Source organism: Glycine max, chromosome 1, assembly GCF_000004515.6.
Source record: "Glycine max cultivar Williams 82 chromosome 1, Glycine_max_v4.0, whole genome shotgun sequence".
NCBI classification, from domain to species: Eukaryota; Viridiplantae; Streptophyta; class Magnoliopsida; order Fabales; family Fabaceae; genus Glycine; species Glycine max.
Window position 1 is genome coordinate 38,333,245 of NC_016088.4, and position 72,089 is coordinate 38,405,333.

Here is a 72,089-nt window from a genome sequence, read left to right on the forward strand (position 1 = left end):
TTAAATTAATAGGATAGACGTAGTTTTGTAAAGTCTCAATGCGTTCACATATAGAAAAATGATCTATTGACCAGAAGAACTCATGTTCAATTTTTACTGTGTGTAAAATTTCTGAGTCAACAACAACCACACACCAAATCAAGATTAGTGTCTAACTCAATGGGTTGAGAGATACTCCTTATCTTTAACCCAAAACAAAAAAATAAGATTTAAATATATTTTTTTATCCTTAATAAATATCTTTTACGTTTACTCTTTAATAAATTTTTATTTTGTATTAAGTTTTTAATAAAACAACAAATTTATTTTTTGTCCTTGATACTTTTTTAATTCCTAATAAATTAACAACAACAAAAATTTAATCCCTAATAAAAAAAATTATTTGTTATTAGTTGGGATTAAAATAAAAATTCTCTAATTTATCCGACAACAAACACAAATTTCTTTAATTTATCAGAAATTAAAACAAAATATCAATGATAAAAAATTAAAATTATTGTTTTACTAGAGACTTATCATAAAACAAAAATTTATTAGTAATGTAAATGCAAAAATCTGATATTTATTAAGGATAAAAACATATTTAAGATAAAAGAAAATATTAATTAATTTTTTTAATCTTGGTGACTTATCGAAAGAAGTAATTTTTATACTACCTCGGTTCCTTTTTTATTGTTGAAGTTTTGGAGTTTTTTTTTTTTCTATTTAGTTCACTAATAACATCGATAAGCAAAGTTTTATGCGAAAATCAGATGAGAATATAAAGCTTTTATCGAATCGCACGCAACAATTGCTAGCAGGTAACAACTAATGTTTCAACAGGTACCACATATGTCTAGTTAAATGCGGTATTTGATAAGTTCACTTGACAGGTATCTTGTACACTTCCTACTATGATTTTTGAACATCAAAGGGCCTTCTTTTCAGAAATTGGTAGTTAATCACAAAATGCCATCTTCCCCGTTGAAGACTTTGAATGAATTGTATCCTGTAGAAGCTCAGAAGTTTAGGCAGAAAACTTATATATTGCACTAGAGACAGCAAATTCATCTAGAGACACTGCCTACACACAGACTAGGAATTTTGAAACAGAAGAAAAGAGAAACGAAATGAAAGCATAAAGAAATGAAATATTTGCTGCCACATTGAGGCAACATTAAATTCATGTAAATATTTAGAATGCTTAGCCAAGGTAGACCTCAAACTTGAGAAATGGTGAAACTGAACAATTAGTAGCACTCAGTAGTTCCAAAAGATTCATTTAGGGAACATTGACATTGAAGAATATCAAATCAATGGTCCTGTTTCAGCAGAAGATCCAACTATTTATATTTTATAGATTCTTTTAATAGAAAAAAAAAGTTAGTTGTAAAAGAGAGACTACATAGAATAAATGCAGGATAAGATCCTCGTGAAGAAATAAAATTGAAAACAAATAGAGTATCTCTCATCCCTCTACTTATCTGTCAGGAAAATTCTGCTTGAAGAACCCCAAAATGAGGCCGTAAAACCATGCTAAAGGCAAACAAATCTTCTTTATAGATGGTCTGGAAATTTTGCAGCTATAATGGTTGCTTTATTCAGCTAGACATTATCATGTTTGGATTTCAGCTCAAAACCTCCAAGTCTCCAACAAAACAATGGTTTGGACAAAAGCTTCAAGAGACCAGATTTTGCCCAAACTACATTCCAAACACAATATAATAAAATAAGTATTTAGTCTTCTGGTTGATGATTTAAATTGAGAGATTTATCAAGTCTTTCAAGGACAGGTCAAATAATGAAATCATACCAGGAAGAGAAACTTTAAATTTCTTTGGTATAAGAAAGGTATACATTAAAATCAAGGAAATGCACCCAGACATGTGCAAAATCATCCAAATAAAGTTCAAGGTGCAAGCTACAATCCTTTCTGAATCTCTAGGGTCAAACAAGTAAATAAAGTTCTAGATGAAATTAAAAAGGCTTATCAAGAATCAGAATGGGAAAGAAAAGAGTTTTTATTGAATAGTAAGAAAAATACAAAACATAGGAGAGAAAACTCTCCTCCAAGGATTTCCCCTTCACAAAGGATTTCTCCTTTCACTAAGAGCTAATGCTCAATTACAAATGATCCAAATCCAAATCTCCCCCATCCTTCTTCCCCTATTTATATCTAATAAACCCCTATAACTAACTAACTAACTAACTAACTTATTAATAGTCTAACTATGTTAACTAACTTTCCCTTCTCCTAATATCCTAACAGCACACAAATTAGTTCACTGAATATACAAAGGACATCAAGTTGATCCTCCACAGATTTTGGACATCAATTTTGTCCAAAACTGCTATGCAATATCCCTTCACATAATCTTTTGAGAAATATTTCCAAGGCTGTTATGATCACTGCTATGAAATGGAACTAGCTAGCTCAAATTCTTTAACCAAAGAATGTAACATTGCAGGGCTATAGATTTTTCCCCTCACAAATTCCAATTTGAAAAACTTTTAGAAACAGTCTACAACTGCAATTGCGGCCACAACATCAAGAGGTTTAAAGTCTCTGCAACCATATCGCTACTGCAATTGCAGCCACATCAGCCAAATTTGTTGTAATTTGCTGCAATATCAAGGATCACGACAGAAACCACAACTAGGACTGCAATTTAAAACCTTATGCAACAATTCCACTACGATACTTTTATCCATTTGACCTTTCGTATATTGTTCTCAATAATTTTCATTGTTTTTGCTCTTCAGAGATTGTTGGCACTATCAACACATCTTCAACATCTATATGCAGCAGCACACAAATTAAACCACATTCACACAATTCCCTTTAGCTTCACTGACCTATTCAGCTATAATGTCTCACCAAAATCACTCACGCCACACTCCATCAAGTTGCAGCATCACACACATATTTGGTTCATTCAGCCACAACATAAGGCAAAATCATCCACACATACCCAAATAACTTATTAAACAATTATAAAACTTTATTCTAAAAAAATAAATTAAAAAATCCACTTTCAGTATTTATTCAAAATAATAATAATAATCAAAAGCTAACACAAAAATCAAAACACTTGCAGCACAGGTCTCTTCCCGAGCCTTTTGATCTCCCTATCCATGTTGCCAGTAAGCATGAACCCGAACATCTTGAAGTCACACAAGAGGGACCAAAAGGGGTGTCTCAAATCCTCAGGGAAATTCCTCTCTACAAACAAGTGGCTATAAAAGGCACATCCATACCCAGAGAAAGGGACAAGGAGCAAGAACCACCAACTGAACAAGAGAGAGCAGAAGAATAAGAGAATGCTGAAGAGTGTTCCCGCGAAGTGCCAGCGCCTTGTGGAAGCCTTGGAGTGTTGGTTCATGTAAAAGGCCCAGAAATCTTCCAGGCTCCTGAAATTCATGGCTTGGAAGGAAATAAAATGAAAACCAAAAATTTTGAGGTGGGTGAGTGTGAATTTCGAGAGTGAGCTGAAAACGTTTCTGGGTGTTGTTGGAATTGTGGATTGGGAATCAAAGTTGGAATCTTGTTGGTTGAGGATACTGTATGGTGTTTCAATGACAAGTGTCGACCGATACTTCAAACTCTGAAAGGTGAAGTGTTGTGTTCTGGTTGGTGTCAGTCTTGGTTTGTGTTTTTTTATTTTATTTTTAATTAGTGTCTCATGACAGTAATTAATGAATTAATAAATATTCTTTCCGAATTGAAATGAATGAAAAAAAAAATATTTGTAATAGAATAAGATATAAGTAAGTTTTAAGTTTGACCTATTTAATAATACTATATTTAAAATACCTTTTAATTAATTAGAGTTTATTCTAACAACATTCTCTTTGTTATCTTATGCAATTAAATATAAACGATACTTTAAAAAATTAATTAATTTTTTAATTGAGTCTATCAAAAGTAAATAACTATATTTATTTTTTTTTAATTAGTGTAAATAGTGTTTATTCTTATATTTTAATTGGGAAGAAGTGTTTTTTTATTAAAAATTATGGTGGATTAAAAATAAATAGTTCTAAAACTTTATCCATCTTTATCCTGAATATCCTCTAACACCTGTTGTAGGATAAGTATTAAATCATTTTATATTTTTAGGATATTAAAAGCATTTATTTTTTATTTAATATTTTCTTTATAAGGTAGCAGGAAGAATTGGAAGAAGATTATAAGAAGATATTATATTACTAGCTCATTAAAAATTACAGAAATATTAACAATACACTCTATAATATATTCTTTTGAATATATTTTATTGTTAATCTATTTTTTAATTCTTTAATGACTTGTTATTGTTTTACTTTTTGTTTAATTTTTTTATAAAAACTATTGTCTTTTAAGGTATACAACTTATAGAAATGGCAATTTTACCCAAATCTTATCGTACTAATAGAAAATAGATAAGTTAACACACGCCCTCTATTTTTAATCTATTTTTATTTTTAATTATTTAATTACTTGTTATTGTTTTATTTTTTATAAAAACTCTTGTCATTTAATCTATAAAACTTATAGAAACGGCAATTTTACCTAAATTGATCTTATGGTACTAATAGAAAATATGTTTAATAGATAAGGTTACATATATATATATATATTTATTTTTTAAATATCTTAAAATATGAATTATTTGATCATCTTATTGATTTTTAATTTTTATAAAATTTTACACAAATAATCAAGATAATATATAATCAATTTAACAGTTGGTGTAAGTTCCATCAATGTTATTTGATCTCTTCCCATATTCATATAATAAATGAAATATATAATTATATGTTATTAACTATTAATTTAATTATTAAAATATAGTCTTGAATTCTAAGTAATATATACTTATTTAATTAAAATACTTAACATATATATTCAATTATATCTTTTGACTTTATAATATATATTTATAAACTAACTAGTATTAGTGTATCATTTTTTGGCATGTCATGGCGAGTAACAACACACATGAATGGCTATTTCAATAGCAGTATCCAAAATTTTTATACACGGACTCAGTTTATTATTTATTGTAACATTTAGAATCAAAGAGAGATATTTCGGATGAAAACAAAAATGCAAATGTGGTTCCTTATTTCTCGAAACAAAAATATTTCTTTTACTTCAATCTTTGGACTAAAAGAACTAAAAAAATGATATGATTCAACCTCAACCAGGAAATAGAAAATAGGTACCCAACCTCACCTTCAATGGGAGTTAGGATTTCCTCCCTGTAACCTAACCTAATTAAATGTTCTACCACCAAGATGAATAATGAATATTTCTATTTCTGCAAACACTTAACACAACCCATACGGAAAAGTTTGGACGATTACGTCTTGTTGGGTTGAGCAATCTCAAATTCTCATACGAAGTCAATGTCTACCACCACTCATCCATTCTTTTCCCATTATCACATCAGTGTATTCATATTTTCCCTTGCAAAAATTATAAATTACAAAAAAAAAAAGTGATTAGTTAAGTTATCAGCAAAGCCCTAAATTAAAATATTGTGTTTATGCGAGCAATTCCTTGTGTAAATTCTTCAAATAGAGAAAGAATATCGCAAGACATAAAGTTGATTTTTCCCAACGAGATTTGTGTGTGGAAGTATCGTACGTATTGATACTTAACAACCTTTCAATAACAATCTTTTGATAACAGTCGTCTTTGCGCTTGCACATTGTCTTGTTATTCTCAATGAAATTACAGAACATTTTCATCAACAAGGGGATTATGAAATTATATAACAATTTCTTTGCACTTGCATGTATTATCCAATATATATGGCAGTTAAGTGTACACTTCACAAAAATAAAGTGCTTCTTGTGATTTTCTTTCTTGATATTTTCCTCCAAACTCTTCTTAACATTTTGTAAAATGATGGCCATGGTTTATTCATTCAGATCTCATAAACCCAACATGTATTCTTATATACAAGGTTAGTTTTGTAGTTTCTTAGTTAACAAAGCAAGTTAGGGGCTAGTATTATCCTACTCACCTCCATCCTCAATTTTGATAGCCAGGAAAACTCAGCCTTAACCTAATTAAAGTAAGTTTTTCCATTAAAGTCTAGCGGATTTGGACAGGTACCTATGGGTGCAAGTTTGTTTAATTATCATGTCTAGTATCTTTATGGATATGTGGCCGGGTACATATATTTTCTCAAATGTGAACATGGAAACAAATTCTATATACCTTACTCATTGGCATCTCTATTAACTTATATTTATGTTTTTAAATTTTATGTTAAAGTAATATTCAATAGTAATTGAGGTAAAATGATATTGAGTTTAAATACATTTTCCTAGTAAATCTTAAATTTATTCATAAAAAATTGACCATAAACATATTACTTCTTGAGGATGTGTCAAGCTAACTTATATATGTTTGGAATGCTTAGAAATGATTTGAAGGATTTAATTCTAGAATACATTGAAAATTCTTTTGAAAATTTATTTTCTGAATGCGCTAATTAAACACTAATTTAAAATGAAATAACTATAAAAACGCTTAACTGTGTTAGGGATAATTCCAAAACAGTTACTAGTTTGTTAGTAGTTGATGGTGGTTAGTTAGTTGAGTTAGTCTATATATAGACATATGGTTACGTGTAACAATATATACAATACAGAATAACAGAAATTTCTTTCCAATCTTTCTCTCTCACAAGTTCATGTGTTTAGATTGATTTCTTGTTTCTTGTTTCTCCTATTTTTGCTCCAACAAATTGGTATCAAGAGCATTGGTTAATGATCTAGGGATCACTCATTCCTTTCATCTGTTTTCGTTTTGATTGTTGCTGCGTTCATGGGGCCAACTGGAGGAGCAAACTTTCCGGCGAACTTTCCAATGTTAGACGGCAAGAACTGGGATCGATGGAGAGTTCAGATGAAGGCATTGTTGGGATCACAAGATGTAAACGACATTGTGGAACAAGGATTCCCTGATCTTGCTGAAGGGGCAACTGAAGAACAACGCGCCACATTCAAGGACAACAAGAAGAAAGACTGTAGAGCTTTGGTTCTCTTACACCAGTGCATAGATGATGCACATTTTGAAAAGATCTCCAATGCAAAGAATGCGAAACAAGCATGGACAATTCTTGAAACTTGTAACAAAGGAGGGGAGCAACTGAAAAAGGTCCGGCTACAAACTCTTCGCCGCCAATATGAATTGATGCAAATGGAGTCAAATGAAAAGATAGCTCAGTTCTTTAATCGGATTATCTCTCATACCAATGCCATGAAGGCATGTGGTGAGATAGTTTCTGACCAATCTATTGTTGAAAAGATATTGAGAACGCTAACCCCAAATTTTGACCATATTGTTGTGGCGATCGAAGAATCCAGGAAGCTAGATGAGTTGAAGGTAGAAGACCTTCAAGGCTCACTTGAAGCTCATGAGCAGCGGCTCATGGAGAGATCCACAGAAAGGTCTGGTGATCAGGCTTTGTTTGCTCATAATTCTAAGAAAGGGAGCAATGGTGGAAGAAATGGATCTCGAGGAAGAGGAAGGGGCAGAGGTGGAAATTACAAGAACTCTCAATATCAAGATCAAGAAAGATCTGATCAAGACAAGTCAGAAAACTCAGAAAGAAGAAGTGGTAATAGTCAATGGAAAGGTGGAAGAAAGATAGTGGATAGAAATAAATTGAAGTGCTTCAACTGTGGAAAGCTTGGGCATTTCTCTACTGAATGTAGAGCCCCTCCCAATCAGAATGAAAGCAGAGGCAAGCAACATGATGAAGCACATTTGGCTAAAGAGGATATCGAGGTAAAGTCTGATGACCAACCTCTCTTGCTTATGATGACTACAAATTTTGATATGAGTAGCTGTGAGAATAATTGGTATATAGATTCAGGCTGCTCTAATCATATGACTGGAAATAGAAACTGGTTAATTAACTTTGATGAGAATAGAAAGAGCACAGTCAGATTTGCTGATAATAGATCAATTCAAGCTGAAGGAGTAGGTGATGTGTTGTTAAAAAGAAGAGATGGTAAGGATGCTATGATAACTGATGTGCTGTTTGTACCAAAGATGGATACTAACTTGATCAGTCTTGGGCAACTCCTAGAGAAAGGCTTCACCATAGGATTTCCAAAAGGCTTTCTGGAAATCTATGATCAGAATGAAAGGCTGGTCATGAGAGCAGCTATGGCTTCAAACAAAACCTTTCAAGTTAGTCTAACAGCAATGGAAACTCAGTGCCTGAATGCTACTTCTTTAAATGAGGAATCTTGGTTGTGGCATCAAAGACTAGGGCATCTTAATTTTAGAGATTTAGGAACCCTGAAATCAAAGAATATGGTTCTGGGATTACCATCAATTCAGACACCAAAAAAGATCTGTGACAATTGTTTGATCAGCAAGCAATCAAGAAATTCTTTCAGCTCCCATACTGCTTCCAAGGCCAGTGATTTGTTGCATGTTGTATATTCCGACGTGTGTGGTCCTTTTGATGCTGTTTCACTTGGAGGCAATAAATACTTTGTCTCTTTCATTGATGACATGAGCAGGAAAGTTTGGATTTATCTCATCAAACTCAAAAGTGAAGTCTTTACTGTGTTCAAACAATTTAAAGCACTGGTAGAAAAGCAATCAGGAAGGAAACTGAAGATCCTCAGAACAGATGGAGATGGAGAATTCAACACAAGTGAGTTTGACATGTATTGTACCAATCAAGGTATAGTGCATGAAGTCACTGCACCTTATACACCCCAACATAATGGGGTTGCTGAGAGAAGAAACAGAATTATACTCAATATGGTGAGAAGTATGTTGAAAACAAAAAATCTACCACACAGTTTTTGGGGTGAAGCTGCTACTACCGCTGTTTATGTGCTAAATAGGTGTCCTACTAAGAAGTTAGATTCGATGGTACCCGAAGAAGCCTGGTCTGGATTGAAACCTTCTGTCAAACACTTTAAGGTATTTGGCTCTTTATGCTATAAACATATTCCTGATCAGAAAAGGAAGAAGCTAGACAGCAAGAGTGAAGCAATGATCTTTATTGGCTACAACCCCACTGGTTCATACAAACTGTATAATCCAGTGACTAAACAAGTGGTGTATAGTAGAGATGTTCATCATGTGGAAACAGAAGCTTGGAACTGGTCTAAGGACAGTATTACTCCTATGACTAGTTTGAACCTGGATTGGGAAAATGACATTTCTGATGATTCAGTGAGGGAAGAGGTTGCTGCTGAGGTAAATCCCAATGCCTTAATTTCTAATGATGATCATTCACCTCCACGTCACTTACATGTAGAAAGACCACAAAGACAAAGGAATCTGCCATCCATACTTAAAGATTTTCAATTATATCAGGCAAGTTCAAGTACTGTGACTGTAGAAAATGACTTAGCACAACATTTGGTGCTGTTAGCTGATGCTGAACCCTTGAGTTTTGAGGAAGCAATATCAGATGGTAAATGGAGAGAAGCAATGAATGAAGAGATTAAGTCCATAGAGAGGAATGGTACTTGGGAATTGGTCAATTTACCAATTAACAAGACACCAATAGCAGTTAAATGGGTTTTTAAAGTCAAGCTGAAACCTGATGGCACAGTGGCAAAATACAAAGCCAGGTTAGTGGCAAAAGGCTTCATGCAGAAGGAAGGACTTGATTACTCAGAGGTCTTTGCACCAGTGGCTAGGCTGGAAACAGTAAGACTATTGGTAGCTATAGCTAGCTGGAAAAGTTGGAAATTATGGCAATTGGATGTAAAATCAGCATTTCTAAATGGTCCTTTAGAAGAGGAAGTATATGTACACCAACCCCCCGGCTTCATCAGTAAAGGTAATGAGGAAAAGGTGTTGAGATTAAGAAAGGCACTCTATGGGTTGAAACAGGCACCTAGGGCCTGGAACAAGCGAATTGATAAATTTCTCTCTGACTCTGGTTTTGAGAAATGTTCAGTTGAGCATGGTGTGTATGTCAAGCTTACTGACCAGGATCAGGAGGCATTGTTCATTTGCTTATATGTAGATGATCTACTCATAACTGGCAGCAGCTCCAAGAGAATTGAAGAGCTGAAACAGAATCTGAAAAATGAATTTGAAATGACTGATTTAGGAACCTTATCCTATTTTCTGGGCTTAGAATTTCAGCATTCTGAGAAAGGTCTATTCATGCATCAGAGAAAGTACTTACTTGAAGTACTGTAAAAGTTTAATATGATGGACTGTAATGTTTCACTTACACCAGCTGAGGTGAATTTGAAGTTGGATAAGTGTGAAAATGAGGCTGCAGTGGATGGAACTGTATTCAGACAAATTGTGGGAAGTCTAAGGTATATTTGTCATACAAGACCTGAGTTAGCATTCAGTGTTGGGATGATTAGCAAATTCATGAGTGATCCTAGGCACTCTCACATGGTTGCAGCCAAAAGAATTTTGAGATATCTTAGAGGTACACTGAATATGGGCATTTTATTCCCACATCAAGATGAGAAGGTTAGACCACATCTTGTGGCTTATTCAGACTCTGATTGGTGTGGAGATGTTTTGGACAGAAGAAGTACCATGGGATATATATTCATGATTGCTGGTGCACCTATATCCTGGAGCTCAAAGAAGCAAAGTGTTGTAGCTCTTTCAACATGTGAAGCTGAGTATATTGCGGCATGTTCAACTACTTGTCAAGCTTCATGGCTGTCTTCTCTGCTTCAAGAACTTGGAATCATTACTGGAATGGCTATTGAATTATTAGTAGACAGCAAATCTGCTATTGATCTAGCAAGGAATCCAGTCTCTCATGACCGAAGCAAGCACATTGAGACTAAATTTCATTTTTTGAGAGATCAAGTGGCTAAAGGAAAGGTTAAGCTAGTGCATTGCAGAACTGAGGTTCAGCTAGCTGACATAATGACTAAGGCTTTGAAGGCTGACAGATTCAAGGAGCTGAGAAGGAAAATAGGCGTTCAGAATTTGGAGGATTAAGAAGTTTTGTTCAGTAAATGTTGCTGTAATGTTCTTGTTGTTGATTCACTGTTTTTGAATCAAAGGGGGGTGTTAGGGATAATTCCAAAACAGTTACTAGTTTAGTTGATGGTGGTTAGTTAGTTGAGTTAGTCTATATATAGACATATGGTTACATGTAACAATATATACAATACAGAATAACAGAAATTTCTTTCCAATCTTTCTCTCTCACAAGTTCATGTGTTTAGATTGATTTCTTGTTTCTTGTTTCTCCTATTTTTGCTCCAACAAACTGAAAATTTATTTCTTGTAGTTTTATTGACAAATTAGGTATCCATTTTGCTAATTTGCATGATAGAAGAACTGGAAAAAATGAACTTACATACATATTGACTTGCTTTACTAAAACGGAAGAGCCAAAGAAGCTACAACAGTTTGATGATTGTCATTTACAAATGGAGGTGTCCAAAGAGAAAAGAAAAATCTATATAGAAATATGTAAAAGAATAGGCAGTGAAAAATCCAAAATAAACATCTTATATTGTTGACATTTGATATAAATAGAGGTAAAATAAAAATTTTGAAAAAATTACTATTGAATATAAAAACTAGAAAGAGGAAGAGAAGAATATGAAAAATACATTAATATAAAATAGAATATGAAAAAGAAAAAAAAGATTCTAAAGAAATATAACTAATATTCTTTAAAATAATCAAAAAGAATATTAAATTCAAATAAATTATAGATAGAAAAAAGACTTAAAAAGGAGGATTTGAAATGCGAGATCTAAAAACATATCTTTTCGTGGCTTTGGCGGATCTCTTGATAGAGATCAATCGTTTTTTTTTTTTCAGATGCAATGATATTTCCTTTTTTTATTTATTCTAGTTATTGACACGGAAATGAGTGAAGAAGATTATAGATCAAATTAAGTATTAAATATACTGAGATGGGACTCACCGCGTAAGTGTAGTTGCACCAATAAGTGAGGGAAGAATTTTAATCTTTAATTTGTAGTGTCCCGTGTCATGTGAAGAGAGTAAAAATGGATGTCTATTTTTTTTGTAACGGTCAACTTTTTTTATTCACCAAAAAATAATTTTAACAAAATGCAAATGATTTTTTATATTTTTTCTTACAATTTTTTTATTTTAAAATCTAAGCGGAACGGTCGATGTGTATGCACAGATAACCATTTTTATTATAATAAATTTAATATATTATATCAATTATTACTATTATACATTATCGTATATATTAATTATAATTTAATAACTTTTTTTTTCTAAATAGATATCTATCTCTATACAAAATGATCAAGTCATTTATTGTGCATATATATCTAAATGTCAAATCTCACTTTATTTTATATATATGCGTTTGCAAAATCTTGAAATGGTAACATTAATATATTATGACATAAGTGTTTCTACCAATAAATTACTTGGCAAAAAAGTAAAAATAAATAATTTATATTTATTTATATATATTTGGATAAGACATTATAAGTTAAATATATTGTAACAAATTGTCTTATATATAATTGGCATGATATTAATTTATATCATGCATGTGTCTAATTTACTTTTTTTTCTCAGTATTATTATATCAATTGTCTATTTTTATCTTACTTTTATGTTTATCTTTTATTTATTGGTGTATAGTTTTCTAAGGATTTTATTTTTTTTATATTAAAGTAAGATATGTGACGAAGAAAAAGGTTAAATTACTCATCTGGTCTCTATAATTTTACGATTCTTATCTTTTTAGTTTCTATAATTTGAAAGTATTTTTTTTAATCCCCATAGTTTATATTTTAATTCTCTTTTTTAGCCCATGTAGTTTAAAAATGTTCTTTTTAGTTCTTATAGTTTGTATTTTAATTCTCTTTTAGTCCATATAGTTTGAAAGTGATATTTTTAGTTTTTATAATTTGTATTTTAATTACCTTTAAGTTTTTATTACAAAAAAATATATAAAAATAATTAGCTACAACTTAGTTATAAATTATCAATTATTTTTTTTATTACAAATTATCTTACAATAAATTAGTTACGAATTATTTGCTAATATTTTTGTAGTTAATTGTAATTGATAATATTACTCATGTTAAAGACTAAAAGAGAATTAAAATATAAATTATAAGAACTAAAAAAATCATTTTCAAAACTATAGGAACTAAAAAAAAATTAAAATGCAAGCTATAGGGATTAAAAAAACCACTTTCAAACTATAAGGACAAAAAAATAAGAATCGTGAATCTATAGAAACCAAATGAGTAATTTAACCTATTAAAAAAATATATTAAATGAATATAAAAAACTCTAAAAATAATGATTATCTTAAGTTCTCAACTTTTTTGTAATTTTAATTGTAAGAAATTTGTATAACAATGAAAAATAATCAGTTAACCCCTCTCTCACTCTCTTTCTCTCTCCATATATATATATATATATATATATATATATATATATATATATATATATATATATATATATATTTAAAATAAGGATAGTATTATGTTGAAACAATTAATTAGTTCAAATTTATCTAAATATACAAATATATCAAGTTTTTTTCTCCTTTTTCAAAATTCTTTTTTATTTTATTTTATTCTAATATAATTTATTATTGAATTAAAATCATTATTGAACCGTAGTACTATACCAAAGAAAAAAGGTATAACCAAAAAATTCATTGCAACTTTATCTGAACCTATATGTAAATATTCTAATTTATACAATTGATAATGATTAGAAATATATAAAAAACTTAAACCCTTAAGTATTAACTTGAGTTTCTATGACATAATATTTAATTTTATTATATTTTCTATTTCCTAAAAGCTTTTTAGGATATTACATGCTGATGTTTTAATTGCTTACATAAATTGATTTTATAATTCTTTCTTAACTTTTTAAGAGGAAAAGTCACAGTAAAAATATTTTACAAAAAAGAATCTATAAAATTATTTCTTTGCGCTACTATATTGTTGATTAAGTAAATTGATTCATGATCCCAAGTATAAATCCAAAATGTCAAATTTATTCTATAAATTGATTTAGTACAACTAAATCAACTTATTCTTGATCGAATTGAAAAGAGAGACATCATCTTGCTCTTGAGTAAAATTTACACTTATGTCCATTTTTTCTGTTTTCGTTACTAATATTACAAGAAAGAATATTATTTTCGATCGAGAAACATTTCATCGGAAATATTTAAATTACTGACCGAATTTACCACAGAATTAAATTCCGTAAAAAAAATTTGAATTAATGACTTATGATTTTTGCGTGGGAAAGTTGAAATTTACAATGGATTTTACCGACGGAACATGCATCCGTCACAAAATAAAAATTTCTCAAATCAAATACAAGACAACCCTAACCATCTGAGTACTCTTGTTTCACTCGCTTAGTCACTCCTTCTCAGTCTGTCATTCACTCCGTCATCACGCTGACGTCTCTGTTGCGGCCAAGCCTCCGTCACGGCCACAACGTCCTCTGCGGGCCCACATACAGGTAAGGATTTGTATCTTATCCTTTGGCTTTTGGGTGTTGTAATGTGTTGCACAAAAGCTACATTCCACTTGTCTCCGCCGCACATGGCTGAATCCCACAGAACCCAACCCTCTCGCCGGCAGCCCAGTTGTGCCTGTAGAGTCACGCCCCGTTCTCGAGTGAAACGTCGCGATCCCGTTTCTGTCCCTAGTGGTCTCATCAGCCCCTCTGCCGTCGCAGAAGGACGAGCGCCCGCCGCTGCAGCAACAACAACCCCGCTGCACCGTTTTGCTACGAACCACCTTCGTTGGTTCCTCATTGTAAGGTTTTATTTCTTATATAAACGAATTTCATTTTCAATGGTTGTAATGAATTTATGAAAATCACGAGTATATAATATGGTGGAGGTTTTTTCTTTTAATCAGGTAAGGATTTCACTCACCTACTCTGGTTCACTCTTCATTGACAATTGCGTTTCGCTCTGACTTATCTGTGAGCAATCTGTAGGTCTGTGCTCTATACTCACCCCTCTTTTCTTTTTTATTTTTGCTGTAACTTCTTTCATTTGTTCTCACTTCATTCCTCTGTGTTGTGCTGCCTCTACATTCTGTTTTTGCTCGTTGATTCTTGTTAATAATTCGTTAATCAGATTAATAATAATTGGGTGTATAACATACGAGTTTTGATCATTAATGATGAATATATTTCTAATATTTAGTAATTCGTTTTTACTATTTTTGAGAACTTATATGTGTGCACTATAAGTTATTTTCATTGAATCTATTATATTTAGTGAATTGGTCATCCCATCATGTCCTACTTCATTATACCAGGTTTTCGATAAGCCACTCCGCGCCACTATCCAAGATTAACTACCCTGAGGCTAAGTTGAATATACAATAGATATTACCAAAAAAAAAATACTTCTAAAGTTGAACAATGAAACTAGACCTTAAGAAAAACTTGTGTCCCATCTTGTCACAAATAGACATTCAAAATGCCAACCATTTGACAGTATAGCACTGTTGATAAGGGGATTTACCTCTTGGTGAATAACCTGCTCTACCTAACCTATAATTCTTCCAAGCTGTGAATTGACCCAACGTAACACCAATTTTCCAGATTTTGTCTCAATCTATCACAAGAAAAAGGGGCAAGGACCAAAGTTTAGAATAAATAAAATAGGTCTATTGGATATCCTAGCTAGCTCGTATTATAATGGGACAATAGCAGATGGTGCCTCTGTTCTGTTTACTTAATGCTTCATTTTCTTTTATTAGCATTGCCTTCCGTAATATGCTTCCTCTAATCCGTTAGCTCCATTTAATATTGTCGCGGTTTGGAGTAGCTAGCTGCTTGCCGTTTGTAAATACACACTTTATTTGTCCTATCACGTGTGGAGTTTTTTTCTTCTTAAACTGTGCTATGAATTGATCAATGTGCCAAGAAAGCCTCTTTCAATTATAATTAGTTTGATGTTTTATGTTCTAAAAAGTTTCATTTAGTGAATTATAATTAGTTTGATGTTGTCATTTAGCTACTTCAAAGTTAAGAAGCTTCTTCTGCTTCCTGTAGTAATCTTCCAACAGATTGCACTACAAGAGACAAATACCCCCAAAAGTTTAGTACAAATAATAAGCACATTTTTTTCCAGCAAAATAATCTTTTTTTAAACTAAACCAAACACATGCTAAAATGGAAATAAGAGAGAGAGAGAATATATAGTCACCTCCTTTGCATGACTTTGGTCATGATCATCCTCCAATTGTTTTGTTGTCCTGGAGCTAGTCATAAGAATATATTCTTGGTAAGCATTAAATTTCGAGTTCCTAGATTCTTTTTCATTAAGTCCTCTTCTGAACTTGAAATTCAGCACCAGATCAACATGAGCAATGTGGTCAAGAATCTCCTGAGAAACATCACGACATTTTTTGAGAGTGAATAAAATTGAAAAATTATGAGCAGTTCATGTCATGATTTTGAAAGATGAAATGAAACAACTTACAGCTTGAATCCTTGTTCGAGGGAATCCATCAAGAATGAACCCAGTTTGGCCTCTTGAGTATCCATCCTCCAATCTCTTCGATAGTAGCCCAAAAATAATATCATCAGGGACAAGTTTTCCATGATCCAAGGAATGTGCTATCTGCATTGGAAGAACCCCGTGTCACACTCATATTAGTTAAGAAAATAATTTTGCTACCCATTACCCTAATGGTATTTTTGGACTTTAGAGCAGAGGAAAAAATTAGGAAAAAGAGATGAGTAATGATGTACTTTCTTTTGTTTAATAAAAGAGAATGAAAAAAGTGAAAAGAAAAGAGAAAAATTGTTTTTTAATCGTAAAAGTTCAATTTTTTCTTCTATTTGATCTTCAATTTATATTTAAATTTTAAAACTTTCTCTCTTCCCTCCCTCATCTTCTTTTATATTGATTGGAATTTTATACTTTGTCATTTAAATATTCATTTGTTTCTCAATAAATGAGAGTATAAAAATCCAATCAAAAGAATAAATGACAAAGTATAAAATTCCAATCATAATTCATAATATTTGGTAGATATGTTGATTTTTACAAAAAAAATATATGTTAAAAGTCATTCAGTCAAAAAAAATCTTAAAAGTCACATAAAAACCAGTGTAATAATGATTTTACAATGTAAGTGCATGTATTATTTATTCAATCAATAACTATTAATTTTCTAATAAACTTTGAATCAAATAAGCTTAACTAAATTCTTAATAATAAGAACTTTTGCTTCCAGTGTTTAACCACTAAATAATTTAGAGGATAAAAGTGGGCAGAAGAAAAATACTAGTACTGTTTGAGAAACTAACTTGACGACCAAAATTTTTTAAAATGCAATTAATCTGATGATCAGTATAACTTCGAAGGATTCTTTTTATGTTCTAAAAAGTTCCATTTATGTGTCTCTTGTAGTTCCATTGGACTTAATCTGAACTAACTTGTGTTGCTTTTGCATCAAGTAAGAGTACGGTAAAAATATTTCTTTCATTGATATAGTAGAATTGAATTTTAATTTACTTGAATAACATTTTAAATTTAAACCTTGTAAATTTAAACCTTATATATATATATATATATATATATATATATATATATATATATATATATATATATATATATATATATATCATTGGCAGAGAACTAAATATATTTCGTAAATGACAGATATTTAAAGTGGTTGTTATACATTTGAAACATTATTATATATTTAAAATAATTTATTTAATAGTAGAATTTATGTTTATTTTTTTCATACAAAATTTACTTTCGCTACTTAGAAACACGTACTCTCTAAATGTGATTAGTCTCCAATGAGTTCATGTCTCTAATTTGAAAAAAAAAACATTTATTATCCATCATCATTATACTTTATATTTTTTAAAAAATATATAGATAATCAGTTATAAACTTTTTTCTTTCTCTTCTACTGTCGTATGTTCTATTATTCATGTTAGTTGAGGTTTTTTTTTATTTTAGTTACTTGAAATTTTGTTTTCTAAATGTGTTAAGTATATTTGTGATTGTAGTTATACTTGAGATTTTTTTTATATGTCATTTTTTTCACCTAAAGTATGATCATAATTTTTGCTACTAATAATAGAGATCACTTTAAGATTATGTGAGACTAAACATGAATGTTCCTATTTTTGAATAAATATTATGAACAATATTCTTTGGAATCATCGTTGGATATACGATAGATATTATAGTGATAGAAATTGTTTGAAAGATTCTTTTGGCGAGGGGATTGACCAGTTTGCAAGTAAAGCTAGCCAACATGATTATTATGACAATGATAGGGATCAGATGTCCTTGTGTTAAATGCAATTGTACTAGGATTTTGGATGATAGGGTTGTCAAGGTTCACCTTTACAAAAATAGATTCAAGTCTAATTATTGGATTTGGACTGATCATGTTGAATACATGTCGCATTTGAACTTTTCCGATGGATAGCAAAAATCTGTCTGTTAAAATTTCCTACTATCATCTTTTCGACGAATTTTTGTTCGACAAAATTCCTTCAGAAATTTATAATTAGTAATGGATTTTAGGTGTTTCTAACGAATTTTGACGGTCAAAAATACGTTTTCTTTAGTGTAACCATAAACTCTTAGCATGCAAACTTCAAATGTTTCATCTAATTAATACACAAAAATAAGAGAGATTAAGAAAAATGAAAAAAAAATGAAAATTAATCGAAAGCAAAATGAAAATGAAAAATTAATTAGAAAGCAGTAATTTTGGGGTTGAGGCAATGGAGGATAAGGTTCCGATTTAAGAAATACATGCATGCAAGGTGGATTTGTATATTTAAACCGACAATAATATTTTAAAATATAAAATTAACTGAATTGTTGTGGTTAAGAAGAGGAAAGTGGGATAGTATGATATTTTAAGATAAAAAATTTGGTAGTTCCAATATTTCTTAAGTTTTAAACAGAAATGTGTTAAATTTTTGCAAAATATATATATTTTTAAAAAAGAAGTGAATATAGAATACAAATTAAAGAAATTATCATAATTTTAAAAAAGAAAAAAAGAGAGAAACACTCCAATATGACAGATATAAGATCTGGAGAAAGAAGAAAAAAGAAAAAGAAATGAGAGAACAATAAGAAAAATGGTAAAAATGAAAGAGTTTTTTTTTTATTAGAAAAACTCTTATAGAAGGACTTAAAACTTTGTATCCAAACAAATCGCTTTTAATCTTTGATTTTGAGGCAGTACCATTAAGATAGAATGAAAGCAACAAAGACAGAAAGGAAGGAAAGAAAAGACTAGTATTTCCCTAAATACATGTACATTTATATATGCAATTATTTTATTTCTTATACCTCAACTATTTATAAACATGAAATTAGTTTCATACTTTGTTTTCCATCACTTCTTTTTGGTGTTGTTGTCTTTTATCCTTTTTGTTTTATTTTTCTCTGATCCCATTCAAATTAAATTTCAAAAAGCCAGAAATTATCATTTATAAATCAAATTTAATTTTTAAAATTTCCCTAACATTTGTTACTCACCTTTAATTTTTAAGGAGACAAACAATTAAAAAAACTGTTTAAAAAGGAAAAAAATTAAGTTGAAAACAAAAAATGGGAAGTTCTAATTAATAAATTTGTAGATTTTTAAAATTAACAATATGGGTAGTTTTATATTTCAGTAGATGAAAATGATAAGTAAAAAGAAGCAAAACAGAAATTAGTTATTTTGTTGCTCTCCTTTGTTTTTTTTTTTAAAAAAAATTAAGACAATTAAAACTTAACTCCCTCTGTTTATTTTAAAGGGAGACAAATTATTTTAAAAAGTTGTTTAAAAACTAGAAAAAAAAATCAGTAAGTTGAAAACCAAAAAGGAAAAGTTCTAATTATTAAGCTGATAGATTTTAAAATTTTAAAGTAATGAACAGATTTAATTAATAAACTGAGATTTTTTTTTTAATTTAAAGACACGCTTGTATGTTTGTATTTTTATTTCGTTATTGCGCTAAAATTGATATATTGTAACACTTTTCTTCTGGTCAAATGTCGTCTAATTTTGATGTGTATGTGTATTTGTATTTCTATTGCATTAATTTGCATAGAAATATACTATAAAAAAGAGTTTATTATTTTCACATATAAAAAAATTAGAGAGATGGTATATGTTATGAACCAAAATACACACGAAAAGCAAGAATAAGGGATTTGACAAATCATGACCCTTAACACAATACGTGGGCAGTTTAAATGATAACCAAGTAACCAATCAAAATTCAAAAATTCAAAATAAGTGTCATAGTTTTAAATGTATGGACAATGATTTGCACCTCTGTGACCACTTATTATTCCCATTATCATGTTCGAATTGTTTATGATAGTACCACCTTATGAAGGATATTTCTGTATGTAATATTTGGCTTTTAATGATGTTTGGCATAGGAAGGAGCTTCATACATTTTTGCTACTCTACACATAATCAATGAAGTTTGATTTTCACGCCCCAGTTTAGAGGTACTTTCAATGTGAATTTTAAATAACAAATTAATCTAGGATTTGCTATACATTCAGCATCTTTATCAAGTTGCAAGGAAATCTGTGGCAATTGGTAGAATTGAAGCTACAATTAGAAAAATAACCAGTGTAATATTAACATTTAATAATAAGCCTAAAGCACATCAATAGCACAACACTATCCAAAAGTAATAATAAGTAAATAATTTTACTTTTACAAAAAAAATAGGATGATCAATCTACCTTTTTACTTCCGCTCACATTGAGTGTCTCTGCAATGTTAAAGGAGGGTGCATCTTCCCACAACCTAATGAATGTCAAACACCTAGCGTAGCACCAATGAAACCATTGTTACCAAATGAAAAATGTTAAGTTACACATTGTTAATTTGTTTGGCATGATGTTGGGGAAATATTGACATCTATTTTGGACAATTATTGTTGGTTGGTGCATTGTTCAGGTGCAAATTACAACCTCCATGAGGCCTGAATTGTGATCATAAGAATGATCATCCACACGAAAAATATAAATTGTTGTCACTGCCAGATAGGTATTCCTAAAAATATGAAAGTCCAGACTAGTGTAGAAAGTGTATTCTACGACGGTCCAAATAAGTTTTATACGACGGTTATGAATCGTCTTTAAATCTAACATCGTGGAAACCATAATGGTTAAAAAAATCGTCTTAAAGAAGACATATTTCTAAAATAATTCTTAACTAAAAATTATCTTAAAATGAATTTCTTTAAGGAAAAATTAAAAAAATTGATAATTCTAAGACGGTTCTTTCAAAAACCGTCTAAGAAAATATATTTTCTAAAATGGTTCTTAGAATCATTTTTAAAAAAAAATTAAAAATTGATGATAATTCTAATACGGGGTTTTTTAAAATCCGTCTTAGAAAGTAGACTTTGATTCAATGGGTGAGACTCGTTGAATTAAAAAAAAAAAAAGATAAATACAAAGAAAAAGGGAGTTATATATAAAATTAGTATTGAAATCTGTGCACTACATGAATTTAAAAAAAGTAAAAAATATAATAAATTGAATAAAATAAATAAATAAATTAAAAAAAATTATTCAATTGACACATTATGAACTGAACAATTTTAATAATATTATTGATAAGAAGGAAAAGAAATATAAGAGTATAAATATAATTTTCAAAATAAATGATTACTTGTTGCAGGTGAAGTTATGACAAGATCCTTTCCATTTGGTTGGTGGAGGACCAAATCCTTATTCATTGAAGCTCTCAGACTCTGGCCAAATTCACGTGTCTAATACTCCCACAATTATGTCACTCTTTGTGGTTGCTCTTTTCACATTCTGAGGAAGGCCTACAAAGTTCCACGACCTTGTTGTGTGAAGACAACTGTTCTTGTTTGGGAAAACAGAGATAACATTGTCCATTTCTGTTGCAATTCCAAAGTAATTAACACTATGCTTTATCTTCCATAACATATAATGAATAATTAAGAAAAATAGTTGTGTGGAAAGGAGATTATAGTACATGCCATTCTTTTTGCCTCCTCTTTTGTTAACTTTATGACAAATGCATTAAAGTTCTTGCAGTTGTGAAGTATAACTTCGAGTTGGAAGTCGCTGGATACATGCACATTTGGATAGTCAATCTTACTTTACTTTTGGATAACGAACAAAAATAATTAATCTAGCTCTATTCCACTATTGCAACAATTAAGTTAAGCATTGATTTCTTTATTCAGTAACAAAGATATTAAAGACAAGGTTGGTTTATCCTGTATTGATCCATAGAAATGTTGATTTCTCCTCAGCATTTCACATTTAATATAATGTATTTCATGGTGCTTCAAATAACTAACCTATATACTTTCAGAGGCATACACCTACAATCCTATCAATACTATAAAGCATGACACTACTAAAACTAACAATTTAAACAATAAAAAAAAAGCATAGTTCCTTACTTTGACGTGCAGCAAGGTGTCCCAAGTGTATATTACATCAAATGTATTCTCATGATATATTAAGCAGTCTAAGAATAAGCATACCAAGTCCACCAATGCTCACAAAGCCTGGGCCATACTTCCGTTCATATTGTGAAATACTCTTGTGGCTATATTCAACTCGATCCAAGAAGCACTGAAAACCCGTATCATCTTGTGACCTAACTTTCTGCCATATCTAGCAAATCTATGCAACAAATATATTATTGTACAAAAATATTGTCTGACAAATGGTAAGTAGAAATTATGGATAACACTCACAAGAAATGGAAATCCCTGACAAAAAGAGAGATATAAAACCCCTAATCAATAAATAAAGTATTGAGACCAAAGAACCTAGTTTCAAACATAGAGTAGCTTGTGTACAAGGTTATTTATATTATCTTGTTTATTGACACCAAAGAACATAGTTTCAAACAACAATAAGGTTTGTCAATAAATAAAGCAGTTGTCTCTTTCTCCTTCAAACCCCTGATCAACTGAGACATATTTTTCCATATTCTCTAAATTAAATAATTTAACCCATAAATTGGATAAAGCACATGATATATACATGTTTGATAAAAACAACATGGACACCTAAGACTAGAGTTCTTCATCCTCTGTTTTATATGATTTCAGCTTAATCAGTGTTCTCTAAATTCACATTGATCTTGAAAAACTAACCTTATATTTGCAAGAAGTTGACTTTTGTAGTTGCTTGATGCCTCTGCCTTCCTTCTTTCTTCTAGGTGACTGATCAGTGATGCTCTAAGTTTCATTTCCTTTGATACTCCATTAGTCAGTATCAAAATGCAAACACACCCAATGACAATAATACCCGATGATGCAGATATCAGAATACTCCATTTCCTTTACTCCATTAGTCAAAGACTTAAGTACAGTGGGGTTTACTCCTTACATAAGGCCAAAACAAGTGAATGTTTATGACAAATACCAGAGTTTGAGGTTGCCAGCATCCCATTCACCCTTTACTTGAATAACTAATTAAGGATAAAAAGATATTAATAAATTGGTACAATAGCTTAAAACATGTGTCACAAATTTATTAAAACAAATGACTACATGATAAGCATACATATAGAAGTTATCTTGCTCTCTGTACCAAACTAGCTACTACTGCAAATCAGGACAATCAGTACCTTATATGCCAAACTAAATTAGATCTACGATAAAACTTAATTACTTAATTTGAAAAATCATGTGGTTTTCTCGCTACATGGTTTTCTCATTATGACAATATCACTGTCTTTAACCTATTAATTCTACCTATATGTAATGTCACAAATTTTGTCAAATCAATTACCTGTAATGAAGATAACATTTGAGAATTGAGTTCAGTTTTGAATTAATTCGACCCCATTATACATTCATTACCCAACAAATAAAATGAAAAAAAAAACACTCACTTGCAAATGACTTTTCACTTCATCATTTGTAAGGCCTTCCACCTACATCAATTCTCTAATTTGTTTATGAGTGGCCACTGCAAAACAAAACCATTTAGGTACACATTGATCCCACACATGAAAAGATCCATAGTTTCATGAGACCAAGAGTCAACTCTAGCGTTGTTCAACAACCACATTCATATTGATATAAAGAAGCAAAAAAATATGATGAACAGTGCAATATCCTATGAGTAGGCCATTTCCATCTACATAGAGTGGCAAAGACATAATGGCCAGAATCGTACCGAAGGGTAGAAAATGCGCTACCACTTTCTCATGTTCCTTCATCCTCTTCAATCTCTTGAGCTCTGCCTTGATCTCTTCAGCTCCATTAAGCCTTAGACCAAGTTCCAAACCAGAGGTCAACCCTTCCATGTCGTAGATATCATATATTTGCCTTTTGTTTCAATATGAGAGAATCTCATACGCTTCGCATATTCGTTGAAAGTTCTCCGTAGCAAAATCCTTCATCTGGTAATAGAAGAAAACAAAATGAATGAAGAAATTGCAAACCAAAATGAATTACTGAATTAGCACAGTGATAGAGAAAGAAGAATACATGAGGAGCTTGGTATTTATCGGGCTGATAAATACAAAAAGGTTTTGGCAGGGCCTGACATTGGAATGCACATTTCTACAATTGCGATAGGTGATTTCTACAATTGCAATTGTGATTGTAACGTCGATTGGGTTCGAATATAAGAATGAAATCAACGCAAAAAGGGTAAATCAAATAGGGTTTTGTGAAGTGTTGAGAGAGAGAGAGTAACTGACCTAACTAGTGAATGGTGAGGATAGTCTTGTTCAGTTGAATCAGTAGGGAATGATTCGGTGGTGCGAGGTCAAGTAAGCTCTTCGATGGGGACAAGTTACCCTTACCCTTCTCTTTCTCTTTCTCTTCCGCTTCATCTTCCTTTTCTTCTTCATCTTCAACGTCGTCTTTTTCTTGAACATTCTCCTTCCAAGTCTAAACCCCAAATACCCCCCCCCCCCCACCCCCTCCAGAACAAACGCCACCACCCCTAGATCCCGCCTCCACCGTCTCCACCACTCCACGACCATCAATCCCAATCCCCAAATACCCTTCCTCCCCACAAAAAAAAAAACAACCACATAACCCCACCCTCAAACACCACCGTCGCTATAAGTACCACAAGCCAGTTCCCCGCAATGGCGGCGTCATCACCTCCGACGGCACAGACTGCACAGACCCACGTCATCCTCCGCCAGAGAGAGAGAAAACGAGAAAAGTGAAAGAGAGAGAAAGCGAGAATAACAGAGAGAAATAAAGGACCAGTGTGCTACCGATAAGATGAGAGAGAGAGAAAAAAAAAGCAAGAAAAAGTATAACCATTCAAAGACGGTTTTGTAAAACAGTCTTTGTAGAGAGTTCAACTACAATGATTTTTTTAATAACCGTCCTTAAACTTACAACTTAACTACGATATTGTCATCCCATTATCTTCAAAGACAAGTTCTACCAAATGACGTTATTGGCGCGTCATAGTAAATAACATTTATAGTAGAGTAAAAAAAATAGTTATTGCTCAATCATCAAGCACTATAAGGAAAACCCAAATTGCTAAATGAATGCACAAATATTCAAAATTAATGTTTAAAATAGAACCTTTTAAACAATCAGGAGCTAAAAAGTTACACCAAGCTAGTCAATCACTTAAACGTAAGCGAAATATCTCAAACATATAAAGTAATAAACCCATTGAGCATTATCACAAGTTTTTGGATTCTTAGGCCTAATTTAGTTCTCTTATTCATCACATAAAACATACTAAGTTGATTAATTTTATATATTGTTATAGATAATCGTAAGCTTTTGAGGTCTAAAAGTACTTCCTCCCACGGGTGATCAATTGAATCGAAAACGTTCATGATCCTGCAAAAAAATATTATTGTTGATGAAGAAAAATTAGTTTTAAGAGAACATATCACACAAACACAAAGATGACCACAAAAAGAGAAGCATTGAAGCAGATCATATAAGATATGAAAGTAACCTTGGATATAACTAGAGGCTTCTTTGGCAACAAACATTTCACACAAAGGAAGAGAAACATTGAAGAAACAACATTTATCCAATTAAGATATGCGAAAGATTGGCTTCCCCACCTTTTCAACCAACATTTACCCGTCAAAAAGAGAGAGAAAAATTCAATATTTTGTCCAAAAAAAAAATCTGCATTGTAAAAGAATGTTAGTGCATAGTTATAGAGCTCCAAACTGTAGTGGGAACATAGTCTTTAGAACAATGCTTTGAAAACCTAGAAGCCAAAATTTGAATAAGGAAAATGGCATCAATGTAGAGTGTAGAATAATTGGATGAAATGCAGACCATGTCGTGGTGAGAGAAATAAATCACTATCAAAAGAATCAGCAGCCCCCAACAACCTAATCTCGTCCCTCCCAAACGTTATTTTGAACTGCCTAACACACATCCCTTATTTCCACACCCTCTTCTCTTCTTCCCCATCCACATCAACCTTGAGAACCCACTTGCCCTCACCCTCGTCATTTTTCTTTTCATTATCAGAGAGGATCCACTTTGAGGAAGGCGTAGGAAGTGCTCTTGTAATTAGAGAGGACCCATTTTCCATTGCGAGCTTTTTGGGGACGAAGGGTTTGTGGTTTGACAAAAGAAGAATGATTGTGGTTTAATAGAATTTGTGATTTGATTTGAGAGCTGGATTGAAAACTCATGAGAAGAGGGAGAGAGGAAGGAGGTTGAATAGAATGTGAAAACTTACGGACGTTGGAGAAAAAGAAAAATGTTTGAACTTTGAAAGTGAGTCTTAGGGGGGTGTATTGGATTAAGATTTCAAAGGATTTTAAAAGACTTTTTTATGATTAAAAATTCTTGTGGTATTCAATCAAGACTTTTATAAAATATAAACAAATCTTGTGGTATTCAATTAAGACAATAAAGATTTTTTTTTCAGGGCAACAAAATCTGTTGGTATTCAATTGAGATTTCTTACCACTTTTAAAATGTCTTTTGGTATTCAAAAGTAAATAGATTTTGATGGATTCTTTTGTGGAATAGATTTTGAGAGACTTTTTAGTTAGAAATACACATAAAATACTCCTCCAACAATCTCACCCAAACCCTTGAGACTTTTCATAATCTTCCAAAGACTTTTTCTTCTCCTGCTGAACAAGACACAAACCACTACCAGGTTCATTCTCTTACAACTTTTCAATCAATTTTACCTATTTTTTTAATGGCAATCGATAGTCAATATTGTTCATACTATATGTATATTACGCAAATCAAAAGAAAAGGGTGCTGTATATGCTTCAAGATTTCGTATTCATATTGTTTTCAACGTCCAGGCAATGAATATGCATCAAAAGAATGGCAATTGATATGCATCAAGATTTCATATTGCTTTTTTTTTAGTACTGTATATGCAAATCAAAATAAAAAACTCTTTTTTTTTTCTGTTTCTTCAACTTGTTTTTTTACAACGTCCATTATTATTATTATTATTTTCTTGTGTTATTATTAAAATGTTAATTATTAATGTGTTATTATTATTTTTTTGACAGCGTGTTATTATTATTATTATTGTGTTAATAATTTTTTAATTGTTATTGTGTTATTATTATTGTTATTTTGTTAATAGTTTTTTTTAAATGATTTTATGATATATGAGTATTATTTTTATGGAAAATGCTAACATGTGCCCTTAAGACACTTGTTAGTGTATTATGTATAGAAATTTTGTATTGAAAGTTGTGCAATTTACTTTTTTAAAAGTCAAAAATTGTTGTTTTTAAGACATAGTTACTATTGGAAGTATCCTTAACATGTGCCCTAAGTGCGCATGTTAGCATGACTCTTATTTTATTATTAGGTAGTTTTTTATTGGTTTTTCTATTGAATTGTATATTATTCGGGATATAGTCACTATACTTTTGACAATTAGGAAACAATAACTATTTTTGTCAAATAACTAGTTTCTTATATATATATTAGCGATCAAATGGGGGATTCACAAGAAAATAACAAAGGAAAGAGTAGAGACAAAGATAATTATGTATCTTGGACTATGGAGGATACCAATGAGTTGTTGCACCTCTTGGTGGATGCTATGAATAGGGGATTGCGTGATGCCAATGGGTCACTTAGCAAACAAAATGTAGAACGAATAATACTTCCTCAACTCAATGCAAAAACTAAATTCCCTAAAACTTATAGTCATTATTTGAGTCGGATGAAGTGGTTTCGAAACCAGTATAACATGATGTCAACCCTTATGCGCAACAACTCTGGCTTTGGATGGGACCCAATTGGAAAAACTTTCACTGCTCATGAGGATGTATGGAAAGATTACTTAAAGGTGAGCTAAGTTCATAATCTTTTAAATATATTAATAGTTATAAATTTAGTAAATTATAATATTTGTAGTATATTAACAATGATTTTTTTTTAGTCCCACCCAAGTCACAGCAAACTTCGAGGAAAAAGTATGGTTGATTATGAGTATTTGAAGATCGTTGTTGGGGGTGGAGTTTCTAGCGGGAATAATTCTATATCAGTCGATCCAGATGATACTGATGCAAAAACTTTTGAGCCAGAAAATAGAACTGTTGGGATAGAAGAATTTTCATATGATCCTAATAGTGATACATTCATAACACCAAATAACTAAGAACCAGCATATCAGCCTCCATCACCAAACCAACCAAGTCCACCATCCCACCCCCCTTTAGATTCAGAGGTTCCCATAGAAAAACAAAACTATCACAAGCGAAGGAGATCCGAGTATGGAGGGAGTTCAAGCGCTGTTGGGATTAACAATCAAGGCAACGTTCTGGAAAATCTTTCTGTTGGCATTGGGACTATTGCTGTGAATTTTGAAAAAATATCCAACATGATGGAGAAAAGAGAAAAAGATAGAGATAGAGATAGAGAGCTCGAGGGTATTATTTGGGATGTTATAAAAGAAATTCCAAATTTGGATGACATAACGCGTTTCAAGACAGCTGAATTGTTAAATACTAAAGCAAAAAAGGATTTTTTCTTGAAGATGTCACAGGAAGAACGCTCATCTTGGATAAACTTTAAGTTAGGGAATAATTAATATTTTGATCATCTATTATTAACATATTATTTTAAACATCGTGAGTTTGTTGAACTATATCTTTTGGGTCTCTATTTTGGTTTAAGTATTTGGTTTGTTTTTTGGTTGAACTATTATGGTTGTATTTTGGTTGAAATATTTGGTTTGTTTTTTGGTCGAACTATTATGGTTGAAGTATTTAGGTTATATATTTTGTGAAATTGTTGTGGTTAAACTTTAGTTATATTTATTTTATATATGAATTTGTATTAACTTTGATATTAACTTTGATATTGACTTATAACCATGACCATGACATAAAGAACGAAGAAATGGATGGAGATATATATAATGAAGATACAAATGATGAAGATATAGATGACGAGGAAACAAATGAAGAATTTTATGAAGCCACATACACATATGTGATGACAATTTATGCTTTAATAGATATATTAAATCAGTTTTTGAATATGATGCGTGGTGAACATATTGAACGTCCATTAACTCGATGACAAATTACTAGTCGGGGATATGACTATATACACAAAGCATTAAACGATGATCCTGCAATCTTTCGACAAGTATATAGGATGTATCCTGATGTATTTCGAAAGTTGTGCACGATTATAAGAGAAAAAACACCTTTGGAGGATACAAGATTTATTTGTGTTGAAGAAATGCTTGCATCATTCCTACAGATTGTCGGCCAGAACACTCGATATTGTGTAATCCGCAATACATTTGGCCGATCACAATTTGCTACAAGTGAAAATTTTCACAAGATTTTGAAAGCTCTGAACTCATTAGCACCTGATTTAATGGTTAGATCAGGCTCAACTGTGCCTGCAAAAATAAGGGAAAGCACAAGGTTTTATCCTTATTTTAAGGTATGTGATCATTATCTAATTATAACAAAATTATAATTATAATTGTGATTATTATAATAATATTTATGATTATTGATACACACACTTTAGGATTGCATTGGAGCTATTGATGGTACACATATTCCCGCATCAGTAAAAGGATGAGATGTAAGCAGTTATCGTGATCGTCATGGAAATATATCACAAAATGTATTAGCTGCTTGTAACTTGATTTGGAATTCATGTACGTTCTTAGCGGGTGGGAGGGTTCAGCACATGATTCCAAGGTGTTAAGTGATGCTTTGGCAAGGAAGAATGGACTTAAAGTGCCCCAAGGTAAGTATTATCTGGTGGATTGTGGATTTCCTAATCGACGCAAATTTTTAGCCCCATATCGAGGTGTACGATATCATCTACAAGATTTTGCAGGTCACGGTAATGACCCTGAAAATGAAAAGGAATTATTTAATCTTCGGCATGCATCCTTAAGGAATGTGATTGAGAGGATATTTGGTATTTTTAAATCGCGGTTCACAATTTTTAAGTCAGCACCTCCATTTCTATTTAAAACACAAGCAGAGCTTGTGTTGGCATGTGCAGCACTTCATAATTTTCTTCGCAAAGAATGTCGTTCTGATGAATTTCCAGTGGAACCTACTGACGAGTCTTCATCTTCATCTTCAGTGTTACCAAATTACGAAGACAATGATCATGAACCCATTGTTCAAACACAAGAGCAGGAACGAGAAGATGCTAATATATGGAGGACTAATATAGGTTCAGATATGTGGAGAAATGCTAATAATTAGGCGAACATGAAGTGAGAATCACTTTGTTATTATTTTTTTAGGCAATAATGACTTTGTTATTAAAAGGTTTAAAATTTCTATCGTTTTTATTTTCTTTATTCAAACATTATAATTTATTTATCATCTTTTTCATTCACTTTTGTAACTTCCGTTATTTTTTTGTTTAAAATGTATTAATCTTTCAAAATCTTAAAAATCCATAAAGTACTTTGAAATCTTAAAAATCTGTGTTAGAAATCCATTAAAATCTTGGGTTAAGAATCCTGATTATAAAAAGTCTTTTAAAAAAAATCTTTTAAAATCCCACAAAATCAATACAATCCCACATAATCTTTTAAAATCTTCAAGATTGTTTTTGTCAAAATATTCTCTCAAAATCCCAATCCAATACACCCCCCTAGAGTGGATAATGTGAGAGGCCTAACTCAACTCCAAAAGTTAGCTTGAGGGTGAAAGTTATCCCTCACTTATATATTTTAATGTGGGATTACTTTTAGCCGATGTGGGACTTGGAATCTTATAAAGTGAGTTTTAGGCTTAACTCAATCCCAAAAGCTAGCTCTAGGGGTGAGGATTGCCCCTCACTTATAAAGTCTAATATGATTGTATTGTTAGCTGATGTGAGACTTGAATTATTTTCAACAGTGAGACTGCTCAGTTAGTTATCAGTTTAACTTTTCTGTACCTTGCGTCATGGTCTTCCCGCTATTAGTAATTAGTAACAGTGTCCATAATTTCCATGGTAGTTCCAATTATGTCTCCCTACACATTTCAGAATTTGAAGGTTTTCCATAACATTTGCATCCATTGCACCTTGCACCTTTTTATCTCTAGGCAAGTCAAACATGATCTTAGTTTCTCTTTAAGACAAAAGAATTAAAGTAGGATAAAGTTCACAAAACATAAAGCATAATATCTAATCAACATGGACAAATTTTGTCAACATAAAATGTAAATATAAATGGTTAACAATTAGATCTTCCAATTTTTATTTGTCTAAGAAGGAAAAATGAAGAATCACAGAGAAAAATAAACACAACACAATGCACATACCTTGCTCTCTTTAAAAACTCAGTATCTTCAGAGAACCGTAATCTACTCTACTATGTTCAGTGATATTCTCAATCAGATATGAATTCTGACATGACATTGAACAATTATTATAAGACAATTACACTTAACGTAACAACGGTTTTGTTTGAAAGATTAGAAACCATTGAGGAGACAATGAAGCTGGCAAAAAACATGGAAAGAGAAAGAGAGGGATTGAAGAAGGCAAAAGAGGATCAAAGAGATAAATAAAAGGAGATGATAATGTTAAATAAACTTTTATGCGAACAGATTGAAGAATGGATTGAAAAATAGAGAGTGACAGTGCAGAACCTAGTGAGCAATGCCAACAAAATCGTTGATTGGAACAAATTGGGTCAGGTTAGTATTTCAGAAAATAGGTGGTTGAGGAATGTATAGGGCCTTCAAAATAAAATATGGACGGCCACATTTGAGATTACATCAATTGTAAAGGAGTGGCTTAGTAATTGGTTGTGGACAATTTTGTTTGACAACCTAAGATAGTGATTGTTGATTACATGAGCAGCAAGACAAGGATAATAGGTGGTAGTTTTCTGATTAATTTAAGGACAAAAACATTAAACCAAATATGTATTCGAAAAAGAAATATCTCATTTAGATATTCTTATAAATTATACACCTAAAATTAATGTTTTAATTATAATATTTTTAAGGGTCTATTTAGGCTTAGAAGCTTTCGTATATAAGCAATTAGGCATGTTTACCTATTTATAAACCTTATATAAATTAAGTCATGTAAATAAACATTTGGGTTAGACTAAGTCAAGTCAAACTTTAAAAATTAATTTGTAACAAGTAAACAAATTATATTCAAACTTTGTACTTATAAACCAAGTCAAGTTTAAGTTTGCCAAAGTCTAGCTTACTTTTTTTTCTACCCCTATTCCTACTCAAGGATAGTTTTAGAGGAACAGTTATAATGGTTTGTGTGGTTAAAACTCACGCTAGTTCTTTCTTCTTGCATCCCACAAAGTTTCTACGACACCTGCTTTACGTTTTGAAAAGACTTATCTAAAAGGTAAAATTATATTTCGGATGAGTCTATCTCAAATGTAAAGATATAACCCTTTTATATTCCGAGAAGTCTAATCTAAAATATAACTAACTTAGTGTGACGCGCTTTGCACATATATTAAATTAATATTTTATAATTTATAGGAGTAATTTTTTACATTATTTTAATTTTTTAATATTATTAAGTATTTAGTTTAAATTTTAATAAATGTAGGTTAATAGATATGTGAATAAATATTTAAATATATGTTTATATACACACATGTTTCAATAAATTAATATTATTGGAGTGTTATTTTAAGTAGAATTTCCTTCCATTAGGTGATGTCTTGTATGTTTTATTTTGACTTCTTTTTTTCAAAAAAAAAAAATGATTTAATTTATTTTTATTTTTTTTGCTTACAAGCTTGATTGGTATAAAAAAATTGAATAAAACTGTTTAATTACAATAGAATTTTGTGTCTTGTTAATAAAATATATTTATTATGATTTGCATGCATGTTTTTATATTTTACTCTTGTAGTTAATTGCATAGTTTCAACTTTTTAAATATATCACAATTAATTAAATAAAAATATTTTTTTTATTATTTTGATCTATATTGCATAGATAATTGATTATTGTAACTATATTCCAGAAAACTATTCTACTTGTTTAACTTATATATTGGAATTAGAAAAAAAAATAATGGCCATTTAATTACTAATTAGACACTATTTTTTTGAATTAAATTTATTACTTGCACTTAATTACCTTAACTAGCTACATGTTAAATTATCACTTTATCCTTAATATGGGCATTTGTTTCCTGCAAAGTACATTCTCCCATTTTTAACAGTATATTTTAATTGATTATCCAAATAAAAGATTCTAAGAATACAAAATAATATATTAGCGTAAAAGATTTTGTATGTGTTACTGTAATTGTTCAAAATCAATTTATTTAAAAGATAGTAATAATTTTACGTTTAATAATAGTTACACACGGAACTTTTTCCGTAATTGCACTTCGAATCTGATCATGCATATATACATCTGAGTTGTCCATGCATATATTTTATTTTTTCTTACTTTGTTATCCAAGTGTCTTTGTACATTTATTTCGTCCCATCTTATCAAACGTGTCATAGATTTTTCACATTAATTTTTTTTACACCCATTAAATCAAACAAATCAACATTATTTTTTATTAATTCATAATTCAAATAATGGAAATTTCTTTTTATTCACATGTTTAAGTTTCTTCAACGGATATTAAATATAATTAAATGTTTATAGATCAACAGATTTAATTACTATAGAAATAATTTAAATAAACATTTCAGTTATATTAATTGTTATTTATATATAAAAAATTACATGTAATTATTTTAGTCTTTAAAAAACATAATTGGAAAATTACATTAGTACTGAATAAATCTTCAGCAAAAAAAATATTAGCACTAGATAAATTACACCCAATCAACATCGAATCAAAATGATCACATTTGCTTTAAAACCTAGTTTAGACTATCCTCTTCATCCATATGCTCATTTCTCTCTTTAATTCTTTTGGATATGTACATTTGATCCAGCAGAACATAAATCTTGATAGATCAAATTTAAAGCAATATAAATAAATAAATAAATAAACTCAAATGAAGATAAAGTTGATAGCAAGCTATGACCTAGAACACCACCTTCACCTTCATCCTTTATTATGTCATCATCCTAACTGTCCATTCTAGACTATATAATAAACAAAAATAAAATAAGCAAACAAATTAAAGGAAACAATAAAATATAAAAGTGAAAAAATTGAAGTCTCTCAAACGAAGAAAATGCAAAAAAGCATAAAAGAAAGAGAAAAAAATACCTTAGTATATGCATCCCAATTTGACAGTATATTCTTTATTTCTCTCACATTAACAAAGACATGGAGAAGACAAAGATAATCAAATAAATCAATACACTAGGGGTGACTATTTAGAACATGTAACAAAAAACTATATGACATTAGAGAAATGATAGGAGAGAGTGAATACAAAAATGAATCTAAAGAAATGAAAGATATCAAAAGCGAAAAGAAAAAATAAGGGTATATTTGATTTGCATTTTCATTTTCTGTTTTCATGAAATAAAAATATTGACTTCTTGTCTTTTTGTATTTTTATATTTGCTTAAAATTACATTCATTGTCACCGCAATTTCATTTTACCCGAAATGAAATTTATGTTTTTGATTGAAAACACTGAAAACGAGATTTTATTGTTTTCATTTCTTGGTTGTTTTCTGTTTTCATTTTCAGTGAAAATGTTTTCAGAAATCCAACCAAATACATTTTCATTACCATTCTCTGTTTTCAATGAAAATGAAAACATAAAATAATCAAATCAAACACCTCCTAAAATACCTTGATACCCATATTGAGACTCTTTCGAATATTCCTTTCTCATTTTTATTTATTTATTTTTTACATGGTCGCCTTTAATCCTATAACTTGATCGGTTTGAATTTCAAAATTCAAAATATAATATAAATATTAGATAGTAATAATTTTCGTGATTGTGTATAAAGACGAGAGAATATTACTGTATCTTAATTTAGCACCAAATTGATAATTTCCTAATTGAGCACCAAATATATATGAAAAATCAGTAACTAATGTTTGAAGTTATACACAATATATTTGTTACATATAGTTATATATAAACGACCTAATATTTTTATTGCTATAGTAATATTTTTTAGGCAGAATTGCTATACTAATTTGTAAGCTTGTCTAAATATATTAGAAAGCTATAATTTCTTTCTCTATTTTAATTACCGTGCTAATATAGATCAATTTATAAATAATTAATTAATTATGACACATAAAATTACGAAATGAACAATTTTGTGCTCAACTTCTTGATAAAAAAATTGTATTTCATGTACAAAGGATATGGTTGAGCAAAATAAATTGTAAGATAAAAATATGTATTTGATGCTTTTTAGAGAGAGAGAAAATCACTCCATGAATTTTGGGAAAAATTAGTGTTAAGAATAGTCCCATATTGGGTAATTCATAAAAATGATAAGTGCTTATATAGTTGGGTAAATCACCCCCTTATGAATCGGTTTTTAAGGGGATCTTTCGGATGCCTTTGCTGCACTATAAAATTTAATAATTAGTAAGCAGCATTTAGGTAAAGAAAAGAATAGTATTTCATTCGGAAAAAAAATTATATTTTCTTTAGGAGAAAAAATGTTTATCTTAATTACCATAAATATGTATTGAGATGAATGAAAAAATAAAAGAAAATAATTTTGTAAGATTTTGGAGAGAAAAGAATGAAATTTGAATAAGAGTATATAGTTATATTATTAATTATCAATTAATTAAAATATTCTAGTCATGGTTGATTACCATAGATGACCTAAATATGTTATTATCAATATAAAAAATTGATTACATTTAATAGGAAAGAATAAAACAAATAAAAATATAATTAATTGTATTTAATAGAGAATGAAAATAGAAGGGATATCATCTCATAGAATAAAAGTGTAGCATTTTGTTTTCATAATTTATTGTTCAAGTGATTTAATTAAATTATAAGAGAAATTAAATTTAGTTTAAATACTTGAATGAATGAATTAATAAATTTAGTGATTTGATTGTATGTGTGTGTGTGATTTGTGAATTTTAGTGTTTTGGACTTAAGAGGATGGTATTTAGTTTATGGTTGAAGGGGTATGTATAGTAAGGTGTAGGTGTGAAAAGTAGGAACTATAAGAATCATAGGCTCTCTTTTGTGTTGAAACTCTCTCTCTCTCTCTCAACACACTTCTCCTCATAATTATCTTCTCTCCAAGAACCACCATTAGAGAACCTTGTACCTTGGTGTTGTGCGAAAAAAGAAAGTTCATTTATCCTCCCTATAGTGGTTGTTAACTAGTCCTAGGTGAGATAATCTTCCTTTCTTCCTCTTTGAGTTCATTTTCATTTTCCCTAGAGCAATCATGAATTTTCATGGAAAAGCTTGGTTTTAAGGGGTTTTGATTCTATTTTTGGTTGGCTTTGGAGTTGAGTTGATGCTGGTACAGTGTGGTTGTTATGGGATTGAAGGAAAGTTCTTCACTTGGACCTGAAGCTCACTCTTTTTTTCTTTCTTCTTCAAAGAGTCACCACCTTGGGTTTGATAAGTAAGGGAAGCTTTATCCTTTTCTATGCTTAGGTTGTTGTGAATTGGTTTCAAGGCCGCTGGAAAATAAATGATGTTGTTAAAAATGGAAGTTTGTGCATTTGAGGTTTTGAGTTTTAAAATTTGAGTTGTTGTTTATTGATTAAAATGAATCATGTTGTGATGATCGTATCATTTGATACGGGAGCAGATTATGATGTAGCCTCTAAGGAACATGTCACTCGTGGTAAGGTTTGATGTTGTCTTGCCTTGGGGCTTACTTACCTTTTATATTTTACGAATTGAGGACCTTTTATAGACAAAGTTTTATATGACATACTTGTATTCATGGAAAAAAAATTTATGCGCATTTTCATTAATTAAACTTATTCAAGAGTTTAAAGGGACTAAAAATGAATTTTTTTCTTGTTAAAACCTTAGTGTTTCATGTAATGACATTTGGAGTCATTAAAATATTCACACATATATATATATATATATATATATATATATATATGTATGTATTAGATTTTATATTTAAGATTAACCTCTTTCTTAATATAAAGGGGTGCCGCTAGAAATTGTGGGGTATAGTTGGAAACAACCCAAAATTGAGTTATGCAAAAAATAATGCCCCAAAGAAATTTTCAAATTCTAGGGACTCATTAGCTCTTTCCGGAGATCCAAATATAGAACGTGGGCCATGCTAGTTGTATTAGTGGGATTTGCTTCCTGCATCGGAAGAAAATCTTCTACACTAACACTTTTTGAAATATTCCAAAATTACTCCTTTTGGAAATATTCCAACACATACGGATTGTGAATCCGTAATGGCCTTACCTTGTTCACCATCGCCACGCCGCAACACTGCAACACCTCATGGATCGCTACGCCAACTCTGTCGCGCCGCCACACCACCACCTCCTCACCACCGCCCTTCGCTTCAACCTCGCCGTGAAGCACCTCCCCCTCTATGCCCTAGACGCCTCCGAGGCGGGGCTAGACACCGTGGTGCTCTCTACCCTTGTGTCCTTGATGGCCATTGCCTTCCCTCTCGTCCCACTTGGCAGCATCGTCGTGTCGAAGTCACGCGAGGCTGCTAAGATCCTCATGAAGGCGTTGGCTAGGGAGGGGGAGGGAGTGAGTGTGGTGTGTGTGAGGTCCATGGCCTTACGGATTGGCAATCCGTATAGACTATACGTAAGGGTGTTTTTGGTTTTTCACTCTCACTGCTGGGTGTAGAAGAAAAATGATAAATGTAGGAAGAAAATCCTTGTAGAGTTGAAACTCTTTAAATTAATACTCGATAAATTAATAAACTCTCTAAAATAATAAATTTGTTCGGTCCCGACTTGGGCCAATGTAAAAAATTGAAAACTCGATAAAATAATAAGATAATAATTTTTCGTGAGATCCCTTTATAATTTTTTATCCCAAGAAAATCATAAATTAATAATTCATAGAAACTGAAAAAAAAAATATTACACTTTATTGAAATATGATTCAATAGTTGTCTGTTTTCCTTTAAAGTTCAAGTCTATTTGGAGCTCATCTCTAACTTTTCTTATTGCATCCAATAGCTCAGGTGTTGTATTTTTGTATTGTATCATAAAGTTGTGAAGAGTGTTCGACGCCATAAGTGCTTCATTTCGCGTAACAGGCTCCAAAGACATCGTATCATCTTCGTTGTCATCCTCTGCATTGTTCTCAATGATAGTACCCACGATATCTTCTAAACTCTGAACCTCCAAACATGCTTCATTTTCACCTGGGTAGTTCATTAGATTGTCGATATCCATCTTATTACGATAGCCCCATTGATTGATCATAGTCTCGAAGTCTTGAGTTTCTTCATCAAAAGTGGATTCATCCAAATTTCTTGCAACGTCACTAGTTGAACGAATTTTACAGTGTTGAAAGCAATTCTCTATTGTTTCTTTTCGAACATCTATCGTCCAAGCTGGGATTGCCAAATTGATAGCATCAAGGACATTTATCTTCCCTGGATCAGATTGTCCCACCTCATAACCTTCCAATATTTTGCGGTAAAACCTTCTACGGTAATGCATCTTGAAAGCTCTTATTATCCCAGCATCGCAAGGTTGAATCTTTGATGTCATGTTGGGTGGCAAGAAGAACAACTCAACGTTTCTTAGCCCTTCAATATTTCTTGGATGTGCTGGACAATTATCCACCACAAGTATAACTCTTCTACCATGCATCATTTGGTCAAATGAACGAACATATTCATCAAAAAGCACACTAGTCATTCATGCTTTTTTGTTAGCTCGATATTGACAATCCAAGCTATTCATGTTGACATTCTTGAAGCAGCGAAGCTTTGTATATTTCCCAATAATCCATAGAGGTATTTTTTCAGAGCCATCTTCATTGCAACAAATAACTACCGTCAGCCTTTCTTTATCTTGTTTTCTTCCTTCAAGTTGTTTTGTTGCCAATGAATGATCAGCTTGTAGCCCATAAAAAAAACCCAGTTTCATCCATATTGAAAACATCTTTCATAGGGAACTGATCAATTTTCTCCCGAATCGATACCAATTTCTGCTCCATGTCTTGTACATCAACAGACCCACTCTAGCCAAAACGATGAAATGACTTTATGCCATGTCGGTGCTTGAATTTCCCAAGCCATCCTATAGAGAAGTTAAAATATGAATCATCATGAGGATACATGAGTTTCATTATATCTCTTGCCTTCTGCAAAATTAATTCTCTTGTGATATTCACACGTTCTTGATGTTGGAGAAACCACTCATAAACAACCTTCTCCATGTCAGGATATTTTGCTGGTTTGTATCTTTTGATCTCTACTCTTTCCTTTTTTATTTCAGCAGAGAGATAGTCATCTGACCGCTTAAGTGTGTTTGATATTGTTCCTTGACTAACTTTCAACTCAAATTTTCCCTCAAGCCATCTCTACAAGTCTTTTTGTGTGCTTGCAGGATTATCTCTCTTGTACTCACACAACTCCTTACGTATTTGATCTGACATACTGTAGTTGATTTTGCAACACCTTTTAGATGAGAAGTCATCTTGTGAGATATGGTTTGAATACTCTAACACATTCATGTAATTTATATATGCCAAACTTGCTTAAGAATACATTGAACACATTTGTTCCTCTTGTTTACATTTACTGTACTTCAAAAGTCATTATTGATTTCCAAAGCATATGAACACAATAGTTACTAATTTACATTGAGTTCCAAGGTTCGCTGCAACGTAATTCTAAGAGGCATAGACTAATTTGCCTTTTTGTTTGGTATGTACAGTATAATTACTTAAAAACTCTTTAAATTAATAATTATTAATTTATCGATAAATTAATAACTCTCTAAATTAATAAATTTCTCCGGTCTTGACATTATTAATTTATAGAGTTTTAACTGTATTAGTTATCCACTATCCAGGGATAGGCTTTGTTAGCTCCATTACAATCCAACACTACTAAAAAATGTTTTTTTACGACATGTATTTAAAAACGATTATCGAAACACCATCCTTGTTAAATAGTGGTGATCTTTTTGTAATTAATTGGAACTTTTCAAAGACGGGTGTTGTTAAGACTGTCTTTGCAATTAGATTTCAACGTCGTTTAAAAAAAAAACCCGTCCTCCTCAAGAAAATATCTGGTTGTTTTTCTCTTTCTCCTCGCGTCTATTCCTCTTCTCAATATTTTTTATTTTCAACTTTTAATTCCCTCGCATTCATTTCTCCTCGCGTCTTTTCCTCTTCTCCATGTCACCCCCGCACGTCTGTTCCTTTCCCCCACGTTCCACTCCATGGAGAAAAAGTGATGTTGGATCACGAGCTACGCGTTTGGATGGAAGTGGTGGTGGAGGGGCTATGGGGACTCGCAGAGTACCACCAGAAGAGAGGGGAAATAGGGAAAGCAGTGAAGTGCCTCAAAGCCATATGCTAAAGCGATGCGTCGTTTTCCCTATCATCGAGGTCAAGAATCATATTCGCATTGCCACACTTCTCCTCCAGCATTCTCACAACATCAACCACGCCAAGTTACACCTCTAACATTCCATTAGTTCCTCTCAATTCTTCGTTTCTACTTTCTCAAATTCAAATTCAAAATTCTCACTTATTGTTTTCTCTTTCTCTCTTTTTTGTAGCAATTGCTTCTGAAGTCTATTCCGTTTTGCTTCGAATTGAAGTGCAGAGCGTACAGCTTGCTCAACCAGTGTTACCATCTCGTCGGAGCTATTCCGTTGCAAAAACAGGTCTTGCACAAGGGACTCGAGCTCATTGCGTCCATTGGATACGAGTATGTGTTGTATTTTTTAGATCATACTTTGAAATTTTCAGTTTTAGGTTTTAGTTTAGCTCTGATAAAATGTAGTCATAGCTTCAGATTTTGTTATTCGCGTGCTTGCATATTAAAATCAATGGTTGTTGTTACTGCACTTCACTTTATTCTCGTGAATGTTATGCTTCACAATTTTGACGAGGCATATGTGTTGCAATGGTAAGTAATCAATGGCAGAACACGGCGGAAGGTATAAGATGCTGAATTCTGCCTGAGTTTTTATGAATCAACTTTAAGATTTAAGGTATGTAATTATTTGTAATTTGATAATATCAGTATAAAATTCTTGAAGCATAACTTAGTTTCTCTAATAACAATCTATAGCCAATTTATACAATATGTTTTATGAATCAACTTTTGGACTTTTTTCTTCTCCAATTAAAGTTACTAATGTATGAGAAGAATGCTTATTGCTCGGATGTAGTACTGCAATATGACATGCTATGCAAATCATATTGCTTTATATCTTAAGCTTGCAGAATAAGCGATAAATATTTCAGCTAAATTGCATGTATGTATGTGTTTTCATTTTTTTAATAGGTGGCTTTGAGGAATATAAGGAGAGATGCATTAAAAGCTTATGATAAACTTGAGAAGGTTTGAACCTCAAATTACTCACCTTAACTATCTTCAGCAATTGTGTGAAATGGAACAATTACAAACCCAAGCTAGAATATGCAATGAACAATGTGACAAAAAGGAATTATTCCCTTGGGAGTAGTTTTTGCTTGCTTTGCATTTGTAATCGGACCAATATAGTAAGAAAATGTTTGACTTTGTAAAAGAGTGGAATTGATTTTTTGTGAGGTCTAGACTAGACAACTTTTATTTGTCTTTGTTGTATGTTGGTTCATTAACAACCATTAGTTAGTTCTCTTAGACTTTACCAACTTAGTATTTTTCTGTTTTCTGTTATTCTGTTATAACATGCAATAATTAATTAGTTTTAAGTTGTGTCGCAACATGCCCTTTCGCGGGCGTACGAGGCGAGGCTCACGGGTGCGATTTCCAAAGGAGGAAAGATGCGCGGAGTCGCCACCAACGTTTATTTGTGGAAAACGTAAGAAAAACCGAAGGAAACTGGTCAAAATGAAAATTCTAAGTTCGGGAGTTGTATTTACGTTTGAGGAAGGTATTAGCACCTCTCACGTTTGTCTCAAAGGACAACAGCCTATTTTTTAGAATTGTGGAAATTGTGTTACCTTAACTTTATTTCTTTTTTTATTTTTTGAGGTCGACAAAAGCGGGGCTTTTGCTCCTACGTACCCTCCATCGAAGAGGAAATCAGACCTACGTAGTTCTTTCTTAAGAGTGAATTAAGCGATTCTTTTTACTTGAAGGGTGATCATTTTAAGGCGTTGGACCTTAAAAATGATCCATTTACTTGATAAGGAAAACTAAGATGATAAAATTTCAAACCCTTTTTAGTGACTTTTTTATGGACGAGCTTGACTAGGCGGGTTGATTTTAGCCTTAGTTTCACTTTAGTTATTAGTCAATTCAATTAAGAATGAGAAATCCCAAAGAGAAAACGCCCGATTGATTTTTTCCGCTTCATTTTACTAAAAGGTATTTTTTGATTATTATATTATTTATTTTACCTCTTTTTTTATTTCCAATGTGGTTACGGCACGACCGAACGGTCGGAATTCATTTTAACAGAAATTGACGGATATTACAAATCAAATGATCGGTGGAAATTTATTTTATTTTTTTATTAGGCGAGAAATGACTTAAATAAATGACTGAAGCACGTCAAAAGGGGGTACGGAAAGTAAATGAAAACGAAAATAAAAGTACATGAAACAAATGGGGACCACCACGGGTACATAGAATAAATTGAAAAGCTCGGTTTGGGGTACTTACCAGTTGAAGATCGAAGAAAATGAAGAACGAACGATGAATGTCGAAGAACGGTTAAAAATCTTCGCGTAATTTCCCACGGAAACGTTACGGAAGTGCCTTGGCTTGGATTTTCTTCACGGAAACGATTTTCCTCCGCAATTTTAAGAGAATACGAAGTGCCAAGAAGGCTGAACCCCTTTCCTCTTCACTCCTCCCCCTATTTATAGCAAAATAGGGGAGGAGCTTGCCACCCAGCTCGCCCAGGCGAGCAAGGTTGCTTCCTCCAGAAGCAAATGTCTTCTGGAGGAAGAAACTGGAAGGCCCAAGTGGGCCTGATTGCTATTTACACCCCCCTTTTTACTAAATGCACCACCTTTACTTTTTTGGCAATTCTTTTTCCGTAACGTTACGAAACTTTACGAATTTCGTAACAATACTTATTTTCTTTCCGTAAGGTTACGAATCCTTACGGATCATGTATTTACTCTTTTTTAGCTTTCGAAGAAGTTACGGAAACTCACGGATTGCGCAACAACACCTCCTTTTGGTTTCCGCCACATTACGGAATTTCACGGATCGCGTAACACTGCTTCCTTTTGATTCCTGGTGCGTCTCGGGACTTACATATTGTGCAACAAAGGGTGCCAAGTATCTTGAAGCGGCCAATCAAAGGTTGCATGTCATCAAGTAATAATCCCCGGACGAAATTAGGGTATGACAAGTTGGTTGGGTTAGTTAGGCTTGAAATAGTGCTTCTATTTCTTCTTCTTGCATAGCCTAGATCATAAGAGAGTTTTCTGTAACCAGATAAATTCTGCAGAGATTGAATAAAAGTGGCTGCTGAGTTCTGTGCAATTTTTTGTTCATCCCTTTTTTTCCTGCATTTTGCTTATTCTTGTTCATACAAGAATCTCATTCTTTTGTGAAGTAAAATCCGATCTTGGCACAACAAATTGGTGCGGTGAACGTGGAGCGATTTTGAGTTCAATTCAAGAAATGGGCTCGGCCAAGTATGAGGTTGAAAAATTCACAGGGCAAAATGATTTTGGGTTATGGCGATTGAAGATGAGAGCTCTTCTTGTTCAGCAGGGCCTGGTGGAAGCACTTGATGGAGAAGCCAAACTTGAAAAGGTGATGGCTGATGGGGATAAGAAAGCACTACTGCAGAAGGCACACAGTGCAATTATCCTCAGTCTCGGAGACAAGGTGCTGAGGCAAGTCTCTAAGGAAACAACTGCTGCTGGGGTTTGGTCAAAGCTTGAAGGTTTGTACATGACCAAATCTTTAGTTAATCGTCTTTACCTAAAGCAGTCTTTGTATTCATTTAAAATGCATGAAGATAGATCAGTAGGAGAACAATTGGATTTGTTTAATAAACTGATTCTAGATCTTGAAAATATCAATGTCACCATTGATGATGAGGATCAAGCTTTGTTATTGTTGTGCTCTTTGCCTAAGAGTTACTCTCATTTCAAAGAGACTTTATTGTTTGGAAGAGACTCTGTTTTTCTTGATGAAGTGCAGGCTGCTCTGAATTCAAAGGAATTGAATGAAAGAAAGGAAAAGAAGTCCTCTACAAGTGGTGAAGGGCTAACAACAAGAGGCAAGACCTTCAAGAAAGATAGTAAATTTGATAAGAAGAAGCAAAAGCCAGAAAATCAGAAGAATGGTGAAGGAAACATCTTCAAAATCAGATGTTATCACTGTAAAAAGGAGGGTCATACAAGGAAAGTTTGTCCTGAAAGGCAGAAAAATGGTGGCAGTAACAATAGGAAAAAAGACTTAGGAAATGCTGCAATTGTTCAAGATGATGGCTATGAATCTGCAGAGGCATTAATGGTGTCTGAAAAGAATCCAGAAACTAAATGGATAATGGATTTAGGGTGTTCATGGCATATGACACCAAACAGATCATGGTTTGAACAATTTTCTGATCAAGCAGATGGGTTAGTACTCCATGGAGATAACAAGCCTGGCAAAATTGAAGGAATTGGGTCTATAAGGTTCAAGTTTCATGATGGGGCTGAAAGAATTCTCACAGAGGTTAGATATGTACCTAAGTTGAAGAGAAATTTAATCTCTCTTGGTGAATTTGATAAAAGAGGGTATGTGTTCAAGGGTGAAAAACGAATACTGAATGTAGTTAAAGACTCCGTGGTTGTCATGAGGGGAGTTATGGAGAATGACCCTTATTCTGTAGATGGTGAAGTTGTAATTGGCTCTACAGCCACTGCAACCGGAAGAGTTTTATCAAAAACTGAGTTATGGCACATGAGGTTGGGCCATGTAAGTGAGAAGAGGTTGATTGAATTGGCAGAACATGAGCTGCTATGTGGGGATAGAATGGAAAGATTAAAGTTCTGTGAACATTGTGTCTATGGCAAAGCCTGCAGAGCCAAATTCAATGCTGGACAGCAGAGAACAAAAGGTACCCTTGATTATGTTCATGCTGATCTTTGGGGTCCAACCAAGACTCCCTCTCATTCTGGAGCAAGGTATTTCTTGAGCATTGTGGATGACTACTCAAGGAAGTTGTGGATCTACATTCAGAAAACAAAAGATAAGGCTTTCGATAACTTCAAAAGCTGGAAAACACTTGTGGAAAACCAAACAGGCAAAAAGATCAAGAGGCTCCGTACTGATAATGGTCTTTAGTTCTGTTCTGAACCTTTCAATGATTTCTGTAAAGAGAATGGCATTGCAAGGCACATGACAGTTGCGGGCACCCCTCAACAAAATGGTTTAGCTGAAAGATTCAACAAAACCATTTTGGAGAGAGTGAGATGTATGTTGCTGAGTGCAGAATTACCCAAGATTTTTTGGGTTGAAGCAGCAATGACTGTTGTATATCTCATCAACAAGTGTCCTTCAACAGCTCTAAATTTCAAAACCCCTGAGGATATTTGGTCTGGCCATCCACTGAGTCTAAAACAACTAAAGGTATTTGGTTGTGTTGCTTATGCTCACATTAGGCAACACAAATTGGAACCTAGAGCTATCAAGTGTATTTTTCTAGGATATCCTGAGGGAGTGAAAGGGTATAAGCTGTGGTGTTTGGAGGCTGGTTTTAAGAGGTGTTTAGTGAGTCGTGATGTTTATTAGAGTTTGTGGTCTTAGTTCCTTTGTCCCACATCGCTTGGTCTGTAAAACTTGTGTGGTCTTAGTCCCACATCGCTTGGTTTGTAAAAACTTGTGTCTCATTAGTGTTATATATAGAGACACCTTGTAAGCTTTTATGTGCAAGTAATAAAAGGTTCTCCTAGTGTAGTCGTGGACGTAGACACATACATTGTGTGTTGAACCACGCTAAACTTTGTGTCTTTTTCTTTCTTCCCTTTATTTCTTTCTCTTCTATTATTGCTCTATACTAACAACTGGTATCAAGAGCTTTTGGTTACTCCACGGGATTTCCTTAGTTTAAAGGAATTAGTAGGAGTCTTCTCAGTTTAGAGGAGGCAGTGGGAGCAATGGCATTAGAAGAGGGGAAGGTGAAGATCGAGAAGTTCGATGGCAGAGATTTCAGCTTTTGGAAGATGCAGATAGAGGATTATCTATATCAGAAGAAGTTGCATCAGCCCTTATCAGGGGTTAAGCCAGAAGACATGAAGCAAGAAGAATGGAACTTGCTAGATCGACAGGCTCTTGGCGTGATCAGATTGACATTAGTCAAGAACGTCGCGTTCAACATCGTGAACGAGAAGACTACTGCAGGCTTAATGAAGGCGTTATCAGATATGTACGAGAAGCCGTCGGCAGCCAACAAAGTATACTTGATGCACCGGTTGTTCAACCTCAAGATGGGAGAAGGTATCTCTGTAACTGATCATATTAATGAATTTAATACTATTCTTGCCCAATTGCAATCTGTGCAGATTAAATTTGAGGATGAGGTGAAGACATTGATTCTATTGTCATCACTACCGGATAGTTGGGTTGCAATTGTTACTGCAGTTAGTAGTTCTACAAGGGAGAACACATTAAAGCTTAGTGACATCCGTGACTTGATCTTAAGTGAAGATGTTCGCAAGAGAGATTCAAAAGAATCTTCCAGTCATGTTTCCAATTCAGCATTGAATACTGAAGGCAGGGGAAGGACTACCCAGAAGGGTCAGAATGGTCGAGGCAGATCAAAGTCAAGAGGGAAAGGTCAGAGAAAATTTCAAAGTGACGTTACTTGCTGGAATTGTGACAAGAGAGGTCACTTTAGCAATCAGTGCAAGGCACCAAAGAAGAACAAGTCGCACAAAAACAAGAAGCGCGATGATGATGAATCCACAAATGCAGCAACTGATGAACTTGATGATGCATTAATTTGCAGTTTGGATAGTCTTGTTGATTCATGGATCACGGACTCAGGTGCGTCGTTCCACACTACTCCCTCTAAAGATTTATTGTCTAACTATGTTTCTGGAAGATTTGGAAAAGTTTACCTTGCAGATGGAAAATCTCTTGACATTGTCGGAAGAGGTGATATCAACATCAAGACCTCCAGTGGATCCCTATGGACATTGCACAATGTCAGACATATTCCTGCCTTAAAGAGAAATTTAATATCTATAGGGCAGTTGGATGATGAGGGACATCACACCACTTTTGGAGATGGAGCTTGAAAGGTAACAAAAGACAATCTCATTGTGGCTCGTGGAAAGAAGCGAGGATCTCTTTATATGATTACAAATGAGGATATGGTAGCAGTTACTAAGGCTGTCAATAATTCAACCATGTGGTATCAAAGACTTGGACACATGAATGAAAAAGGAATGAAGCTTATGGCGGCAAAGGGTAAGCTATCAAGCCTCAAGCATGTTGATGTTGGTGCTTGAGAACATTGTATCCTTGGAAAGCAGAAAAAAGGTCAGTTTCTCAAGGGCAGGGAAGACTCTTAAAGCTGAAAAGCTAGAATTGGTGCACACAGATGTTTGGGGGCCAGCCCTAGTGAAATCTATTGGAAACTCACGCTACTATGTCACCTTTATCGACGACTCTACCAGAAAGGTATGGGTTTATTTTCTTAAAAATAAATCTGATGTGTTTTGTGTTTAAAAGGTGGAAAACAGAAGTTGAAAATCAGACAGGTCTAAAGGTTAAAAGTATGAAATCTGACAATGGCGGGAAGTATGATAGTCAGGAGTTTAAAGACTTCTGTTCAGAACATGGGATCAGAATGATCAAGACAATACCAGGAACACCTGAGCAAAACGGTGTTGCAGAAAGGATGAATAGAACCTTGAACGAGAGAGCAAGGTGTATGCGGATCCAATCTGGCTCGCCTAAAGCATTCTGGGCAGAAGCAATAAACACAACAGCATATCTCATCAATAGAGGACCATCAGTTCCTTTGAATTATCAGTTGCCCAAAGAAGTATGGTCCGGAAAGGAGGTAAAACTTTCACATTTGAGAATTTTTGGTTGTGTTTCATATATACTGACAGACTTTAATAGTAAAGATAAATTGGATTCGAAGGCGAGGAAGTGTTATTTTATTGGTTATGGATCTGACATGTATGGCTACAGGTTTTGGGATGGCCAAACCAAGAAAGTTATCAGAAGCAGAAATGTTACTTTTAATGAGAACTTATTTTATAAGGACAAATTTTCTGCAGAATCTACATGTGCAGGTAAACTGTCAGAAATTTCTCAGAAAGCAACACTTGAAGAAATTTCAGAAAATGATGTAGCCAACAGAAACCAGAGTACAGGCGTAGAGGTTGAGTCAGAACCAGAACCATCAACTCCTCCAAGAAAATCTAGTAGAATTTCAGTACCACCAGATAGGTATTCCCCTTCATTGCATTATTTGTTGTTAACTGATGCTGGTGAGCCAGAATGTTTTAGTGAGGCTACACAGGGGAATGACACTATTGAGTGGGAGCTAGCGATGAAAGATGAGATGACATCCCTTCAGAAGAATAAGACGTGGTCTTTAACTAAATTGCCAGAAAGAAAGAAAGCGTTACAGAATAGGTGGGTCTATAGGCTAAAGGAAGAATCTGACAGTAGAAGAAGATACAAGGCAAGACTTGTGGTGAAAGGGTTTCAGCAGAAACAATGAATTGATTTCACAGAGATCTTCTCTCCAGTAGTAAAGATGACTACCAAGAGAGTTATTCTGAGCATAGTAGTTGCAGAGAATCTTCACTTGGAGCAGTTAGATGTTAAAACTGCATTCTTGCATGGGGATTTAGAGGAAGACATTTATATGACTCAACCAGAAGGTTTTGAAGTGCCAGGCAAGGAGAATCTTGTATGCAAGATTCATAAAAGTTTATATGTCTTGAAACAAGCACCGAGGCAGTGGTACAAGAAGTTTAATGAGTTTATGAGCAACTCAGGATTCAAAAGATGTGACATGGACCATTGCTGCTATGTTAAGAAATATACTAATAGTTATGTTATCTTTGTCGTGTATGTTGATGACATGTTGATTGCAGGATCTAGTATGGCATAAATTAACAAGGTTAAGCAGTAGTTGGCAGAAAACTTTGAAATGAAGGATCTTGGTCCAGCTAAACAAATCCTTGGTATGAGAATTCTTAGAAACAGATCAGAAGGAATCTTGAAGCTGTCTCAGGAGAAATATATACACAAATTGCTTGACAGGTTTTACCTTGGAGATTCTAAGACCAAGAATACCCCTTTGGGATCTCATTTGAAGTTTTCAAAGAAGCAATCTTTGCAGAAAGATGAAGAAAAATGTTACATGTCAAGAGTACCATATGCATCAGCAGTTGGGAGTTTGATGTATGCTATGGTGTGTACCAGACCTGACATAGCACATGCAGTGGGAGTTGTCAGTAGGTTCCTATCAAATCCAGCAAAGGAGCATTGGGAAGGCGTAAAGTGGATACTCAGATATCTGAAGGGTATTTTAGAGATGTGTTTGTGCTTCAGAAAAGGCAATCTCACTTTACAGGGATTTTCATATGCAGACTTGGGAGGAGATTTTGATACCAAGAAGAGCACCACAGGCTACATTTTTACCTTGGGAGGTACTGCTGTGAGTTGGAAGTCTAAACTTCAAGATAGAGTTGCTCTCTCAACCACGGAAGCCGAGTACATAACTATCTCAGAAGCAGCTAAGGAGATGATTTGGCTAAAGAATTTTCTCAATGAATTGGGGAAAGAACAAGATAATGCTCCAATGTTTAGTGACAATCAAAGTGCTATAAGTCTTGCTAAGAATCCAGTCTTCCATTCTAGATGCAAGCATATTCAATTAAGATACCATTTTATCAGGGAGTTGATAAATGATGGAGACTTATCTTTATTGAAGATCTTAGAATCAGAGAATCCAGTAGATATGTTGACTAAAGCTGTTACAACTGACAAACTGAGGCTTTGCATTGCCTCAGTTGGCCTTCAAGGATAATTGAAGATGAAGGCGCTACACTAGGTAAAGAGTCGATGAACTCATTGCTTACAAGGAGCTGCTAGAGTTTGGAACTTAGACCCCAAGTGGGAGAATTGTTAGAGTTTGTGGTCTCAGTTCCTTTGTCCCACATCGCTTGGTCTGTAAAACTTGTGTGATCTTAGTCCCACATCGCTTGGTTTGTAAAAACTTGTGTCTCATTAGTGTTATATATAGAGACACCTTGTAAGCTTTTATGTGCAAGTAATAAAAGGTTCTCCTAGTGTAGCCGTGGACGTAGGCACATACATTGTGTGCTGAACCACGTTAAACTTTGTGTCTTTTTCTTTCTTCCCTTTATTTCTTTCTCTTCTTTTATTGCTCTATACTAACAATGTTGTCTTTAATGAAGCTAAGATGGCCTACAAGATGAAGCCTAGCATGGTTCAGTTCAGCACTGATCAAAGAAAGGAAATTGATTCTGAAAAATTAAATTTTGAGGTGGAGACTGAGGATAGACATGTTGAAACCCAAGCTGTTAATTGGCCTCTTGATGAAGAAAAATCTGAAGAAGAGGAACAAGAAGAAGCTGACTATGTGCTGGCTCGAGATAGAACTAGAAGAGAAATCAAACAACCTAAGAGTTATGGATATGCTAATCTAATAGCATTTGCTCTGGTAGCTGCCAGTGAAGTTTTGGAGGAAGATCCAAAAACTGTTAAAGTTGTCGTAGCTAGTAAGGAGAAAGAAAAATGGCTAAGTGCCATGAATGAAGAGATTAAGTCTCTCCATGACAACCATACATGGAAATTGATTAAAAAACCACATGGTTCTAGAGTGGTCAGCTGCAAATGGATCTTCAAGAAAAAGGAAGGCATCCAAGGAGTTGAACCAGATAGATTTAAAGCTAGACTTGTTGCTCGAGGATTCACTCAAAAGGAGGGAATTGCTTTCAGTGAAGTTTTTTCTCCTGTAGTGAAACATAGGTCAATCAGAATTCTTATGGCTATGGTGGTAGAATTTGATCTTGTGTTAGAATAAATGGATGTGAAGACAACATTTTTGTATGGAAAGCTTGATGAGGTGATATTGACGAAACAACCCGAGGTATTTGAAGTCAAAGGTAAAGAGGATTGTGTTTGCAAATTATACAAATCCCTGTATGGTCTAAAGCAATCCCCCAGGCAGTGGAATAGGAGATTTGATGAATTTATGGCTCACATACAGTTTCATAAAAGTCACTATGATAACTGTGTTTACTTCAAATTTCCTTCTAAAGTTGAGTTTGTGATATTGTTGTTATATGTTGATGATATTTTGATAGCAAGTAACAGCAAGAGTGAGGTTGAAAAATTGAAATCTGAGCTGAGCAGGGAATTTGAAATGAAGGATTTGGGAGCAGCCAAGAGAATATTGGGAATATAAATCAAACGGGACAAAAAAAGGAAATTGTTGTATTTGTCCCAGGAGTTACATCTCAGAAAAGTTCTTGAAAGGTTTGGAATGTCAAATTCCAAACCTGTAACTACTCCTATGTCACAACAGTTTAAGCTCAGTACAAGTCAAGCACCTAAGACACATGATGATATAATTTACATGGAAGGTATTCCATATGCTAATGTTGTAGGGTCACTGATGTATGCTATGGTATGTACTCGCCCTGACATAGCTCATGCAGTGAGCCTAGTAAGTAGGTTCATGGCAAATCCAGGAAAAACACATTGGCAAGCCCTGAAATGGATACTCAGATATATCAGAGGATCACTTGGAAGAGTTCTGGTTTATGGTGGAGCTAGGAATAGTAGAAGAGAAACTACTATTAAAGGTTTTGTAGACTCTGATTATGCTGGCTGTTTAGATTCAAGGAAATCCCTCCCAGGATTTGTGTTCACTGCTTTTGGCACTGCAATTAGTTGGAAAGCTAGCCTTCAAAAGTAGGTAGTGGCTTTATCAACCACTGAAGCTGAGTATATTGCTCTTACAGAAGCTGTGAAAGAATCTTTGTGGCTTGAAGGCATTGCAAAGGAGCTGAAGATACAAAATGAAGTGATCACAGTACACTGTGACAACCAAAGTGCCATTGATTTATCCAGAAATTGTGTGCATCATGAGAGGACAAAACACATTGATATTAAGCTTCATTTTGTCAGAGAAGTTATTGGTCAAGGATCAGTTATAGTTAAGAGGATTTCAACTGATCACAATCCTTCTTATATGATCACAAAGGCTCTTCGAAGCAGCAAGTTTTTCCATTGTTTGAACTTAATTCAGTTGAAGGATGATTAAATCCTGTTTTGCAGCAACCACTGGTTTTGTTAATGTTTTGTTATTGAACCAAGGTGGATAATTGTTGTATGTTGGTTCATTAACAACCATTAGTTAGTTCTCTTAAACTTTACCAACTTAGTATTTTTCTGTTTTTTGTTATTCTGTTATAACATGTAACAGTTAATTAGTTTTAAGTTGGTTGGGTTAGTTAGGCTTGAAATAGTGCTTCTATTTCTTCTTCTTGCATAGCCTAGATCATAAAAGAGTTTTCTGTAACCAGAGAAATTCTACAGAGATTGAATAAAAGTGGTTGTTGAGTTCTGTGCAATTTTTTGTTCATCCCTTTTTTTCTGTATTTTGCTTATTCTTGTTCATACAAGAATCTCATTCTTTTGTGAAATAAAATCTGATCTGGGCACAATAGTCTTTTATTATATTATACTTGGGGATGATCTTCATATTGTATTGTAGAAAGCAATTTATTTTTGGCCTCATGTCTGTTCAGTATCTGTGAAATTTTCCTGTTAGCATGATTACTTTAATTTTCTCATTAGTAAATGATGGATTTATAAGCCAAGATTATCATTTCAAATATAGAATAGACAATTTTCCATTATTTTCCTCGTGATAATTCTTATACTGTGTAGAAGCTTGGTATCTCACAGTTGCCTCTCTCCTTCACGGTCAGGTAACAATAATAAATTTACAAACAGATACGTACTACTACATTATTATTATTATTATTATTACTGATATTCAATTATTAATTATATGCAATTGTAATTAACTTAGTAGTAATGCTATGCTTTTGTAGTTGTTATTATGCTTAGATGGAAGGAGTTAAGCATTCGGGTCCGACCAAATTGGTTCTATATTTTACGGGGGCCACAAACATTCTCTACACATTCGGGGGACATGCTGTTACTGTATAAGACAACCTCAGATATATATTCGTGTCTTTTACGTTTTCACAAATTTGCCCATGTTTATTTCTCTCCACTTGGCCTTTGCCTTTGAACGAATAACTAGTTGCTAGTGTCTAATTAACATAATGCCAAATGGGAAAGCGAAATAACAATGCAACAATTGTAGCAAAATTGCAGCATACTAATCTCGTAAGGCTTTTGGGGCTCTGCATACAAAATGAAGAAAACATATTAATCTATGAGTACTTGCCCAACAAAATTTTAGACTTTCATCTCTTTGGTATGTGATCTTCATGTGCAAGATAATCTCTTACTCTGAAACAGATTCTAAAAGAAGGGAAAAAATAATTTGGGAGAAAAAATTCAACATCATTGAAGGTATAGCTCATGGGTTTATTTATCTCCATCATTTTTCTTTTATGACTCCTTTGCATATAAGTGACTCCTATATCATCTTAAGAAACCCAAAACACTAAACAACTTAATTTAAATTTTAAATATAATAGTAATTGTTATAATTTAAAATTAAATATGAGTGAAATTAAAGGACTGAAATAATAATTAAATCTTTAAAAAAATTAGTTCAGTTTTCCTCTAATGAACACTATTATTATTCAATTTTATAATATCATAGATAACACTTTGTGTAATAAAAAAAATTAGATAACACTATTTTTATACAAATACGTAAAATTATATCATCATACAGGTGATTCTGATCTTGGTTTTTTAATCAATTTAAAAACTTTTCAATCCTTAACATGCTGCATGTCTTTTAAATATTTTCTCACCTGTAGTTAGACTTTTTTTTAATCTTAACTATCTTTTCATGTTGCATGCCTTTTAAATGTTTTTTCAGTTGTAGCTAGTTATTCATTGATTCTATGAACATGTTAACAAGGATGAATTCTATGATTTCTGAAAAGTGAAAAGTCGATTTCCTACTCTCATGGATCAGGCAAAACTAATCTATTTGGAAAATTCTATCAAATATTTATGAAGTTGTTATTGGTTTTTTCTAGAATTACTATTTGACAAGTAACTTTTTTTCTTAATTAATAGTATTAATTAATTAATTAATACTATGACTTTCAATGTACTTGATGTGCAGATGGGACGTGTTGATGGACACAAGCCTCATATCAGGAAGGATTTGCCCTTGACCTGGACTAATGTCTATGAGGAGGCCACTAATTGATCTATACCATTAGGTAAGAGGAAATTGGCCTCTTTGCATTTTCCTAGTACTTTCCTGGTTTCGTGGCTTTGGTATGTTTATGTCAATTAGCTTAGCATTTGATTCATCTATGTCCGTTTTACCAAGTATCTAAAATGAGCTGGAAAGTACCTTTAATTTGTATTATTTGAACAACGTAATGTTAGAGCTGATGCATTACCCATCTTATTATAAAGTATTACAATTATTATATGAAAAGTCACTTTAAGATAATTTTTATTGTTTTTATTTTTTTAGTGACATTAAATTGAAACATGTTATTCTCTTTTATCTTCTTTTTTTTCCATCGTTGTTTGGTCCTTGAGTTTGCTTTGTTGCTTTTTTTTTTTTGGAACTGAGGTCTTCATTTAGATCTATATTAACTATGCCCCATTTAGATGTAAGAAATGCATTTAATTAAATGATTTAGAGTTGCATAATTTTATGGATCTGGAACCTCATTTGTTCTCCATATTTTTTCTTATTAGTTTTATGTCTTGGTTAATGGACTTGTTCCTTTATTTGTTATTTTCAATCACAGTGTGAAGGGAGAGGTGCAAGCCTGCTACTAATTTCAATATTTGAGCATTTCTTCATGCTTTGTTTCTATTAAATGTCATCAGGAATTTGACAAGTATAAAATTTTCACCTGAAATTATGTATCTAAGCACCTAAGATTTCAACATTCTAAGATGCATCATTACTTTACTATACCTGTCTTAGAGTTGGAATATGGTTCGATGAGTTGCTGAAGACCTGATGCATGAACTCCTCACAAATTTTAAATTAATGGTCATATTTATTTTTTTAAGAATTTGATGTTCACTTGTTTTGTTTTGCTGTCTCTCTAATCTGAGTTCAATCTATTTGTTGTGTGAACAAACAGAGCAGGTTTAGCTTTTTGGTTCTTTGTGATCCATTATAAGCATTGTAGATGTACATAAGAGGACATGGCATTTAATTTTGCTTTGGTCTTAAATGTTGTGTTACTTTCTACACTATTTTTATTTTTCCGTTATTTTTTTGGTAACATTTCAGCTAATATCTCTGTTTGTGTCAATAGAGGATCACCGAGATTACAGGAGTGGTGCTTTCCTTTGACCCTAAACCAATTCAGGTTGAATAATCTCATACTCATCCAGTTTCAATTTTTTTGTCTTAACTTTTGTTCTGTGTAGCATGCAAAAATTGAGGCCACGTTGATTTTATATATAATCAAAACATGGTTAAAATTAAATTTAAGTAAATAAATTAATATTGAACATTATATATATATATATATATATATATATATATATATATATATATGAATATTGAATTTGGTGTGATGAAATTGATTAGTGTCATTTTGGTTATGTTCTTACAAAACAGGGTGATTGGAATGGTGCTGGCGCTCACATAAATTACAGGTAATTGTGGTTACTTAAACAATGGGTTAGTTAGAAATTAACATAATATCGCTTTGCTTTGATGCTTGACAAGTGAATAATATATAATGCTGCAGTACCAAGTCTAATCTTGTTAGTATAGAGCAATAAAAGAAGAGAAAGAAATAAAGGGAAGAAAGAAAAAGACACAAAGTTTAACGTGGTTCAACACACAATGCATGTGTCTACGTCCACGGCTATACTAGGAGAACTTTTTATTACTTGCACATAAAAGCTTACAAGGTGTCTCTATATATAACACTAATGAGACACAAGCTTTTACAAACCAAGCGATATGAGACTAAGATCACACAAGTTTTACAGACCAAGCGATGTGGGACAAAGGAACTAAGACCACAAACTCTAACAATTCTCCCACTTGGGGTCTAAGTTCCAAACTCTAGCAGCTCCTTGTAAGCAATGAGTTCATCGACTCTTTATCTAGTGTAGTGCCTTCATCTTCAATTATCCTTGAAGGCCAACTGAGGCAATGCAAAGCCTCAGTTTGTCAGTTGTAATAGCTTTAGTCAACATATCTGCTGGATTCTCTGATCCTAAGATCTTCAATAAAGATAAGTCTTCATCATTTATCAACTCCCTGATAAAATGGTATCTTAATTGAATATGCTTGCATCTAGAATGGAAGACTGGATTCTTAGCAAGACTTATAGCACTTTGACTGTCACTAAACATTGGAGCATCATCTTGTTCTTTCCCTAATTCATTGAGAAAATTCTTTAGCCAAATCATCTCCTTAGCTGCTTCTGAGATAGCTATGTACTCGGCTTCTGTGGTTGAAAGAGCAACTCTATCTTGAAGTTTAGACTTCCAACTCACAACAGTATCTCCCAAGGTAAAAATGTAGCCTGTGGTGCTTTTCTTGGTATCAAAATCTCCTCCCAAGTCTGCATCTGAAAATCCCTATAAAGTGAGATTGCCTTTTGTGAAGCACAAACACATCTCTAAAATACCCTTCAGATATCTGAGTATCCACTTTACGCCTTCCCAATGCTCCTTTGCTGGATTTGATAGGAACCTACTGACAACTCCCACTGCATGTGCTATGTCAGGTCTGGTACACACCATAGCATACATCAAACTCCCAACTGCTGATGCATATGGTACTCTTGACATGTAACATTTTTCTTCATCTTTCTGCAAAGATTGCTTCTTTGAAAACTTCAAATGAGATCCCAAAGGGGTATTCTTGGTCTTAGAATCTCCAAGGTAAAACCTGTCAAGCAATTTGTGTATATATTTCTCCTGAGACAGCTTCAAGATTCCTTCTGATCTGTTTCTAAGAATTCTCATACCAAGGATTTGTTTAGCTGGACCAAGATCCTTCATTTCAAAGTTTTCTGCCAACTACTGCTTAACCTTGTTAATTTATGCCATACTAGATCCTGCAATCAACATGTCATCAACATACACGACAAAGATAACATAACTATTAGTATATTTCTTAACATAGCAGCAATGGTCCATGTCACATCTTTTGAATCCTGAGTTGCTCATAAACTCATTAAACTTCTTGTACCACTGCCTCGGTGCTTGTTTCAAGACATATAAACTTTTATGAATCTTGCATACAAGATTCTCCTTGCCTGGCACTTCAAAACCTTCTGGTTGAGTCATATAAATGTCTTCCTCTAAATCCCCATGCAAGAATGCAGTTTTAACATCTAACTGCTCCAAGTGAAGATTCTCTGCAACTACTATGCTCAGAATAACTCTCTTGGTAGTCATCTTTACTACTGGAGAGAAGATCTCTGTGAAATCAATTCATTGTTTCTGCTGAAATCCTTTCACCACAAGTCTCGCCTTGTATCTTCTTCTACCGTCAGATTCTTCCTTTAGCCTATAGACCCACCTATTCTGTAACGCTTTCTTTCCTTCTGGCAAATTAGTTAAAGACCACGTCTTATTCTTCTGAAGGGATGTCATCTCATCTTTCATCGCTAGCTCCCACTCAATAGTGTCATTCCCCTGTGTAGCCTCACTGAAACATTCTGGCTCACCAGCATCAGTTAACAGCAAATAATGCAATGAAGGGGAATACCTATCTGGTGGTACTGAAATTCTGCTAGATTTTCTTGGAGGAGTTGATGGTTCTGGTTCTGACTCAACCTCTACGCTTGTACTCTGGTTTATGTTGGCTACATCACTTTTTGAAATTTCTTCAAGTGTTGCTTTCTCAGAAATTTCTGACAGTTTACCTACACATGTAGATTCTGCAGAAAATTTGTCCTTATAAAATAAGTTCTCATTAAAAGTAACATTTTTGCTTCTGATAACTTTCTTGGTATGGTCATCCCAAAACCTGTAGTCATACATGTCAGATCCATAACCGATAAAATAACACTTCCTCGCCTCCGGATCCAATTTATCTCTACTATTAGAGTCTGTCAGTATATATGAAACACAACCAAAAATTCTCAAATGTGAAAGTTTTACCTCCTTTCCAAACCATACTTCTTCGGGCAACTGATAATTCAAAGGAACTGATGGTCCTCTATTGATGAGATATGCTGCTGTGTTTATTGCTTCTGCCCATAATGCTTTAGGCAAGCCAGATTGGATTCGCATACACCTTGCTCTCTCGTTCAAGGTTCTATTCATCCTTTCTGTATCACCGTTTTGCTCAGGTGTTCCTGGTATTGTCTTGATCATTCTGATCCCATGTTCTGAACAGAAGTCTTTAAACTCCTAACTATCATACTCCCCGCCATTGTCAGATTTCAGACTTTTAACCTTTAGACCTGTTTGATTTTCAACTTATGCTTTCCACCTTTTAAACACAGAAAACACATCAGATTTATTTTTAAGAAAATAAACCCATACCTTTCTAGTAGAGTCGTCGATAAAGGTGACATAATAGAATGAGTTTCCAACAGATTTCACTAGGGCTGGCCCCCAAACATCTGTGTGCACCAATTCTAGCTTTTCAGCTTTAAGAGTCTTCCCTGCCTTTGAGAAACTGACCTTTTTCTGCTTTCCAAGGATACAATGTTCACAAGCACCAACATCAACATGCTTGAGGCTTGATAGCTTACCCTTTGCCGCCATAAACTTCATTCCTTTTTCACTCATGTGTCCAAGTCTTTTATGCCACATGGTTTAATTATTGACAGCCTCAATAACTGTTACCATATCCTCATCTGCAATCATGTAAAGAGATCCTCGCTTCTTTCCACGAGCCACAATGAGATTGCCTTTTGTTACCTTCCAAGCTCCATCTCCAAAAGTGGTGTGATGTCCTTCATCATCCAACTGCCCTATAGATATTAAATTTCTCTTTAAGGCAGGAATATGTCTGACATTGTGCAATGTCCATAGGGATCCACTGGAGGTCTTGATGTTGATATCACCTCTTCCGACAATGTCAAGAGATTTTCCATCTGCAAGGTAAACTTTTCCAAATCTTCCAGAAACATAATTAGACAATAAATCTTTAGGGGGAGTAGTGTGGAACGACGCACCTGATTCCATGATCCATGAATCAACAGAACTATCCAAACTGCAAATTAATGCATCATCAAGTTCATCAGTTGTTGCATTTGCTGATTCATCATCATCGCACTTCTTGTTTCTGTGCGACTTGTTCTTCTTTGGTGCCTTGCACTGATTGCTAAAGTGACATCTCTTGTCACAATTCCAGCAAGTAACGTCACTTTGAAATTTTCTCTGACCTTTCCCTCTTGACTTTGATCTGCCTCGACCATTCTGACCCTTCTGGGTAGTCCTTCCCCTGCCTTCAGTATTCAATGCTGAATTGGAAACATGACTGGAAAATTCTCCTGAATCTCTCTTGCGAACATCTTCGCTTAAGATCAAGTCACGGATGTCACTAAGCTTTAATGTGTTCTCCCTTGTAGAACTACTAACTGCAGTAACAGTTGTAGCCCAACTATCCGGTAGTAATGACAATAGAATCAATGCCTTCACCTCATCCTCAAATTTAATCTGCACTGATTCCAACTGGGCAAGAATAGTATTAAATTCATTAATATGATCAGTTACAGAGATATCTTCTCCCATCTTGAGGTTGAACAACCGGCGCATCAAGTATACTTTGTTGGCTTCCGACGGCTTCTCGTACATATCTGATAACGCCTTCATTAAGCCTGTAGTAGTTTTCTCGTTCACGATGTTGAACGCTACATTCTTGGCTAATGTCAATCTGATCACGCCATGAGCCTGTCGATCTAGCAAGTTCCATTCTTCTTGCTTCATGTCTTATGGCTTAACCCCTGATAAGGGCTGATACAGCTTCTTCTGATATAGATAATCCTCTATCTGCATCTTCCAAAAGCTGAAATCTCTGCCATCGAACTTCTCGATTTTCACCTTCCCCTCTTCTAATGTCATTGCTCCCACTGCCTCCTCTAAACTGAGAAGACTCCCACTAATTCCTTTAAACTAAGGAAATCCCATGGAGTAACCAAAAGCTCTTGATACCAGTTGTTAGTATAGAGCAATAAAAGAAGAGAAAGAAATAAAGGGAAAAAAGAAAAAGATAAAGTTTAACGTGGTTCAACACACAATGTATGTGCCTACGTCCACGGCTACACTAGGAGAACTTTTTATTACTTGCACATAAAAGCTTACAAGGTGTCTCTATATATAACACTAATGAGACACAAGTTTTTACAAACCAAGCGATGTGGGACTAAGACCACACAAGTTTTACAGACCAAGCGATGTGGGACAAAGGAACTAAGACCACAAACTCTAACAAATCTTCCACTAACTTGTCAACTTCTGCATGATTCCATGGAATGGATGATGATGATGTTCACCTTCCAACACACAAACACTATTTCAGGTATAAAACCATTCAAATCCTGATTTCACCTTACAGTAAAATGGATGATGATGTTCTTTCATTGTGACTGGAATTTTGACATTTTGTTGTTGCTTTTAGCATAAAGATAGAGAATTTGTTGTAAAATTCTCTGCCATGGAGATCTATTATGAAGCTGTCAGAGACCTTCTCAATGCAGGTGCTACTTCACTAAGAATTCTAGATGATCCAGAGGTAAATTTAGTGACATAATTTCCCTGTTCTGTTAAAGAGTTTCTTGCTTAGGCCTTTTTTTACGGTTGGGTGTTGATCAGTCATTACTTTTGGATTTCTATCTTTTTTACTTTGTTTTAGGTGGTGAAATAAAAAAGTAATTTAATAGAGAATGAATGATATTATTAGGCTACAATACATTTATGTATTTATAGAAAGAACTTCAGCTAACTAACAAAATTGTTTTTATTATTTTAATGTTATTTTTGTCATTTCATAATAATGCTTTTATTATTTTAAATTAATTTTTTTTTTCAAAATAACATTCTAAGACGATCGTTAGCAGCCTTGTTCGAAAACAATCAACCTCTCATCACACCACTCACGATTCTAGACATCAAGTGGGAAAGTACGACTTCAGAGAAGCAATTATTGGTACTGGTGCAATGGTCAGGGCTATTTCTGGAAGACACTTCATGGGAAAAGTGGGAAAATCTCACGAAAGATTACAACCTTAAGGACAAGGTCGTTTTGGAAGCCCGAGGGGATGTTATGAATGAAAAGCAGAACACAAAACAATATGTACCAACAAAACATTATGCAGAATTGAATGAAGATGATGCAACAATAACAGAGCATGAGGCAGAACCAAGAGAAGAGGACAAAAGGCCAAAAAGGGAAAGCAATAGGCCACGATACCTCGAAGACTACGTGGCTAAGTAAAGCTAAGCTGGCAATAACCTTCTAGAAACATAATCAACAAATCATTTTGTGTTGTTATGGGTTGTCCCCATGGTAGCGCATTCAAATTCCTCCAAGGCATACAATGCCAAAATCTGTTAGAATTTGTATCTAGAATGTGTAGCAGAACATCTATATATATGAAAGAGATGTAATCCTAATGGATGGCAATAAAACAATTTCCTTTCCTTTCCTTCTACCTTGCTCTAGAGGTTCTAGGCCTTGAATCCTAGGTTTGTTCTGTAGTCCACAACAACTAGACACAACAAAAATCTTTAATACATTTGAAATATATTGCCAACACTATTCTATTTATTGTTATCTTTTTGTTCTTTTTTAATTTTTAAATATTCAAAAATCAAGGAGAAATGTGATGACAAAGTTAAAGAATAGAAGTTAAATATAAAATATTTATATTGTATTTCGTTGTGCATTTATTGTTGTTTTGGGATTTTTTAGCATCTTTATATTTGTAAAGAACTTCAATTAATCAAAAGGGATTATCATGATTTTTTGTACTGTCAATATATTTTTTATGTGGATTTTAGTTTTGTGTTTTGCAGTTTATTCAATCATATAGATTATTGATTTTATATATTTGTGTTATTTATTGTTTTTATAATCTTTCATTCTTGCTCTATAAACCCCTAGAAAAATATTATTTTTATTTTCCATCTGTGTGTTATTCATTGAGCCAAAATTTGAAGAAAAATAATTGAAAGTTGTTACATCTCTTTTTCTTGAATGGAATTACATTTTGTATTCAAACAATTTTAAAAAAAAAATTAATGATATATTTAATTAGTTATATTTTTCTTATAAATTCATGTATATTTTTTAATTTATTTCAATTTTTATCTAAATAAAAATATTAAGATAATATTTTATATAAGATATGCTTATTAGGTAGAAACATGATTATTAATGGTGTCAATTGGTACATGTCATTTGTTTCAACTCCAGCACTAGGGACGTTCTTTCATAGTATATGAACTGATGTTTTTTTTATAAAATATATAGGAACTGATGTTAGAGTTATTTAGTTAGTAGTTGTATTAAATATATTCAATCAATAATTTAATTAGAGTTATTAATATATTTTTAAATCAAATTTATGTTCAATCAATGATATGTTTTTAATTTTTAATTTTTCATTTTAGTTATTTTAAAGTCTTTTCTAAATTATAAAATATCATAATTTACATAGAATTTGATAAGGTAAAAAGATATTATTGAAAAATAATAAAGAAATATATTTAATCCTTGCAAAAGTCTTATTTAAAAAATTTAATTTTGAAAATTGAATTAAAAGCTAACAAATTATCTTCAAAATATTTGTATTAACAATTGAGATAAGATTAAACCAAAAAAATTTCTTAGGAATTATAATATGATGGTTAAGTGAGAGGATGTTATCAAAACCAAAACATTTTTTAAATATTTTAGTACTCAGATTTTGTAGAAAGCACGTGAATAACCGATTTTTTTTATTACTTTTGATTAGTTTTAATCTTCTTTTTTTCATAATCTTGCATAAAATAGATGACTGAATAATTTGATTCATATCGGATTTTTATCGTTGGTGAGTTGCATTACATGATGAGTATATAATCTATATTTCACATGTTTATAGTTTGATTCTTTATAATGTTTATGTTATTGTAAGTCCATAAGCATTTGATCCAAAAGTAATTTTTTTTATAGTTGTTAAATACAAAAAGAAATATATATATATATATATATATATATATATATATATATATATATATATATATATATATATATATATATATATAATTTGTGTTAAAGAAGAAAATTTTTGGTGTCATATGTAGAGTTGACTACATTTGATGTTTAAAACATCTTTGCATATATTCATGCTAAATTAACATAAAATTGAATCCAAATAAAACTTTTTAAATATTTTGTTAACCCCATAAAAATTTAGTATATATAAAAGTAGAAGTGAGGGTATATTAGTCATTTCAGTTTGGCGGCTTATTATTTATAGGATAAAAGTGTAATTTGCAATATTGGTTGATCACTATCCGTCTATTTACGGCATTTATGCTACAATATAATTGCTATATATTAATTCGTAATTAATGAGCATTAATTATGACGTTACAAATTAATTATATTTTTTTAACTGAGGAAGAAAAGGCAATTGGTTAAGAATTTTAGAAAAAACAATTGGTTAAAAATGTTATAATTTATGTGTTATCATTTTTTTTCTTTTATTTATTGGTGAAGAACCTACTATAATAATCTTTTGTTGATCCGTAGAATCAAAGGCATGAACCAGATACTGATTTTATAACAACTTACATATTATTCAACCAATTGATGTAGACTCCTTTAGTGTTTCTATAATAATATAAAATTGGGAAAGAAAAACAATTAGTTAAAAATATATAATTTACGTGTATACATAATATTTTTAAACATAAGATTCATTTTCAATTAAAAACTGTAATTCTTTATAATCAATTTTATTCAATATTTAATTTTATTATTTAAAATTAACATGAAGTAACAACGATTATTGTTTACACAATACTTAAATATTTTATTCCTTTTTTTGAAACTAATACGTAACTATAAATATTTAATTAATATGTTAATTTACAGAAGTAGTAGTGTTGGAATCTTAAAAAGAAAATATTTTTTTGCCTAAAATAGAGTCATTTTTGTAATTTTATTTGGTATATCAATTTGTCAATTACATTAAAAAAAATTCACTATTCACGATCTTTTTAGGAATCAATTTAAAATTGGAATCTATTTTCGTTCGAACCTCTGGCATAGAACATAAGCGAAATATTATACTCATTACTCTCTGTTTTTTGAATTTAGTATTATAATGGGAGAATAAAAAACTTCAGAATTTGACTTTGTTTTCTGTATCTAAAAAATCTTATTTTTTTAACATGAAGAAAAAAAGAAACCATTATAATTGCTTGAAATATTAGGCCTAGAAGAACAAAAATGGAAGGAAACTTTATCATAAAATAGATATCTCGATTTACTATTTAAACGTTATATATATTATTATTTTAATATTTATATATATATATATATATATATATATATATATATATATATATATTCTTATTTATATTATTATACAAAGATAGTCTATAATAATTAAAATTTCTATATATTTATACTTAATATATAATAATTCTAATGATTATAGTTAAGCCAATATATATCATAATATAATATGTCATTTTCTTATTCACGAATTTTTGGTTATGCCTTATCGTTAGGGGTGGAAATGAGCCAAGTCAAGCCAAGCTTTATTAGGCTTGAGCTCGGCCTGAGTTGAATACGTAAGGCTTGAGCTTGGCTCATTACCTGTCATAGGCTTTTTTTTTAAGGCTCGGCTCGGCTTATATAAAAGTCTGGCTTGGCCCACGAGCCTATTTAAAAGTCTGCTTAAATTCGTCTTTGATTAATTAATTATTTTAAAACCTAGTGAAATACTAACTAAAAAAAGAAACTTATAAGTAATGTACAAATCCAAAAATAATTGATAAACAAAATCATATTGAATTCAAGTCGTTAAAACACAAAGTACATCAAAAGAAAATAAAAAGAACATAATATTAAAAAATGTATGAATTAGAGATGATTTGCAGAAAATGAATTTTATTTTACGTGAACAGTGTGTATGAACAGTAATAAAAACTGGAATTCTAAAATCCTAGAATTATTTTCCTCTCCGAAAAAAAAACTCCCTAAACTAAAACCTTGGTGCTGTTATATAGGTCCTCAGCCCCAAAGCTTACAAATCTATTTTAAGTCCAAGCCCATAAATAAAATAAAATAAAATCTGGATAAGATAAGATAAGATGGGATGAAATAAAATCTGGACGAAATAAAATCTGAATAAAATAAAATATAGATAGAATAAAATCTGGATAAGATAAGATTTGATAAAATAAAGTTATTATTATTATTATTATTATTATTATTATTATTATTATTATTATTATTATTATTATTATTAGTTAAACAAGCCGGCTTGTCAAGCTTAACAAGCTTTTTTTATGGTTTGAGCTTGGCCTTTTTATCTAAAAAGGCTTTTTAAAAAGCTTAAGTTTGGTCTTTATAGTAAACAAGCCAAGCCGAATCGAGTCTTACATAGGCCGAGCCGAAGGCTCTCGACAAGCTGCTCGGCTCATTTCCACCCCTACTTATCATCTTTAGTCAAAGAATTGAAATAACTCAATCAGAACACCCTTTAAAAGATTATTGTGTCTTCCCTTCTATCTAAATATGAGGGGCCTTGTTAAGGCTTAACAAATAATTTTTTCTATCTTTAGGATGGTTCTTTATAAGAATGTAGTTTTCAACAAATGATTCATAACATTTACTCGAATGCTGAACCCATACTATCATGTATTTTGTTTTTTCAATACTAATGGAAGTTTTCGTTAAATGGTATTGAAGTCGAACTTGGTTGAATTTGGCTTTTTTGTTGTCCCTTCTCAAGTTGTCTTTGTGTTGTCCCCTCTGTGTTGTCCCTCCAAAATTACATAATTTTTGTGATTTTTATGGAATGAGTCCACAATTAAATATTAATACAATTGCTATATAATGTTATTTTGAATAGGCGGCACATAATAGCTGGAGAAAGAAAAACAAAGAAGTCAGGTCCACTAAAGCCAAAAATATGGCATATATCAAGGAGCGTTCATATGACTTACATTGGTGCATGGTAATTTCACATTTTTTATTTTTATTCTTTTGTCCACTACTTATCTTTTAGTAATGGAATACAATGAAACTACTACGGTTGTGGATGATGAATGGCTGATGTTCAAATGTGTTGTGGAGAAGTTACTCTTACTAGCAATGAACTGCATTTTGTGATGAGGCTAATGATCTAAGGGAAGGAAGCACGATTAAATTTAATGTTAATTTGGATGATGGTTCCATATTACATTGTTTTGTTTTATCAGTGTAATGTCTTACTGAAAAATTAAATATTATATATTTCAGAGTCCATTTTGCTTATCAATTTCATTATATAATTATTAATATACAATATAATAATAAATCAATTATGCTTAACCATGCCACTTTTTAATTTATTATTTTGTAGTTGTATATTGTATATTTTTATAAACAAATAATAAATGTATACATGAACTTTAATAATTATCAGTATTTGTCGCCCAAAAATTAAGGATTAGGGATTTCAATAAATAAATAAAGTTAGAAAGATAGCAAGAGCGGATTTCGGTAGTTAATGAAAAATAGATAATGAAATATTTAATTTTGATAACCTGGATAAATTAACTTAAATTTTTAAATAAATTTTATACTAAAATAATTTTAAAATGATACCATCAAAAGTTACGTTAAATGCAATATATATATATATATATATATATATATATATATATATATATATATATATATATATATATGTATGTATGTATAAAGAAAACATAATTAATACTGATTAAGTTAATTGTAAGCAGTGAATTATTCGAAACTTTAGGAAGGATATTTAATAATATAATTCTTTTTGAGGAATTCATTATTTGAATCTTTTGTAATTGGTGAACTATTTTAAGAAAATAATTAATTGTTTTTTTATTTGTTTCACTTAAATAAACTATTCATACTTTTTCTCTATTGATAAATTTTAATTTTTTTTCATACATTGTTATCAATATGCGAACATATTAAAATAAAAATCATATATAAAATATAACACAATGATGTTTTTTATTTATTTTTATATAAAAAAAAAGTACCAAATTTTTACTTAATTTACGAGAATAAAATTTTTACCTGGAATTACATTCATATCTAAATTATTACGTTAAAATTATATTTTTATTATAATAATTTAAATTTGAATGTATTTATTATATGGTTGTCTTTTTCTTGACTAATATAATTTATTGCATGTTTTATTTTACAAACATAGAAGGTATGAAAAAATATAACAAATGAGGATAAATATTTTTTATAAAAGTATAAAGAGAAAGACCTAACTTACCAGGTTAAATATATAAAACATAACACATGGGGATAAATGTTTTTTTATATAAAAAAAAATTAAGAAAACTTACAATATATTCACATGGATAAAGCTTTTTACTAAATATTTTCATTTAATCATGAAATACAATAAAATAAACTAGAAGGAAAAGATTGAATAGTGTGTTAGATAAACTAATAAATTGTTTCGCAACGGAAGTGATTATATAAACAAAACAAGTTCTTAGCCTTATCCACCCGTAACAAAACTTAGGTTTTCACAAAAGCACTGGATGATATTAATAAAACAATGACTTGAAAAACAATTCAATATAAAACTTGTGTTAATAATAAGCCTTAAAGAATACTCGGAAAAGCTTAAAGAAAGTAGTAGAAACACTTAATTTATACTGATTCACTCAACCTGATCTACGTCTATTTCTCCTTTACAAAATCGTAAAGGATTCTAATCAAGGTTTGATTACAAACAAGTATTATGACATGTCACTCCTGACTTTACAAGTATTTTCTAGGCCATTATTGGCACCCCTTGAAGTTCCCCCGAATCTAAGAATATCCAAGTATTATTTTGTCACTAAGTCACTCTTAGCTTTCACAAGAAAATATATAGTTTGAAGAATCACATTTTCTTATACTCAAGGAGTGTGTTTAAAATGAAGTATGAATTAGTACAAGGACTTTGCTAAGCAAAGGATAGACTGATTAAGCAGTATGTTTCACTCAATAATATTTCTCTAGAGTTTTTTTTTCGCTTTGACTCAATTGTGTGAATGTTGTTTGTCAACCATGAGCAAAGCTTTGATGAACTTTTTATAGGGGTAGGATGATCAAATTTGTTATGAGATTTTGTGCATTCAGACTATGACCATTGTCAATCTTGCTCTTCTAGTGCCAACTGGAGATAGATGAAACTAGCGTAGACATTGGCATGTGTGACATGTTCTCCTCAATGAGATTGATCTCGAATAAATTCTTTTTAAATCCATCTTTCACGTTCTAAATGCAAATGTTGGCCATTGAATAATTTTTTTTCTTCTTTGATAGGTCTTGTTCACTTACACTTCAACCATTAGACATCAAAAATTTATATCTTTGTTTTCATCAAAACTAATAGATGAGTGGATCATCCAGTGATGAATCATCTAGTTGTAATAATCCCTCTTTTTTTGATAATGACAAACTACATAAATTTTGATCGAGAGAAAAACATAATCATTATAAATAATAGAGTAAGCTCAATAAGATTATGTATGATTAATTATCAGTTATATATATGAAGGATTGTTTAGAATTCCCCTTGAGTCCAACATCCTTTACATATGTTTAGAAGGATAGAGATAAGAGTAGACATGGAGACATATATATGATAGTGGAAAAAAAATCAACACACATATGTACCTACCAAACACTAATATTATTAAGTGTTACTTTGAGATACATCAAAATTATTTCCTATAACTTCTCCCCTTTTTGTCATTAGCAAAAAGACTTGGGTTCAAAGAAGAAAAGAAGGAATGAAAAACATCATAGTTATCCTAGAGTAGGTGGTGCAGGTCGTTGAGATGGTGGTGGTTGAGTTAGTGATGGTGGTCAAGGTGTTTCAGGATTGGTTGGTGGTGATAGAAGAGATTCATAGTTATTTGGTGGAGGTGGGAGTGTTCCAGGGTTGTTTGATGGAGGTGGAAGAGTAAGGCTTATAGGTGCAGCTGGAGTGTGAGGATGGATGACGGGTAGAGGTGGTAGACTTTGTGGTTGCACTGGTGGTAGAGGCTAGACGGGTGGAGTTATAACAACTCCAAGAACTGTGGATTGAGCTTGCTATAGGTTTGTTAGCAGCATCTAGGACAAATTGGTGAACTAAGATGCAATGACATTCTAGATACAAAGTCTATACTATTCATTCTTCACCCTTTACTATTTAGCGAAGACTTTAAGTTTCTGTTGGGTTTCTTCTTTTTTCTTTAGCAAGGCTTGAGTTAACATCTCTAGGATCCGTTCCTCAGTAACTACAATAGGGTCAACATAGTTGATGGGAGCAACTTCTTTAGGGTTGCTTGAGCTTGTGGAGTATACAACTATCTCTTGTTGTGTTGAGGTGACTTCATGAGAGTGCACGACTTGATTGGTCTCATGGATTGGTTCTTTAGCAACCAAATCAAGAATGGATGCATCCATTTCCTGTCCTATTTCCATTGCACCAGATTGCTCAAGATCAACTATAATGTTTTGAATCATGGCAACATCCTCTTCAGGATTTTTCTTGGTTTTGGCTTTCTTCCTTTGTTTAGCCTCAAGCATGTCTTTCCACTTTTGTTCATAAATAGCCCTGTTTGGCTTTTGCTGCTCAAAGAAATGCATGACTCGAGCTTCAAACTTTTCCTTAGGCAATTTTCTTAAGTTGAAAATAGTCTACTTGAAGATGATGAGTAGATTATTCAACCTTTTGATGAAATCATCATCAGAGTTCTTCACAGAGCATGCGCTTGTATCATCGAAATGATAGACTCTAGTTGGATGCAATACTTGAATAGAATCTCTCTAATTTGAGATAGGAACATCTTTAGAATTAAAAAATGACATTTTATGTGTATCAACCCATAAGGTCTGATTCCAAGAAGTCTTTGCATCATCAACATTCGTATCCCTTATCAATCTTTTACCTCTCAACAAGGATTTCCAGTCTCTTACATTATTGACCAGTTGAACTTTATGTTCTCTATTGGGCATTTCAATGTTGAAGTACAACTTGAAGTTCTTCTTTTGCCTTCATCGCAGATGGGTAGTCTTGAGCATGTTCGATCTGGTACCATCTTTATATTTGTAGTCTTACTGATATGCAGACCAAGTGGATAGGGTGTTGCTTGATCAGAGATGTACATTTATTTTAGGGGCCCTCCTACCATATCCAACTCTTTTTTAGGACGTTTGAGATTGACAAGAACCTTTGACAGAGGCTCCAAATGTTGACATCTTTGGACCAAAGGACCGAAAGAGTTGGGTTCTCCTTGAATAGATCCAGTTTGATGGGCTATGCATGGAATGCATACATTGGCATCTTGGTGAAAGGATCAAAGCTTTTGATGGGCATCTTCTTTGATGCTCTTCTTTCTAAGTGAATGGATGAGTGGTTTATGGATTCCCACTTATCATCCAATGAGGTGCCATTCTAAGTAAGTTGGGATACACTGGCCTCGTACAAGAAGGGGTTTTCCAAGGATACAATTGCATCGGGGGGAAAGCCCTGTATGCATCTGAAAGGGAATGCACATAGTCATACCTCTGTGAATGTATGAATACATGGTTTTGATGATACCAAAGAATAATCAAACAAGGTTGCTTTCAAGATTACTTCAACAAACATTCAAAGGTTAAGTATTGCTTCAAGATTAAGACAAGGTTGCTTCAACAAACAAGCATTACTTTAAGATTAATTCAAGATCAAGTTTTTTCCTCAAAATAAAGTGTTTCCAAGAGATCAAGGCTTTGGTATTCGATTACCAGGCAGTGTAATCGATTACCAGAAGACAATTTTGAAAAACAGTTTTTAGAAAGGGTTTTGAATTTGAATTTTGAATCATGTAATCGATTACCAGATGTTTGTAATCGATTACCAACAACGACCCTTCAGAAAACACTTTGAAAAGTCATGACCCTTTAAAATATAACTGTGTAATCGATTATCAGTGAAGAATTTCATAAAAAGCTTTTTGAAAAGACACATCTCTTCAAACCATTTTGAAAAGGCACGAAGGGCCAATATATATGTGTGTCTAACTTCGAAAAGTAAGAGAGAGATATTTTAAGAGAACTTAATTGTCAAATGCTCTCTTAACAACTCTTGGGCAAACACCTGCAAATCTATTGAGAATTCATCAAGGGACTTCAAATTGTATTATCATCTCTAAAAGAGAGAAATTTCTCTAGGAACTTCAATTTGTATCATCCATTCTAAAGGAGAGAAGTATTTCTTTTCATCTCAGAAACTCAGTTGTAATCAAGAGATTGGTTGTCTCTTGGATTGAGAGAATTGTAATCAAGAGAC

At 32.5% G+C, this 72,089-nt stretch overlaps 3 protein-coding genes, 1 long non-coding RNA gene and 1 pseudogene across 10 annotated transcripts; 2 read left to right on the top strand and 3 right to left on the bottom strand.

Annotated features, from left to right (window-relative positions):
• Positions 1-2,999: 2,999 nt before the first annotated feature.
• On the bottom strand, positions 3,000-3,612 carry LOC100778224 (uncharacterized). Its single transcript, XM_041015298.1, has one exon. The coding sequence runs from the start codon at positions 3,399-3,401 to the stop codon at positions 3,063-3,065; it is 339 nt and encodes a 112-aa protein (XP_040871232.1). The 5' UTR covers positions 3,402-3,612; the 3' UTR covers positions 3,000-3,062.
• Positions 3,613-20,321: 16,709 nt separating this feature from the next.
• On the bottom strand, positions 20,322-24,875 carry LOC106798384 (uncharacterized). Of its 7 annotated transcripts, none has more exons than XR_005891295.1 (10): positions 24,661-24,873; positions 24,446-24,542; positions 24,132-24,357; positions 23,845-23,921; positions 23,102-23,418; positions 22,481-22,622; positions 21,961-22,052; positions 21,628-21,862; positions 20,691-20,772; positions 20,322-20,529 (listed from the first exon to the last, which is right to left on the bottom strand). It is a non-coding gene; the product is annotated as an uncharacterized lncRNA (long non-coding RNA). The 7 variants fall into 7 exon arrangements; XR_005891296.1 differs by having other exon boundaries at positions 22,397-22,622; XR_005891299.1 differs by having other exon boundaries at positions 21,961-22,613; positions 24,661-24,875.
• A 2,681-nt stretch (positions 24,876-27,556) lies between these two features.
• Positions 27,557-28,556, top strand: LOC102666379 (uncharacterized protein At2g29880). Its single transcript, XM_006574086.4, has 2 exons — positions 27,557-28,244; positions 28,338-28,556. The coding sequence occupies exons 1-2, from the start codon at positions 27,888-27,890 to the stop codon at positions 28,554-28,556; spliced, it is 576 nt and encodes a 191-aa protein (XP_006574149.1). The 5' UTR covers positions 27,557-27,887.
• A 1,522-nt stretch (positions 28,557-30,078) lies between these two features.
• Positions 30,079-30,781, top strand: LOC100805504 (uncharacterized). Its single transcript, XM_003516285.4, has one exon. The coding sequence runs from the start codon at positions 30,079-30,081 to the stop codon at positions 30,643-30,645; it is 567 nt and encodes a 188-aa protein (XP_003516333.1). The 3' UTR covers positions 30,646-30,781.
• A 7,596-nt stretch (positions 30,782-38,377) lies between these two features.
• On the bottom strand, positions 38,378-39,949 carry LOC100778766 (CENP-B homolog protein 2-like; annotated as a pseudogene).
• Between the last annotated feature and the right edge of the window lie 32,140 nt (positions 39,950-72,089).

Coding starts and splice junctions, on each gene's coding strand:
- LOC100805504 (XM_003516285.4), top strand. CDS start 30,079: ATGTACGTTCTTAGCGGGTGGGAGGGTTCAGCACATGATTCCAAGGTG.
- LOC100778224 (XM_041015298.1), bottom strand. CDS start 3,401: ATGAATTTCAGGAGCCTGGAAGATTTCTGGGCCTTTTACATGAACCAA.
- LOC102666379 (XM_006574086.4), top strand. CDS start 27,888: ATGGGGGATTCACAAGAAAATAACAAAGGAAAGAGTAGAGACAAAGAT. Junction 28,245..28,337: donor TATGGAAAGATTACTTAAAG/GTGAGCTAAGTT, acceptor ATTTTTTTTTAG/TCCCACCCAAGTCACAGCAA.